General features: G+C 38.5%; 3 protein-coding genes, 1 long non-coding RNA gene and 1 other non-coding gene across 19 annotated transcripts in view; 3 read left to right on the plus strand and 2 right to left on the minus strand.

The window, feature by feature from the left end:
• Nucleotides 1-3505: 3505 nt before the first annotated feature.
• On the plus strand, nt 3506-10383 carry LOC113462850. Its single transcript, XR_003386080.2, has 2 exons — nt 3506-4487; nt 9549-10383. It is a non-coding gene; the product is annotated as an uncharacterized LOC113462850 (long non-coding RNA).
• Nucleotides 10384-12254: 1871 nt separating this feature from the next.
• LOC103709113 (probable NOT transcription complex subunit VIP2) lies at nt 12255-32488 on the minus strand. Of its 5 annotated transcripts, none has more exons than XR_005511159.1 (16): nt 32340-32488; nt 29999-30107; nt 27419-27524; nt 27160-27338; nt 26611-26977; nt 18728-18937; nt 18543-18644; nt 15875-15960; nt 15594-15776; nt 15043-15468; nt 14904-14956; nt 14785-14826; nt 14076-14220; nt 13902-13986; nt 13689-13774; nt 12255-12482 (listed from the first exon to the last, which is right to left on the minus strand). XR_005511159.1 is itself a non-coding variant. In XM_039124863.1 (15 exons), exons 2-14 carry the CDS (start codon nt 30014-30016, stop codon nt 13924-13926), a joined length of 1986 nt encoding a protein of 661 aa, XP_038980791.1. In that variant the 5' UTR covers nt 30017-30107; nt 32340-32488; the 3' UTR covers nt 13604-13774; nt 13902-13923. The 5 variants fall into 5 exon arrangements, 1 of the variants encoding a protein (XP_038980791.1); XR_005511156.1 differs by having other exon boundaries at nt 15043-15474; XR_005511158.1 differs by lacking the exon at nt 12255-12482 and adding an exon at nt 12862-13471 and having other exon boundaries at nt 15043-15474.
• LOC113462855 lies at nt 27419-27496 on the plus strand. The gene has a single exon (XR_003386087.1). It is a non-coding gene; the product is annotated as a small nucleolar RNA snoR35 (small nucleolar RNA).
• Nucleotides 32489-35400: 2912 nt separating the features above from the next.
• LOC120110291 (craniofacial development protein 1) lies at nt 35401-42060 on the plus strand. 4 transcript variants are annotated; one of them, XM_039124864.1, is made up of 7 exons: nt 35401-35742; nt 35859-35901; nt 36706-36856; nt 38720-38803; nt 39247-39371; nt 39473-39664; nt 41378-42060. In XM_039124864.1, exons 3-7 carry the CDS (start codon nt 36808-36810, stop codon nt 41750-41752), a joined length of 825 nt encoding a protein of 274 aa, XP_038980792.1. In that variant the 5' UTR covers nt 35401-35742; nt 35859-35901; nt 36706-36807; the 3' UTR covers nt 41753-42060. The 4 variants fall into 4 exon arrangements, with proteins under 4 accessions (XP_038980792.1, XP_038980793.1, XP_038980794.1 ...); XM_039124865.1 differs by having other exon boundaries at nt 36784-36856; XM_039124866.1 differs by lacking the exon at nt 38720-38803.
• A 5928-nt stretch (nt 42061-47988) lies between these two features.
• The window catches only part of LOC103717893 (protein MOR1-like), a 33656-nt gene continuing 10964 nt past the window's right edge, over nt 47989-70680 (minus strand). For 2 of the 8 annotated variants that reach the window (XM_039124868.1, XM_039124872.1), the window contains 43 exons: nt 69679-69815; nt 69466-69531; nt 69252-69369; nt 69119-69159; nt 68169-68240; nt 67954-68058; nt 67645-67750; nt 64524-64636; nt 64272-64359; nt 62615-62715; nt 62349-62456; nt 62127-62232; nt 61963-62042; nt 61578-61727; nt 61397-61472; nt 61162-61286; nt 60959-61069; nt 60727-60876; nt 60561-60635; nt 60382-60463; nt 60159-60280; nt 59982-60083; nt 59828-59902; nt 57577-57672; nt 57378-57479; nt 57169-57270; nt 56714-56896; nt 56523-56634; nt 56192-56268; nt 55886-55965; nt 54818-54883; nt 54591-54720; nt 50879-51001; nt 50728-50805; nt 50475-50633; nt 50218-50376; nt 50047-50144; nt 49765-49921; nt 49553-49669; nt 49285-49380; nt 49092-49163; nt 48729-49002; nt 47989-48585 (listed from right to left, as the gene is read on the minus strand). In XM_039124868.1, the coding sequence (XP_038980796.1) occupies nt 48329-48585; nt 48729-49002; nt 49092-49163; nt 49285-49380; nt 49553-49669; nt 49765-49921; nt 50047-50144; nt 50218-50376; nt 50475-50633; nt 50728-50805; nt 50879-51001; nt 54591-54720; nt 54818-54883; nt 55886-55965; nt 56192-56268; nt 56523-56634; nt 56714-56896; nt 57169-57270; nt 57378-57479; nt 57577-57672; nt 59828-59902; nt 59982-60083; nt 60159-60280; nt 60382-60463; nt 60561-60635; nt 60727-60876; nt 60959-61069; nt 61162-61286; nt 61397-61472; nt 61578-61727; nt 61963-62042; nt 62127-62232; nt 62349-62456; nt 62615-62715; nt 64272-64359; nt 64524-64636; nt 67645-67750; nt 67954-68058; nt 68169-68240; nt 69119-69159; nt 69252-69369; nt 69466-69531; nt 69679-69815 (4847 nt within the window). In that variant the 3' untranslated portion in view covers nt 47989-48328. The remainder of the gene's footprint in view (nt 48586-48728; nt 49003-49091; nt 49164-49284; nt 49381-49552; nt 49670-49764; nt 49922-50046; nt 50145-50217; nt 50377-50474; nt 50634-50727; nt 50806-50878; nt 51002-54590; nt 54721-54817; nt 54884-55885; nt 55966-56191; nt 56269-56522; nt 56635-56713; nt 56897-57168; nt 57271-57377; nt 57480-57576; nt 57673-59827; nt 59903-59981; nt 60084-60158; nt 60281-60381; nt 60464-60560; nt 60636-60726; nt 60877-60958; nt 61070-61161; nt 61287-61396; nt 61473-61577; nt 61728-61962; nt 62043-62126; nt 62233-62348; nt 62457-62614; nt 62716-64271; nt 64360-64523; nt 64637-67644; nt 67751-67953; nt 68059-68168; nt 68241-69118; nt 69160-69251; nt 69370-69465; nt 69532-69678; nt 69816-70680) is intronic. The other 6 variants (XM_039124874.1, XM_039124873.1, XM_039124871.1 and 3 more) reach the window with 6 other exon arrangements.

Here is a 70680-nt window from a genome sequence, read left to right on the forward strand (position 1 = left end):
TATGATGAAAAAATTCGTGGATCTAGAACACAAATACAAACCTCTATTCCTTCTTCTAGTAGTTCTCGTTCGTCATCTATTTTTTCATTCATTGCACAGAGCAGACACACACATGCTTCAAGTTTATCTTCATCTTCTTCATCTTTAAGTAGTGAACTAGAATTTTATTTACGAAATGATCTTCAGTCTGCATATGATGAAAATCAAATAGAGAATCTAGATGTATTATCTTGGTGGAAGAGTGTTAGAAATCAATATCCTGTTATGTCTGCAATTGCACGCGATATTTTAGCTGTGCCGATGTCCACGGTAGCATCGGAATCCGCTTTTAGTGCAGGTCGGCGTGTTCTTGACGAAAAGAGAAGTAGGATGACGGGCGAAACGGTGGAGATGCTTCTCTGCTTCAAAGATTGGTTGGATGCTGAGGCAAGACTTCAAGATAAAGGTGGACATAATACAACATCCTCTGATGATGATGATACAAACACTACTGAAGACTGAAGAGTGAATACTGATTCACTGAATCACTGATGATTAGTAAGATTTCTTAATTTTTTATAATTGTATATTTTTATTGTATTCTGGAGGTCAGACCAAGGTCCAAACCTCAGCCCTTTGACCCCTTTCTTATTGTATTCTGGAGGTCAGACCAAGGTCCAAACCTCCCTTCATGTACCATTTTGATTTAAATTAATAAACTGGTAGGGGTCTATGCCAAACTCCCCACCATTAAGGTGGCTTTATATTCATAAATCCTTAGTTTTCAATATTTATTAATTTATTAAAAAAATTTATGAAGCATTAATTTTTATCGGGCCGGGCCGGGCCCAGGCCCGGACCGTGCCAGGCCCGCGGGCCAGCCCGGCCCAGGCCCTGATGGGCCGTGCCGGGCTGGCCCGCGGGCCGTGCCGTGCTTAGCCCGCGGGCCTAGAGCGGGCCGTGCCTGGGTCGGCCCGCGGGCCAGTAACCTGTGACCCGGCACGGCCCCTTTAAATGGGACGTGCCAGGCACGGCCCGACACTGTAGCTATCGGGCCGTGCCAGGCACGGCCCTCTTCGTGCCGTGCCGTGGGCGGCCCGGCCCAGTGCCCAACTCTAGGTCGGAGACCAGCAACTTCTCTTTCCCTCTTCCATGTTTTCGAGACAAAATAGAGGAAGGGCTCCACGGCTCTCGGTCGCAGCCACCGCCGATCCTCGACTGGGGCTGCAGTCGGGCCGGAGCCCTTCCCTCTCTCCAGTGGGCTAGAGGGGAGGCTCTCGCCTCTTCCCTTCGGTGAAGAGAAAAAGGGAGACGGATGAAAAAAGAGGAAGAGGAAGAAGAAGAAGAGGAAAGAAGGGCTTATCGGAGTCTGACCCTAGGAATTTATGAGCGAACCGAGATAACTGACCCTGGTACAAGTCTTATTGATTTTAGATTACTGATATTATTTTAGATATGAAATTATATATTATGACTAATTGTGCATTTTCTTAAAAATTAGGATCAAGCATATAGCAAGTGCTTCATGATTTTGGCTAAATAACATCCTTCATGAATACTTATTTGTGTATATATGAATTATGATTTTGTAAAAATTGCATAAAAATAATATTGTGGCATGATTATGCATTTTAAAAGTTACGATGTCATTATTCATTTTTTTCAACATAATTACAAGGTATGGTTTATGAAAAGTATGAAATGATTTATGAACTCTCAGATTGCTATGTACGGCCCTCGCTAGCGGATATAATAGCTCGGCATACGGCCCTCGCCAGCGAGTATAATAGCTCGGCATATGGCCCCGCCAATGGGTAATAATAGTTGGCAAAGATTACAATCTTGTCACGGGTTATAGTGACCATAGTTGCACTACCATCTGAGAGCACGATTTTCAAAGCATAAAATAATGACAGTATTTTACATTGCATTTCTATCTTTACGAACTTGCAAGATTGAACATGCATTGCTTTATAACTTGTTTTAGGTATATTGTCTATGAAATGCATTACTTTGTTATACTGTTATTTTCTTTAAATAATGCATTAGCATGTGAAATATTATGCTTGATCTGGTAAAATAGTGCATGGTGACTTACTGAGCCGCATAGCTCATATGACTCTTTTTTTTTTCTTCAGATAAATAAGATTGCTAAGAGTAGGGAGCTTGAAGCTTTTAGGGTTTAGGCAATTGATTCTGGTTGTACAAATTTTTAGACCTATGTATCGTTGTCTTTTTGAAAAATATTCTATAATAAAATGTTACTTTGTTATGGATTGCTACTGTGACTTCGTATTGTTGTGGGCAATAACTTACAACAGCACGGCCGGATTTTGGGCGTGACAGAAATCATGTGCTTTAGGAGACTTTCAATGGGTTGTGGTACAATGCAAGGAAAGAGCCTTAGAGTTGGAATAGGAAATGAGGAGGATGAGGTCTCATCGTGCAATGAAAGGGTGTGGTGTACGGAAGGTTCGCGGATGTCCCAAAACGGGAAAGACCCTCTTTGAAGGGCATATCGGGGGCTTTGGAGTCCTCGATTCGACAAATATTCAATGAGAATGGTCAAGAAAAGGCAACATCACCAACTAAAATGGACGAAAGGGAAGCAGCTTCGTCGTCTCCTCGAACTTTTCCGGACCATAATGGCCAGGAATCATCAGTGGCTCAGCCGACTAGCTAGGTTCCACCATGCAAGCCAACTTGCTCCAGGTTTACTCTCTTGGAGATGGAAGAGCCAAGGGCAAGGGGGGAGACCTAGGCAGTAGTGAAAGAGGCCATTTCACCTTCTTTGGTTAAGGGAAGCCACCTTAACCACACCAACATCAACTGAGGGTACCAGTAGTACTGAAAGAGTTGCCATTTCACCACCTATTGTCCACACAATTGAGCCAGTAATCTTCTAACCACTAGAACGGATAATGCTCTACACTCACATTTACTGTTATCTTGGCAAGCTGCAATATTCCTTGGGGGTGGGACAAGGGGATCGAAGATGAGAACAGAAGCGGCTAAAGGGTTATTTGAGTCACCTTGGTGAAAACCAAGGATCCAATGTATAGCCACCAGCACTGTCCCCTAGTTTTGAGAATAGGATAGGCCAACATGGTGCTAATCAAAGTTTACCCAATCTAACCACTTCTATGTAAATGAAAGTTTTGTCTAGGAATTGCAAAGGAGCTATGAAATGCTCCTTTGTAAATTACGCAAAAAATATGCTGCGTCTATATAGTCCTGTTGTCTGTTGTTTGTTTTTTTTGCTTAGAATTGTCTGTTGTTTTTTGGAGACAAGATTTTCTGAAGGATCTTTAGCTAGAATATCTAGAATACTTAGCCCCTTATGGCAAGTCTATATGGTGCTGGCTGAAGGTTTGTCAGGAGGAATCATAATAGTATGGAGGAAGGATGTAAGGAATATTAGTTTTACTCGTTCCGATAAACATGACCTTCTTGGATTATGGGATAACATATGCCAATACTAATGGCCTATCATATAGGATTATTTGGTAGTTAGTAACCATAGTTATGTCAATAGGCTAGGGTTACCTTTACTACTTTTGGATGATTTTAACTACATTTTACACCTGGAAGATAAGAAAGGGGGAAGACAGTTTAGGGTAAGCCATAACATCTGTGAATTTAGAGCATTCCTACAATCTACCAGTTTGATTGATTTAGCGTTTCAAGGATCAACTTATACCTGGTGTAACAACCAAATGGAATTAGCTCGGTTGTGGGAGAGATTGGATCGGATCTTTCTCTTTCTATCTGACCACTGACTGGATCTCTTTCCAGAATCAAAGGTGCTCCACTTAGCCCGATATGCATCAGATCATTGTCTCATCCCGCTATCCATTCTAGACTACAAGCCATGGGCCCTAGCCATTTCATTTTGAGAAGTTCTACGTGTTGTGAAGCCACATATATACGAGGTGATTCATTAAGCATAGAAATGCAAAGGCAGCCACTCCTTAGGGATAAGGCTGTGGCTAATGCTCCGGAACACACAGACGGCACTCCGAAGAAGAAATTGAAGGCATATAGAGAATATATTTAGAAAGGGGGAACACTTATATGGAATGCTTCTACAGTTACAAGCAAAAGAGTTCCAACTAGGGGACCTAACACAACAGGATCATATGCAGCTGTATATTAGGAACACTCTGAGCCTATTATCAAAACTTGCAGTGCCAAAAGGCATTTCAGAGGCAGAAGTCATGCATGCTCTAGTGCAACGAAGGCAACACTAAAGGTGGCAACACCAATCCACCATTATAAGGCCGCGTCAGAATCTCGTTGCCATGCTTCAGGATCCATAGGGGCATCGGGAGGAAGGGGAGCAAGCCATTAGGGACATGTTGAATTGGCACACTTCCAGCAAAGGTGGCGACACCAACAACATGACCCCTGCTCATGGCCACCTCCTCTTACAACCCAAGTCACTATGCAACAAAATGATCAGCTCCTAGCAGCAGTAACGGAGGACGAAATTAAGCAAGCAATCAAAGGTATGCATCTAGACAAAACACCGGAACCAGATGGTGGTGCGGACACCAGTGCCAGGTCAGCCGGTCGCCACAGGATCCAGCCAGCTCAGCGGGTTCCAGCCGATTCAGCCAGCCTGATTTTATTTTAGATTGATTTATTTTATGTTGATTGGGTTTATTTGCATATTGTCATTTGGGTTTATTTGCATATTGTCATTTTAGGAGCTTTTTGGAATTATTTTATTTGTAGGGGTTATTTGTTATTTTGTGACCCTATATATATGGGTCTATCCTGATGTTTAGGGTTTAATGAATTAATGAATGAAAAATTGGTCTTCTTCTTCCTCCTCCTCTTTTCCTCTTTCCCTTCTTCTTCCCCTCTTCCTCTCCTCTTTCTCTCTATATTTCAATCCGTACTTCCGTCCTGCATCAGCTTTGGTATCAGAGCCTCGGCTTTGCCCCTGTTGCCAAAGCCCCGATCCAGTTTATTGGAGCAACAAAACATCTTGACCTGTCAGACTTCCTGCCATCCGATAAAGGGTTCCGATCCTTTCTTCTTTCGAAGCAGAACTCCCGCACCCTGCTTCCGTGTGTGCGAGTCCTCCCTCTCGAGTCTCACCAGAGGAGAAAGAAAAAAAAAAAAAGGAAATCCTTTCTTCCCTCTCTCGGTTCTCGCACAAGAAACAGGGGCAAACCCCTTCGCCAGGTCTACCCACCCGTCGTCACATCCGCGCCTACCGCCGCCACCAGTCCCCGCCACCGTCGGACGTCCTCGCCCTCGCCGCCGCCACCGCCCAGTGAGGGCCCGAGCCCGCCGTCGGAGGAGCCATATCCCCACGGAAACGTCGCTGCCCGGGTTCCCGTGCCTGTCGACACCACCAGTGGCTACTGTTTTCAGCCGCCCTTCATCTGCCGCCGCAACTCCTTCCCTGCAGTCGTTGCCGCGAAGTCCGGCCGCCGCCACAGGGCAAGTAAACCGCCCCTCAACTCAAGGCGGAACCCAAACCCAGTAGGGTTGAAAAAAAAAAAAAAAAGCATCGGGCGTGAAACGGGTTAGCGGAGCGAGTTGTGCCCGTTAACCCGAACACTACCGGATCTCTGTTATTAAAAAAAAAAAGAAAAAAAAAAGAAAAAGAAAAAAAAAAGAGAGAGCAAAAAAAAAAAAAAAACTATTCACCTTTCTTCCCCGAGAACTCCACCGCAGCGCCGCCTCCCCGCCGACGAACACCGCCGCCGAGCATCCCACCCGAGCTCCTCCGCCCGTGCCGCTCCGCCTTCGCCGCCTCCGCCCGTGCCGCCTCCTGCCGCCGCCGAGATCCGCCATCGCCTGAGCCCCATCTTCTCCCTCCCCACCGAGCCGCGCCGCCTTGCCGTCGCCGTCCCCGCCGCTCCCGCAACCGCTCGATTGCCACCACCGCTGCCTCCTTCCCCTCCTTGCTTCACCGCTGCCCCCTCTGATCGCACGCCGCAAAACCACCGCCTCCACCACCACTTCACCGCCTTCCCTCCCCCACTCACCCCACTCCCTCCCTCTTTTATTTCATCATGGGATGTTGAAACCCTCTTCACCACCACCTCAGGCTCATTTCGCCCCCCCCCCCTCCTCTTCCTTCACGAGCCGATTCCACGCACCCTACCACCCTCCTTCCTCATCGGGCCCAAACCACCCGCACACCCCTCTCAAAGCCCACCCTCACTCCGGCCCGCCCACCCTGCTTTCTCTGCTGCGGGCCCCTAACCCGCAGGCCTTTTGGGCCCAATTTCAACAGGCCCTTTCTTGCGCAAGCCCACCAACCAGAATTGATCAGGCCCATAAGTTGCAGAGATCAGACCCACCGAGTTGCTGTGCTCAGACCCGATTTGCGCTATTTGCATCTGATCGTCGCCCCAACCCAGGTCAGGTTTCTTCCTTACTGCAAATTTTATTTGTTTGTCTAAATTTAGAATTAATTAACTCTTATGTGCTCTATTGATATTGCTTCCTAAAATTCAACACATCCACTCCAAACAACCCCAAAACCCTAGTAGTGGCCTGTCTTTGTTATTAATTGTAGGGCTACCTAATCTTTGGAAGTTCTTTGAGGCTCTGTGCAATCCTGCAACACACTGAAAACTAGTACTATTTAACTGCAACTACTTATCTGAATTTGTTACATAATTCAAAGCCAATTTCAATTGCTTGAATTAGCTTCCGATTATATTGAGTATCTACTTTGCAATTTTGAATTCATTTCATGCATTAGGTCTACTTAGGAACATTTATAGTTGGTCGGATCATACATTTTGACATTCATTTTATGCATCTACGTAGTGGTCGTGACGCATCTCATCCTGAGTCCCAATTAGGCATGGATTCCAAAATCGAAGCCCTATTAAAAGCTATCCAAGACACTAATGCTCAAGTCCAAAACACTAATGCCCAAGTCCAAAAAACTAATGCTCAAGTCCAAAATACCAATGCCCAAGTCCAAGCAAACAACTTTGATAATAGGCATGTTCCAGGTCACCATTATGCCTACCCTCGCCCTAGAGGACCAGGTCCCTTTCCTAATATGAATAGAGGTTACCGACATAACGTAGAACCCAGAGCTCTTCGTGACCCTGATGAAGACGTAATGAGAGGCATTAGGGTGGAAGCCCCCACTTTTGACGGTCGTCTTGACCCGAAAGTCTTCTCCGATTGGTTACACGAAATGGACCACTTCTTTGAGTGGTACAATCTGTCTGAGAACAAAAAGTTCGATTCGCTAGAATGAAACTCCTTGGTCGAGCTAAGCTGTTTTGGCAAAACACTGAACAACTATTAGCTAGGAGACATCAACATGAAATAACTGATTGGGTAGAGATGAAAGAGAGACTTAAAGAAAAATACCTGCCCCTTAACTACCAAGACGATCTCCTAAACCGATGGAACACTAAGTCCACATTTGTAAGGCGCCCTGACACACGGAGCACTCCCACCGGCCTTAATTCCTTAGGGTCCAAACCTTCTATAGGGTCCACTACTCATAGGCCCCCTCCTATTGCCCATGTCACAGGCCGAGACACTAATGGCAAGGGAATGCTTGGTGAGCCTCCCAAACCACATTCCAAAATTCGGTGTTACAAATGCCAAGGTTTTGGTCACGTTACCTCCCAATGTGCGAACAAATTTTTCGTTATTGCTCAGCAAGAGCAGGGAGGTGACATAGATGACTTAGAGGAGCAAATCTATGAACCAAACCTCGATGACATTCAGGACATTGAGGAAGAGTGTGATGACAAACCTGAAACCCTAGGATGCACCCACACTCCACCTAGCTCGCTTGCACAGTCAGATAACGAGTCTGACCAGTCTACCATGAGTGTAGTTGGATATGCCCTCGCACAACCCATCGAAATTGATATTAGGATTTCTGAGCCTGCATATGCATTTACACAACACATTCATAAGTTGTATCAGGAAATCCATAAGGGCATTCATGCATGTACTGCTCAGTATAAGATGCAAGCTGATTTCCGTGCTAAAGAATTTCAAACTTGGGGTTACGTAATGATCCATCTTAAGGAATTGCAGTCTCTTAGTATTGGACCATTCAGGGTGTTGCACAAGGATGGCACTGACGCCTATGCCATTGACTTTCCATTTGATTTCGGTCATAGCCTTACTATTAATATTAAAGATTTGGTTGCAATCCCTGATGACTCTTTTGCTGCACACTCTCCTGCGCCTGATGTTTATCCTATTATTGATTCCATGCCATCTTCGTTTCCTTTTACCCCCCATCGAGCACAAAAAGAGTATATTGATTCTATTTTAGCCGAGCAAATAGTTTTTACCAGTGATGGAGGCATCCAACATTTCCTGGTTCGTTGGCGAGGACGACCAAGGTCCGGCTACACTTGGATCCAGCGCGAGGAGATACCGCCGATTGACCCGGACTTGTTGGAGTACTACCGGGGCTTTACCGAGCCGCTTTCGTCGAGGTCGACTTCTTTCCACCCGAGGAGAGTTGGTGCGGACACCAGTGCCAGGTCAGCCGGTCGCCACAGGATCCAGCCAGCTCAGCGGGTTCCAGCCGATTCAGCCAGCCTGATTTTATTTTAGATTGATTTATTTTATGTTGATTGGGTTTATTTGCATATTGTCATTTGGGTTTATTTGCATATTGTCATTTTAGGAGCTTTTTGGAATTATTTTATTTGTAGGGGTTATTTGTTATTTTGTGACCCTATATATATGGGTCCATCCTGATGTTTAGGGTTTAATGAATTAATGAATGAAAAATTGGTCTTCTTCTTCCTCCTCCTCTTTTCCTCTTTCCCTTCTTCTTCCCCTCTTCCTCTCCTCTTTCTCTCTGTATTTCAATCCGTACTTCCGTCCTGCATCAGATGGGCTTCTCTCTTTTTTTAAAAAAGAATTCTGGTATATAATTAAAGCTGATGTGGTGACTACAATAAAAAGCTTCTTTAGGTATACTTCTATGCCCCATTGCTGGAAAGATACTTGCATAACATTAACCCCTAGAGAAGAAAGTCCTACACAAGTACAAGACTGTAGACCTATTAGTCTATGTAATACTATTTATAAACTAGTGGCAAAAACTTTTGTGAAGAGGCTCAAACCAATCATGTCTAATATAATATCAAATACTCAAGGGGCCTTCGTCCGGGGCATAATATAACGAAAAATATTATGCTAGCCGAAGAGATCATGCATTAATGAAGGCACCAAGGTCCAAAAGCTTAATAGCAATAAAGGTAGACATGGAGCAGGCCTATGATAGGAGCGATTGGCAATCTATATTGAGGGTGTTAATGCATTTTGGTTTCCATGCTTGGTTTATTAGATGGGTTCAAGCATGCATCTTAAATCATAGATTTTCATCATTAGTTAATGGTATTTCCGCATCATAGTTTTTACCAACCAGAGATTTATGCCAAGGTTGTCCACTTTCCCCATACTTATTTATAATGTGCTCAGAAATCCTTTCATCAGATTAATGCAGTTAGCAACTGAAAACAAAGTATTGTGAGCATACAGACCATCGAGGAGAGACTAAATGTATCCCACATATTTTTTTTGCTGATGACTACTTGCAGGTGGCTAAAGCAATGAAGAGAGACTCTCTATGCATGAAACCGCTACTAGAGTTCTACTACACAGTATCTGATCAAGCTATTCAAAGATATATTGATGTAGAAACGGGCTTGCTATGCATCTTGAGCAACGCATATTTGTGGGGAGGGCAATCAATTACCCAACTGGTTAGCTGCTGAACCTATCGAAGGACCTATGCAAATCAAAAGGTGCATCATCCAAGGAAAGACAGTGCAAGCTGTACGAGCAGCGGCTGGATGCACGGAGGGAGATTGCTTTTTTTTTTTTTTTAATCAAGCCGATACTGGGCTGTTGTCGAGGCTCTCTCCAGATTGGGCTTCTCTTGGATCAATTTCTCATGGTATTGCGTCAAATAACAGTGAGTCACGTACTATTATTCTCTTGTCAGTCAACTTCTTGTGACATGGCCTAATAGATGGGCAAGCATTGCGTTATTTATGAAACACTCTGCAGCTAAGTCCAACCATCCTTCTATGATACTGAGATCTTCTGAACTAGATATGAGATCCTATGACGTCAAATGCCTCAGCCCAAGGCAGAGCACTCCCTCTCACAGTCTCACCTCATCTTCGCTGCTACTAAACAAAAGCATTATAGAGAAAGCAATTAAATAAGGGAGTAATGTGGCGATAGCATCGTTACCATCGGTACTTCCTTCTGAAGCATGGAGCACCTCAGCGGTCAAGATTCCTCCTCTTCTCTCTAGACTCTGCTCGTCTTTTGCACCCATGTGCACTTCATGTTCTCCCCACACGGCACGGAGTCACGGACACCTCCACTTTCTCTGCATTCTACAAGAGTCCCCAGCAAAAAAAAAAAACGCAAGATGCGATGTCCGGAAAGTAAGCGTTGCTAGCTTCCCAACTCCCACATTAAACATCGATCCCACGCCTCCACCCTTCTCCGAGTCTCTCACACACCCAAACATATTTTCCCTTTTCTTTCTCCACCCGCGCGACCGACCAACCTATTCCGCCACGAAGTCCAAGTTTGGCAACTCGTGGGAGAACAGGAGATGATGAGACTCTCACTAGAAAATGTAATGGAACCACACGGATCCCAAGTTGATGCAGGGGACTCCGATTGTCCCCTTGGCCGCTATATTCCAAAGCGAGCACTATTATCAACGTGGTGGCGGGCCTCAACCCTCAATGAAGCGGCTCGATCAGACCAAACTGGCTAGACCTGGCCAAAAAATTGAAGAAATTTTTTTTAAAACTGGCGGACGTCAATGCGAGTTTAACTCTCTTTTTTTTAATTTTTAGAAGAAGAAAAAATGACGGCGTAACTGTTGAAGGCACACGGCTTCTTGTACCTTGGAGGGATCCAAGGGCTCAGATGCCGAAGAATTTGGCTTTATTTACTCTTTTAGATTTTGTTAAACTCTAGGTTGGAGACTTGGACGGGAATCGCTTTGCACAAGAACCTTTAGATTTTTTCCTTTTTCCTTATACGAAGCCTTTAGTTCGAATAATTGGCCAAAATGGTATTCTGATAAACCTGATTTCGCAAAGCTAAAATACTTGCCGTGTCATAAGAACTTCATAATAACCTTTTCTGAAAAATAAACTCTCTGAGAACATATGTAACAGAAGACATACTATAGCATTGCTCAGAGTAATAGAATGTTTAAGTGTGGCAATTTTATCTTTGGTAATTGGTTTCTTAGGAATAAAAAAGGGGGGGAGTAAAAGGACTAAAATCGTCCATAAGAAGCCTCGATTTATCATCAAATATTAAGAAGCAAATTTGAGGTTGAGAAAAAGGAAAAGCGAAGCAAGGCGATTCGCTCAAGTCCTAACTGCCTCTTTCAGTCCTCAGTCTGTTATTATACCAAAGAGAAAATCCTCAATTTTTCTTTTGTTTTATTTGTTGGAACTTTTTAATCATTTCAGCTATACTTTCCCGGAACTAAGACTTTCTTGCAGCATAATGTCCTAGGTCCAGAATACGTGGGCAAATGGAGCATTTTGCTATCTTTTAAAATTTTCTAAGTTGATCGAGCACTATTTTTCTCACTCCATTGCGGACAAAAACTGCATTCCCTAGACAGGATTCTGTAAAACATAGTAATGAATAGCAACATTCAAATAAATATGGTCACCTATTTAGTATAAAACGAACAGCAGCTCCTTGAGCTCATGAATAAAAAGGGATTGGTATGGCGTTGACACGAAAAATCAATGAGCAAATATACCAGGTTTTTAGAGGTGCGCTCATCAACTATATATGAAACTGAGTTATACGTACTGGTAGCTCCGGTTCCAGGGCACATAACATTTAGAAAGGTAAAAGATTGGACAGAAGTGTGTTCTTCGTTGGGGGACCTAAGGGCGGGCATCCATCATTTGTCTTGTGTAAGGACCACGACGGCTGTTTACTAAAGAGTTTATCCAATAGGGCAACAGAGGGTGGTCTGACCCTGTCATAATTGGGGGCATTTCGCAGTAGCAATCAGATCGATAGGAAAAATCTGTTCCACAAGATCCAGTTTTTCGGAGCCCATCATTTGAACAGAAATTAGGTCCAAAATCTTAAGCTTTTTCTTCCATAACATGACTTGCCGCCGTCAATCTGCACTATTTCAGCATTTTAATAAATCAATACCCCCCTAAGCCACCAATTTTTTTTTTATAAGACTAGTCTAGCTAGTGATCTCCCTCTAACCTAATATTCAGATCAGCGGGTTAATAAAATGCTTTCTTATATTTTTATTTTAACGAAAAAAAAACTAGACAACACGGTATACATTCTCACTCGAACAGCTACGGCAAGAATATTGTTGAAACAGCATACAGCTACACAGCCATGAAATAAGATGATCACCGTTTACTTGTATAAACTGTAATTACCAGGCCAATCAACTGGTCGATTGGCTTCTCCTAAAAACACAAGTTTCTTCGGACTATGAAGCCCTGCAAAATGGAATTAGGTTAGCATGTGTACTATGGAAACCGTTCAAATATTCTTCTTTCACATTTGTAGCTTATGCAAGAATTCAACCATATCCAAGTTCCATTCTACAGCATTGAAATGCTTTCCTGTTTTTTGCATTTAATATGGAAACCAGCATTTATTATTGCCCGAAAAATAGAAAGGATAGCCATTTTAGAGAAGTGCCTCCGCAATATTTGTGAAAACATTGGCTTGGAATAAATGAAGAAATTACAACAATTTGGGAAATAGACAACAATGAACATGGACTGTGATGGCCAGATGTTTGCACAGGAGCTTCAGAAGCTGCTATGAATACCAATCAGCTAAGTTTCCATTAAAATGACTTGTGCCTAAGACTTTGAAAAGGGATGTTTGATATATTTTCCTTTTGGATGAAAAGGATGTTTAATATGTATGTAAATGTATATATGGGTGTGCATACATATGTGCATATAAGAGCAGCTATAATACTTGCAGGGTGTCAAGAAAGGACTTTACACCCACTGAAAAATTAGTGGTTAGAAATTTCAAAAATCTAAACCAACAGACTATCAAGAAGACTTGAAATAACAAATCATGGAGACTCCTATCCTCTGCATCAAGTCACGCCATATCACATCATTACAACTTACATTTGGGAGGACTTGATGCATAGGCAAAAAGGTTTCCAAAAAATATGATTATAGATGTTGCAGATCGCAGCTGACGCTTTAATTTTCATTATGAAACTTGGGTCATTAAATTTTCTAGTGGTGTAAAGTCGGCTTTACACCTGCAACTTCCTGATCATAATTTCAGTAAACATGTAAAAAAGGGCACTTGTAACTTTACGGAAGCAGAAATCAATAAGTTTCTCCGATCGGAGTTGTGTCGGAGAAACTTCGGTCTTTCCCTTTCACCATCCTCTCCGTCCAAACCAGAGTGGATCTGCGGTAAAGCGGAGCCTCCGGGGGTATGGCGGCTTGTGCTGTGCCGTCATTTACGAAATATCACCTCAAAAAAGGAAGGGGAAGGGGGGGGGGGGGGGGGGGGGGGGGGGGGGGTTTGGAGAAATCAAGATGGAGAAACCAATAAGTTAACATTTGACCCGAGCAAGAACTAAGCTTTGTGGAAAGAGAAAAAGATTCTCATTGAATAGATGCATTATTCTTGACAAGAAAAAGGTGAAAAAGAAAATACCAAACCTTTAATGAACAGGCACATCATCATTGAAGATGTAAGGCTTGCCATGCCAACTCCAGGAAAATCAGAAACTGGTGGTGTGAGGTATCTGTCAATTGCCCAGACAACATCAGCCAGCTCATAAGCATAATGAAATAATCCGCAAGAGTCAATAGGAAGAATAGAATGGATCAGGCTTATTTCTAGGTGAAATGACAAGGTACATAAATATTTACATTTTCCAAGCATTTACTAATGTTAAGCGTGACTTGGAGGAAGTGTTGGCTTCTCTATTGCCTCATATTGGAGAACAAAATTGTCCTGCAGTACAACAGCTGCTCACATTTAGCAACCATTCGATATGAAGCAGGTCAAAAGCTTTTGGAGGTGATGTGAAATAGTTTACAAACCTTATGGATTATCTTCCACATATTTGGATCAAAACAGAGGTAGGATCCCCTTTCATAAGTCTGAGTCTTGACAAGTGGCTCCACATGTGGAATTCTTGTGAGCCACAACCGGAGTTCTCTATGGTAAAACCATCCTCGAGAATATCTGAAAAGCATGTGAACCAGAAGCTGATCATTGGTGTGGATAAGGTGTTCTACATTGTCTCTTCCACAAAATGGCATCAATTAGATATCAAGCAATAACCAGTAAATGACTGCAAATTCATCTATTACAGACGGGGGCTTGGACATAAATGGAAGCAAAGATGTCCTTCATCAGTAAATGAATGATTCAAGATAGTGGAAGAAAAAGTTGCCATTTATTACCAAAATGATGAATATATGGTGATGGGCAAGGAGGGAGATGCAAGGGAGGAATTCATTTCAAAGGACTACCAAGCAACCTTCACAGGTCAAAAAACAATGCCTAGTTCCTCAAGTTTTTAACAAAACTGAAATTTCCAGATCACTTGTATACTTATTCCAATTTATGAGACAGTGTCAAATCAAACTCAAGCCTCCAATATTCTTGACTGAAAGAACATGAGGTACAATCTACTATACTACCAAATATAAAGAGCATAATAATACAATCTACTGTTAAATGCTCCTATCAATGCAAGTCATGCAAGTATACAAAGAGAGAAAGGGGGAGGTGGGAAGGGCATACAGTTCGTTGGCAGCATACAATTGAACTTCATCTTTCGGCATGCTGTAAAAATAGCAGAGTCAGACCCAAACAGTTGAGATCAGTGCTGAAATAAACTTAAAAAATAAAAAGAAAGACACCTGTAAAAGATGTAAAATAGTGTGTCTCTCTGAAACTTCGAAAAATGCCCTTGCTACATTCATAGTGGCAAAATTAGGATAAATAAACAACTGAACTAAGAATTTATAGCAAAAGACTCTTAGAAACTGACAAGCTCACCTGTAGTGGTGGTGGTTGTTTGGCATCATAGCAAGTAGGAATGCAATACTCAGGCTCTCCTTTGGCAGGTTCATCAGACCATGGGGAACCAAATGTCTTATGAAGATTATCTGATGAGTTCAAATTCAATCCTAATCTCCTCAGGTCAATCCCTAAGGCAAGGGATGTCAGATCTGGATCATTTGTCCTTATTACACTTAACAAACCCAGCAAGCCAAACCGATCAGGAGGAGGTTGTGTCCCCTGCATGGACTTCACACTCTGATCTCTATATAATTGAGAAACAGCAGACATTTGTTGCAAGTGAAATGGAGATTGATTCTGTGGTTGTTGATACTGCTGAATAAGCTGCTCATAAGTTCCTAAACTAGAAGCAGTATTGGGAGAATTCAGAGGTCTCAATCCAATGCTCGGAGGCCCAGTGTTCTGAACCTAAAAGTGAGGAAAGAGAGAAAATGAATTTTTATTTGATTTACTCAAAATGGAAAGTAATGCATTTGAAAGTTGGCTGCCATTTCTAGAGCAACTTTATGTCCAACGGGGTAATGTACCGGAGAGTGATAGGTTCCATGAGAGGATGGAAACAGATCAGAGCCATGCATATGTAGTAGATCTTGGTTATTTCCAGGTGCAAAGACTCCACCATTGTTGACTGAAGAAGCATTCTGCTGTTGTTGTTGTTGACGGTTAGGCGGGCAGGTCCCTCCTAAGTTAAAAGCAGGGGATCTTGCCATCTGTGTGAAAATGTACAAACTTAAATTTAAGACTAGACTTATACATGATACCAGGGTGTGAATCAAATAATGTCACTTTAAAGAAAGTTTGGACTCACAGGTAGGTGATGTGACTGGATCATGGACATGTTATCATGAACTTGTTCCTTCTGCTGCAAATCCATAGAAAAATCTGAGCTATTGCCTGCAAAAAAAAAATCAAGCACAAAATCAAGAAAGAGAAAATGAAAGTCAATATTTTTAAACTATGCACAAACGATCAAAAAAAAGGATTATTTTGATAGAGATTTATTGTGCATAACAATTGAATAAACAGAGGAATAAGAAGTACTTGAAAACTTATGGGATGTGCCAAAAGTATTATTCTGCATATACAAGTTGAAGTTGCTTATTGAAACCTTCATGCAAACAAGCTATGGTCAAATATTAAGTATGGTCGAGGCACAAACAACTAAAATACCAACCATAAATAAAACCTTGTGAATAGAAGCATGTTGTGTAACAAAGCAATTATAACATCAGGGACTTGTTTGGTTCGCAGAAAGAATTTCTCCTCACGGTTGTGTACCTGTTATGCCCTTAATAAAGAGAAAGACTTTTTCCATTCTATCTAAAAGCTTAATGGCACTTTTGAAAAAAAAGTTTACCCCAATTCCCACTGGCTGGGAATTAAATTTTCCCATGTCCCATATGGATTTTTCTTTTTCATGAAATATGAAAATTTTATTTCCATGAGAAAGCTACTTTTCCATCTCTCTTCTTTGAAAACTCCAACCAAACATGCAGAATTTCTCCATTTTTCCGTTGACCACATTTTTCCCCCTCCTCTTGCTGCAAACCAAACAAGTCCTAAGTGTTGGCAAGAACATAATCTAAAAAATATTGGTGAGAAAAAAGATGTTAAAGCAATAGTTGTCATATTTACACTACTATTACTGCAGGCACTTTGGGACTGTGTGCTGAAGAATCACACATTGATGCATAATAACCACCAACTCAATATACCTCATCAAGGAGCACGAATGTTTGGGCAGTATATTCTGGATAAGATATATGTGATGTGCCCAACCAGCACCACAAGACATTGCACACTGTATGCGAAAAACTAATGTCAAAATCAGTAAGGCCTGGTTTGGATGCTAGTTAGCGAAGGGTTAGACCAAATGGTAGTTATCCACTTAATCAACCAAACAAGTGCAAAAAATGGTGTGTTAACTTGGTCAACACCCCCAAAAGTGGCTTAATCGGGTACAAATAATTTCACAGGGGCAGGTGAAATAGATTTAATCACTGGAGCACTCTCTTCTCTCTCTTTGCTTTTTCACTATTTTCCACAATTTATCCCACTAACCCCCAAACTTCAAGCAGAGGGCGTAACCCATGATTATCTGCAAGGTAGGTCGTCTCGACACCAGGCCCCATACTAATGCCACCCTATTACTGGGTCGATATGCTTGGTACAGGCCAGTTCAGGGTACCGCGTACTGGTACCAAACAGTAGGGTTCTATACAATATGGCATACTTTGGTTATCTAACTAGGGGGTGGTTACTAATGGTTAAAGGTATCTAGCCCTTGGTTAGCTATTTGGGAACCAAACAGGGCTAAGGAAATTAACATCAACAAAGGGGCCCAAAGTCCAATTGTGATGCATCCTAGTTTTGGCCATTGGCAGAAATTTCCTTACGTAACAAACATAGCTCAGACACCAATGTGAATCCAACCAGAGCACCCATTCTTGTGATAACCACAACATAAACAAGTGATAAGAGACACTAAAATGAGGAAGATGATAAGCAAATATGAACCACCAAATTATAGACCAACATCTTTTTCTTTTGGCTCTAAATATAGGTAAAAATAGGAAGACTGATATGATTTATTTATGAGTTCGTTGTAAATAGTCTGCTAATGAAATATGTACCTCACAATGCAAGACCACTGAGTTCTATTGTAACATCATTAAGTAAACATGCTCAATTCTATATACCCATTAAACCAAGAGAAAGAAGGCATAGTTTATGACAAGAGATTTGATTAGATGATGTTAGCTTGTAGCATGCATGAAACCACAAGACTTCCAAGTATTGGAGGATCTTAATTGAGAAAATTAGGTACTTTAGAAATTACAAAGAACTCTAATTTTAGTACTAAATGACAACTTATCAATATCAGTAACATAAATACTATTGAATTAGATGTAACTCTGTGAATTAGGTAAAAGTGATATAAGTGGCATCAAAGCCACACCTTATTCTCAAGCAGCAACTCTTACTATGCTCTCGATCAGATATCATCATTTGGGAAAATAAATGAGCATGATATTAACCATTACATGGCATGTTTGTTACTCTATCAGTATGAATGAATATGACAGTGAATGAATAAGATAGCATATTATTTGGTAGATACAATGACACAAAAGAAAATTGATAAATTTTAAATATGACAACTACCTCCCAAGGTTTTTCCCCTGCTTAATGAGTACTAACAGATAGCTCAGAACATACACAATAAATTATGAGAATAATAGTTATCAGTACCACTACAGACACAAAGAAAAATAATATGTATATTTTCAGATAACTATGTTAGATAAGATGGTCAAGTAAACCGTCATCTACCAAATCAACCAAAATCCAGAAAATAAAAGATCATATCAATCATTAGCCATAATAAAATATCATATCAATCATTAGCCATGTAAGCATAACTTCGACAAACGGACTAAACAAAATGGTTAGTATAAGAAGGATTAAAGTAGCACCTTTATATCCAGGCAAAGCTGGAAAATCTTCATTTTGTATGCTAAATTCCTGGCTCTTTTGTACAATAGAGCCAACCCCAATCCCTTGCTTTCGCAGTGAACCTGCAAATTGGAGCATCCGACATTTCTTTGCACGAAAACACAAGTAAGAGATGAATAATTAGGTGACACAGCTCATTAGTTACCCAATTGCCCCTGAGGTCCTCCAGCAGAACTAGGACGACCCATGAAATGAGGAAAATCATTTATGTCGAAAGGAGCATTATCACTAGAGTTTACATCATGTAACATCCCCACAGAGCTTAATGAATGATTTCCTGTTTGGACTTGGCTCTGAGATAATGGTCCTCCAGATGTGGGATAAGAATTTCCAAGCATACCAATCATCTGTGGTGCTGCTAATTCAGATACATCTCAGTAGTTTGTAATAGACAAGTATTGCAAGTGCACTAATCGAACTCAGTAACCATCTTCAGAAATAACTTTTTAACCAACCTAATTATGCAACAAGTGACTGACACATAAATAAGAAGCCTGCTTTGTATATAACATACTAGGGGTTCAAAAGAAAAGGAGAAAACAGCATAAACCCAAGATGGCATCAACACAGAAAGATGTATGGTGCAGTATTATAACATCCTAGAGGCAAGTGCAACCAAACTTAACTTTCACTCACTCACGCACACACATGCAGATGCACGCATGTACATTATAGAGGTTCAAAACAAGAGGAGAAAACAGCATAAACCCAAGACGGCATCAGCATAAAAAGATGTATGGTACAGTATTTTATATATATATATATATAAACACATAAATGCATGCATGCAGGCATGCATACATACATAGATACATGCATGCGCACACATATATATTATCGAATTCCCAGTAGCTAACCACAAACACCTACAAATTATTGAAACGGGTCAATATTGCAGGGAAGAAATTCTTCAGCCTTATGTAAACTCATACTAGTGTGCATTAAGTGTTCAAGTTGTATTATTTCATAGTAAGAAGCAAAAACTATTATTTAGTAAGTTTGCAACTAATACAATATTTAGAGAAAATTGTATCTTAAAGCAATTCTATCTTGCATCAGGACCCCTTGGTGTTGGTAAACGGGTTCCAATAAAATAAATCATCTATTCCTCAACCAGTTGTGTTCAGGACTATCTGTCAACACTTGAAAGCTTAGCCTTGTCCAATTGTAATTAAATATTATTTATAATGTATTAACAGCAATGGGCTTCTTAATCAGTAGGAAATCATGTTTTATATTCATCTCTATGGGCATGTTTTAATTTTGCAAACACTATCAAATTCTAGATTCTTTTTTCAGATAATATTGGTTCAATATATCTTCCCTTTCCTTCTTTTATTTTGTTTACCAATCCATATGAAAAACATTTTAAATGTTAACACAGAAGAAAGATACCGTAGAAGATTTCCTTTAATTACGAATAGGAAGGAAAAATCAACATAAAGAGTAGGGAACAAAAAGAGAAATAGGGATGGAACGAAATAAGGAACTTTGTTGATAAAAGGATGGGAATAATTACAAAATCAAAAGCCAATAATTTGACCAACCAAAAGCAAAGAACCAGAACAATCCCAGACATGCTTTAAAAGATTTCTAGAGTTTAAAAGATTGATACATAATCATATATGATTTTTGTAGAAATCATAAACTGCAGGGCATAAAAAGAGGCAAGCACAACTAAAATAGCATTAATTACTTTCACGTGACAACTAAGAAGAAGTTCGAGACTTCAAAAAAGGGGATTTTGTCGATAAGATTATTGGATAATATACAAAAGCCACAAGTATAGGCTAACTCAATCCTTGGACTCAACCAAGCAAGAGGAATCACTCTAATTCATAATGAGTTTCAATAGCTATGTAACTTTAATTCAATATTGAGCTTCCTCTCTCATTCATGCAATGCTGTTATAGATCATCATAAAGAAAACAAGCACCACTGTACTAATTTTTTTCCTCAGGTAACTAGGAAAAGTTCAGAGATTCAACATCTCTAGCAGAGCTCCTTATCTTTTACTCAGATGCCTTATTCCTTGATGATATTGAAATACATGTTATCTTCAATATTCATCATAGTGAATCCCAAAAAATGAAGTGGAAAGTCATGATGAATGACCATTAACTGCCATAACAATCACATATATTAATTTGCACCCATCAAGCAAATCTTCATTTCCTGCACTGAGATGGATCCTATGCAGATTTTACTTTCAGATTTCCATTCAAATTAACCATTCAAAACAACATCTCTTCCACAATCTCCGTTGATTGGAATATGAAACCTGTGAAATGGTTTGAAGAAAGCACACCTTTCAAGTTAGACGAAAGGAATTAATGAAATCCTTTCAAACAGCAATTGGTTTTGTTGGCATTGAATTCATCTCGTCACAATTATTTCAAGTTTTCAACACATTTAAGATCACACCAAATGCAGCCATCCAACAGTACCATGCTTACCAACTAAATCTTTTCAAGGAGAGAATGATATAGGTAAATGTTGATCCATGAAAATCGATGTACATGATAGTTACATTAACATCATGGTCATAAACTGGCCAAATGCTTAGCACAAGCATGACCAGAGTTAAATCAATACACTAGACCAATTCAAAGCCAGAACATAATACACTAGACCAGAGTTGGATCTTGATTTGAAGTCTGCAGCTGGACGATGTTGAACCTTATAGGTCAAACTTTTACAAATAACAACATTATGATGCTTTATAATAGTGTCATAGAATGTCAAATAGGATATGACTATTTTCTTTCTTTGGATCTATGCAATCATGTAATTTTAAATATTGTCATTCTATTCTTTGCCAATTTATCATAGTAAGTTTTACTTTGGTAAGTTGCCCTGTTTATTTCAGTGATTTTTCCTTTTCAGATTCCATGTACAAATGCACTTGCAGATTTCACTTCTTATTACAAAAGCGAATTAATGTTGTTCAAGTGGTGGTTGGCTTCTTTGCCGGCCCATACTATGTTATTTTCTATAACTAGCACCAAGCATAATCTCGGTACCGGGTACCTTACAAGTATGTTACAGGTTTGGTATGGCATAGTCAGTATGGTACCGTACGCACCTCATACCGAGATAGCTCCTAAACTCTTTTTCTCACTTTTTATCATGGTACTACTTAAAACTAGATGATATGGGTTGGTATAAGTCGGTACGGTACAGCACACAATTCAACTCTATTCGAATCGATGCCGGTTCAAGACCTGTACCAACCCTAATGGTGTTTTTGTGTCAATTCTTACACACTAAATCGATGGTTCGAGGCTGTACAACGAACATTGACTAGCACTGCATGGATCCAAATATAGAGAAGGATTAACCAAAAAGACAACACTTGAAAAATTTTGAAAGAATATTTTTAATATTTGTCCTTGGGAAGTCCTCAAGCCATATTATTTTTCCTCATTTTGACCTGTCCTTTTTTTTTACCAACATTGTCTCTCTACCCCCATCATTAGTTTCCTTTTCCATTTTCTTGCATCAACATGCAGGAAAAATTTTGGGGATCCAAGAAACAAAACATAAGCTATAAGAATTGGTTTAGGTTTGTTTATGTAACAACCCAGGACCTCACCCAAAATAGCTAGCTGGAACGTATTATTTGGGTTCCTTGATCCTGTATAAGTATCCAAAATCTACCCAGCGAATAACCGATATGGGACTAAACACACGTCCGCACGGGTCCTCACAACTCCCCAGTTCAAGCCCTGACGTCCTCGTCAGGCTAAGGATTCCAATCTATTCAAATCTAATCACGAACACCACGATCGGCCCGTAGTCAGCCCCAATGGATTCGTGCTGCAGTGTTTCCTAGTCCACATAGGTTATGGGGCGGGTCTGCTCTGATACTATTTGTGACAACCCATAACCTCATCCAAAATGGCTAGCCGGAAGGTATTATTTGGGTTTTCATAATTCAATTTTGACATACTAAATCACTTGCGCCAATAAGAGAAACTTATGACTTTTCCCTTTCTAGTCATTAGGCACGTGCAATGCATGTCTTCAAGAAGAGAGAAGAGAGTCTACATGAATGGTCTAAAGCTAGAGGAAAGGATACTTCAAATCAAGCCGTACTCTGTATTCGATACATAACAGATTTTGATACTCATCGAAGACTTCTCAAATACACATCCGTTGCTTCCAATAGTTCAATTTTTTTTTCATCTCGGATAATTGGCAAATGCACTCGAGATACTTCCTTGATACCTCCAAATATGAGAGAAAGGGTGTTTGCTTTCTTTCCTAATGTTAAATTTTTAACAATGAACGACTAATTTTTATCGTCTATGACTTGAGCATTAAAATATGAAGTATGGATTGAGGTTTATGGATTGGATTGATGACTAAATGACGAGCTTGTGTAAGTTGATGCTACCATCTAAAGTTAGACTATGTTATTTCAATAACCCACTATGCTTTATGATTTCTTTTACATATATATATATATATATATATTTGTGTGTGTGTGTGTATATATAACGTATCCTACTTTTTCAAAGTTTGTCGTATCGGCATATTCAAAACAAGATGCATCCATATTCATGCTTCATAAATACAAAGTATGAAAGATACAAATTAAATATATTTTTGTTGTTAGCCCTAATCAAAAGAAAAATGATTCTTGAACCTCTTTCATACTTATGTCACATTGAGGTACTGCAGAAGAAAAAACTGCAAAACTCGATCCATTAATCGTAATCGATTAATTAACATTTTGGATAACCGTATTATGAAACACGGAAAAAAATCACTGGCTTATCAAATTATTTTTTTAATTTTTCAAATTAATTCATAAAGTGATTCTCAAATAATATGATTTGATTTGAAGATAAAAAATCATTCCATACTTATTAGCATCTCACTGGACCGGATTGTTTATTTGTACAATTTGATTCTAAAAAACATTTTCATGTTTATCAGTAGGGTTTAATTTAGAAATTTTTTTCCATAATAATTAGCATTTGACTAGGTGGGATATTTATTGGTAGATTTGAATTGGAAAAATCTTTCCACAATTATTAGCATCTAACTAGGCAAGACTATTATTAGGCAGGAGTTTTAGGTGGAAGAAACTGTTTTCCGAGAAAGAATTCAAGATAATGATTTCTTTTTTAAAAAAATCAGAATCAATTACTTAGATGGGATAATTTATGTATGAGGAATGCTAGAAAGCCAAGACTAGTTGCCTCGCCTTGTGATTTGAGGAGACCAGCTAGGTCTTGGTTAGGCTTGGTATTTCATAGAATTGCCTAAACTACCCTTGAGGGGCTATCCCTATCTCGACAACCATCATATTTTTTTTTCTTCAACCCCTTATTCCTCTTGGACCACTCCAAAGAGGCACCTCATCTCATGGCTCTAGGCTCGTTGTCAACCCTCGAGCATAAATGTATAGCATGTCTAGTATCGCTAAGATTCCACCAAGAACATCCCCAACCAACGAAACCAACATCATCACGCCAACGGATTGGAAGCAACCACCAGTGATATTCCAACTCTCTCTCCCTCTTCCCACAACCCCTCCCTCATCCATATTGAACAGCCTATCTAGAGCCACCCCACCTTATGAGACCAACATCATCACCATGCTTCCCCATCTCTCTCTCCCCCCACTCTCCAAACCATCCATACTCTTCCCACTCTTCTACCATGACTGCTCCCACTCTTCTCCAATCCATCGATCCTTTACTACCATTACCAATGATTCCTTATGCAGGAGAGCACATGGATATAATGTGATGCAATACCTTGCTGGAGTAGCTGGGTATGGCTATGTGTTTGATAGAAGGAAAATGAGTGAGTGTGGAATAAAAGAATGAAGAAATAAAATGGTCATAATGGAGATAGACATGGGCCTACCAAAGGGTAGTTTAGGAATTTTAAGAAAATATCAAAATTAACTGAGACAGCTAGCTTCCACCAATGATTGGGCGAGGTAGCTGGGCATAGGAAGCTAGGGCTTGGCTCCCTAGAATTCCTCCTTATGTATTCTAGAAAAGTGGGAGGGCATTTTTGGTATAAAAGTGAGACTAAATCTAGAGGGAAAATTCCATGGTTTCAAAATTGTCATTTTCTATGATAGTATAGATACCACATTAGAAAGTGACTATTGTTTGTTTACCATAATTTTAGTGTTGAAAGAAAGTCAAAGTTAACAATTAGTTCATTTTAAGTAAAAGAACACTAATCAACAGAAGGTATTCGAAAACAATAAATAAATTCAAAAAAAGTATAAAATGTAAAGAAAAAAACTTATTTTAGGGCATAATTTCCAATAAGAGCATTTTTTTATTTTAAATAGTAGTCTTTAAAGAACAAAACAATTGATTATTCACAAATTAACCAAAAGGAATCATAAACTGGAGAAGATAGCGAAAATGGTAAAAATGTAAAAAGCATCAAAAAAGCAAAAGAACTGAGAGGGTAAGATGACTTTACACATCAGGTTTTATTCTCACATAGCCCATTCTATCTTTGGTAAATATGAATAAAAAGGTCTTCAGTATGTACCAGGTGGTGTTGCCACATAAGGCCACCTAGGCACTTTAAGTGATATATGTCATTAAGTTATAACATTAGTACTTTTGATTGTCATAGACACAGCAGATATAGTCCTTTTGCTTTTCAAATAATACAGAGATAATTTATGTTCATTGTTTGCTTGCCTAATAGTTGTATTTTTTTAACTTCTAAACCAGTTTAGCAAAATGTTATATGTAGTTGCTGTATAGCATGATAATGACAGCATATAAAGTAATTATTATCAAAACTAAATAACCAACAGAGAACATGATGCAGGATTTTGAACTGTAACCACCTGCATGTTAAGGTAAAAGGTTCAAGCTGTCAAAAGGACAGTCTAGATGCTTTTGTGACCTCCTTAACGAGTTAAGATAAGAAAATTTGCAAGTGGATACCCCTTTGCTTATGGACTAAAATTATTTTTTCTTTTCTCCCACCTATAGCTATTTAGTTCGAGATGGATCTTAGTTCTTAGAAACCTTTCAAAGTTCAAAGACTGGGTGCACAGCATTCCTTGTTGGGTTTTTCCAATTATGGTTGAGTCGAAATAATTTATGGGGTTTACCAATTATAACTGAGTTGAAGCGGGACTAATTTAAGCAATTCAATTTAATTTAGCACTGCTTTAATTTAATTTAACTCTATCATTAGTAGTGGTTAATTTTGTGAGTTTTAAAGAAAACCAGATTCACAATTATATTTATAAGATCAGTATCTACGAGTCTTCTTTTTGGTAACAGCTAATGTCAAGTCTCAAAAAGGCAAGTACCAATCACATAGCAACCCTGATTGAATGTGAGAATTGATTATCCAAAGATAACTTTGATGCAAAGGATGACAGTAATCTTATTAAAGAAGAAAAGGCAGTCTGGGAGAGGCCAAGGAATTCATAATCCCTAATTCTAGTGATAACTAAACCTCCTTTTTATCAGAATATATTATCCCTTAAAATTGGGATAATCAGATCCATGATTCTCACCAGTTCCATGTAATTCGTTCTCTTTCTCCTTCATTGCCTCTCTCCCTTCGACTGGTGTGCGTAAGTTTATCCACCAGATGACCAACTCTTGCATCCACATAGGGCCAAGATCTATGGAGCCAATCTCCAACTAGTACACCCGGGTCGTAACACTATTAGATACACATTCTCCAAACAGTATCAACTTCAAGTCCAAGCCCAGATGAGAAGAGAGGAATGATTGTATGGCAAACAGCCAATCGTCAAAAAGATCAGTTTATCCATATTCAGTTTCAGATACTAATTGTAACTAAAGAATAAATATATATTAGGGTCAAAATTTGTAGTCAACTAATTAGGAAATCATCCACCAACACCATAGAGTAAATTTAATCTAGCTGAAGTTAATGTGCTACAAAATCTGTACATCAAGAAGACTAAAGATGAATTCAAAATCTCGTACAAACCTATGTTGACAGGTCAATATTTCAAAAATTAGCTCTAAGAAATATTATGGCAGTTACCTTGTTGAAGAATGCCACTCATCAACCTATTAGAACCTTGCACATTTAGACTTCCATTTCCCGTATTGGCAGTTAAATTCATACGTGATGCAAGACCAGGAACAGATAATCCTCCAGAGCTTATGCTTCTTCCAGTGTTGCTTCCACCAACAACATTGCCGACTGAGCCTGTGATTCGGGGACCTAAATTTCCCAAAATTGGAGAAACTCCAATCCCAGGAACAGAAGTACGGTTACCAGCACTAGCTGAGTTCGAGGAAATCCCAGGTACCGAACCACCAACTCCATTTGTGCTGTTACTAAAAGCAAGGTTCCCTACTACATTGATGCCCCCTCTACTGGTGACACCCGAATGTTCATGTGAAAGCTGCATGCATATAAGAAAATAAAAATTTGCAAAATGTAACACTGTGAAGGTAAACAACACATAGAAGAACAGAGATGTTTTAGGTCAGCGAGAGACATGAAAATAATGTTATTTGCCAATACTGAGCAATAGAATAGAAGTGATAAAATATGTACACATATAATATGCATGTGGCTAAAAACCTGAGACATGGCAAATGGAATATTATTTGACGCAAATCTCCCACTTGAAATGCTTCCCCCAGGTTGCTGAACAGCACTAGATGGTACACCACTCATTGCTGCATTCCGTGATGCAAGTGAGCTTGGCATGTTTGGAACATTGAAGCTACCGTGAATGTTGTGCAGTCCTTGCATACCACCTACAGATAAGTACTTTGTTAATTTCTAAAAGACTCACATGTATCTGTGAGAAAAAGAGAAATCAATATATTTTCCTCACCAGAGTGATGAAAACCAGGAACTGTTGCAGATTGAGCAGAAAAAGATGTTGCAAAAGGTCTGCCTATGGAGTCAGAGAGATTTGAAGCTGAACCACTCTGGCCTGACTGCAAATGTTCAATAAATAAATTAGCATATACAATGCATGCATACACTGGATTTTAAATAAGTAAAACAAGGCCCCTTTTCCAAATAACCAACATATGAAGAAAAATTTCAGATAGATAGCTGTAGTAAGAAAAATGATACAAACCAGATCTGGTAAGGTTTTAAAAAGTAGACTATTCAAAAACATAAAATAATATAAACATAGAAAAAAGCCTAATCCCATCAAAATGGGTCCAGTCATGTTAAACCTACTTGTCAAGGTTTCCTATCAAAGGCCAAGTTTGCCAAAGTAAAAAGTTCCTGCAGTTAATTTAACCAATTCCATCCACATCTTTATCCCTCCTAGTTAGCCCTTTATAAGTGCAGTAAGTTGTGCACAAGAACCATCACCAAAGCCATCTCAAACCTATGCTGGATATCTCCATACAATAGCAAACTGTGATCCCTCATCCTTGTCATCCTAAACTTTGTCTGATGTACTTGATTTTGACTCTAGCATACCACCACACTACACCCATGTGTTTACCACATACCCACCTCAATCATCTCATTCCACCATGCCCATGACCATAATACCTCTAGAAAATACTGGTCAAACAACACATCAAAGGTGCATCTTCACCCAAGTATAAGGTAATTGGAATCATTCAACTTGATCATAGAATAGATTTAAGCAGGTAAGAGCAAGGTAAGTTGAACCAGTCAGTTACCAACACTGTTCAGCCGGTCGAAACAGTTTATAAAAATTCAATTGGTTAGCCCTATTCGAAGCCTCTGTCCCTATTTGAAGCCCTCGGTCTCGTCGAGCCTGTTTGAAACCCTTGGTCGATGACGTACGATGACAATGATCCAGGTGAGTCTCTCTCTTCCTCTCACACCCTCTCTTTCTCCTCCTCTCTCCCAATCTCTTTCATCGGATTCGGAACTCTCAAAGTTCTCAAACTCAAAGCTCCCTGGAGGCCTCAGGCTCTTCCCCCCCCCCCCCCCTCTCTCTCTCTCTTCCTCCCTCTCCTTCTCCCTTTCCCTATATCGGTACGCTCTAACACGATATAATATGGACCTCATACCAGACTAGTCGACAACCGGTATAAGCTCCAATACTGGTCTGCAAACCTTGGGTAAGAGCAATTTGTTTGGAGGGTGCTTTTTTTAGTATTAACAACATTCTCAACTCCTCCCATTTTCAACTAAATTTGTGCTTATGATCCCACTTTTTCTAAAATTTGTTATCTATATCTATATCCAAAATGTTAGTTATGGTCCATCCTTCAAATCCAATTAACCAATACTTGGCAAGCACCAAGGAGGCTCATCTTGGATATAGACAATAATGCAAATTTAGCATGTAAATTAGTTGAGACTTGAAAGGCTCATATAGCAAAGACAACTCCTAGAAACTAACTTGTATCTCTTGCAAAAGTCCCTCCCCACTTTATGGCCTTCTTTTTACGTAAAAGAGTGGGAGATACCACTAGAAAAGAAAGTGGAACAAGAGCCCATCCAGACCCAAATTTCAACATAAAGCCCAATCCATGAACTTAAACATAATAGCCCATCTGGTCCCTAAATTCAAATTTTAAATGAAAATTCAGATAGACCTTAGTAGTTTGTCGCCCAAACTCCTAGCACTCCATAGGATTTGTCCCCCACTCCACAAAAACATCGTAACAAGTTTCTACCTCCCCGTCTCCATGTAGAAACACTGTAATGGAGTTTCCACCTTCCCATCTCTATTACTCCACCATCCCAACTCCACTCCCACTTCCTTGGGCTCCAAGTAGGTAGCCACATATCCACCTCCTCAGACATCACTCCGCTACCATACATAGTTAAGCTCCACTTCTTCAGCTTTCTCTCACCGCCTACCTCCCCGTCCACCACTTCAACTCCAAGACCAAGCTCCTGCATCGCCTTGTCAAGATATGCACCTCACTTTCATGCTTTCAATGTCGTTGACCACTCCACCTTTCCTTGGCCTTATCGACACAACCCTCATTTCTGGCATAGCGTGGCTCCACCACTGTCTAATGCTCCTCCTACATTACTCTCATGCATTTGAGCAAAAAAGAGCCCCCATCCCTTGTTCAAGGTAATATTTGGCAATAGACCTCTGAAAGAGCATTGTGTAGTGTTTGTGCTCCTCAAACAACAGGAACTACATGGGTAACATGAAGGGTTGGACCACTCTTACATTACGCACAAGTAACCAAATAGAAAACAACTAAACAAACTATTTTAATGTTTTTCATCAGGAAGAAAAATGCATGGTTCCTCATATAAGATCAAGCATAAACCAAAAAATTACAAATTCATAGATGATGGTGCATGCCCATTAGGTAAAGCAAGAAAATGACTAGAGAAAGATAATAAGAACTAATATTTGGGGGAAGATTCCTCCTTGCTTTTTCTATTTTAAGACAAATAAAGAACTGATAGCTTCAGATATTCATGAGGAATAAAGAGGAGAGAATACATTAAGCAACCCTGACATTGTGATGAATCCAAAATTTCACAAAAAACTCAATTTTAGATGCAGCATTTCCTTGTTCTAATGAGACTTTGCTTTTCTGCTGGCTCCTTATCTGAAAACATAGCATAGAAGAAGGAGTTAGACAGGGTCAAAAGCATGTCCACACACCAAAAGCAAAATAGGTTACATGGTGTCAATTATCTAATGAAAGAAGAGACAGTTATCTTTTCTGCAGTTGTAGTCATTTAAATTCTGTGACTTTACAAGCTATAGCCATAACCAAAATTGAACATCAAATTATCAATTATTTTTCAAGGTCATGTCTTACCTTCTTTTTTTTTCTTTCAACATTTCTGATTCTGATGAATAAATTATGTCTAATATGCTCACAAATACTACACATAATATGTCATGGACTATTTCCCAAACAAGCAGCACAGCAGAGACCACAGATAATTTTCTTTTCCGTTCAAAACAGAAGCTTTACTACCTAAAAGAAAAGGATTGCAAGGGACGTGGAGTAGAAGAAAACAAGAACATGAAGGGTAGCCTTCAGAATTCCACTGCCACAAAAAAGTAGCAAAATAGTGAAACAAAAAAGAAGCCAAGAGAACCAACAAAAGAAAAGTTCCAAGAGAAGGTGAACCAGTAACCAGTAACCAATAACCTCTGATGCGGATGAAACAGAAAAAGTAAAACATGTTATCCTGAATCCAAAGTCTGGCAATACACTAAACTCTAAAGGTTAGCAAAACCAGTGGTCCAAGAATAAGAACATTAAGCTCAGATTTACAGAAAAAGGAGGGGGGGGAGTTAAGTCCAGCAATACCAACATCTTCATGCCAAAAAGAAACCATGAAGATTAAGGTGCCATCGACAGCAGATCCTAGATGAGATATTTCTTTTTTACTACATAAATTATGACATAAGATAAGCCCATAATTATTGCCAGATAATGCGTTCAAGCAAGTGCCATCTGATAGTTATTGCGATATCAGATGACACCCAAAACACTTGCAGAAGTAGTTGGAAGAACCAGTTCCAAATAAACTATGCACGGTGTTGCAGAGAAAGTGGGGGTTACGCAGTATTAGTTTGTAAAAGGAAATGAAATCTAAATAGTTTGACAATTATTTCAATTTTGCAACCATCCATAAGAAACATCATCTGGTCCCAAAACACCAGCCAAGAGTGCATAATGGTTTGAGAGGCTCACAAAGACAATGCAGAAGTAGTTGGAAGAACCGGTTCCAAATAAACTATGCACGGTGTTGCAGAGAAAGTGGGGGTTACGCAGTATTAGTTTGGAAAAGGAAATGAAATCTAAATAGTTTGACAATTATTTCAATTTTGCAACCATCCATAAGAAACATCATCTGGTCCCAAAACACCAGCCAAGAGTGCATAATGGTTTGAGAGGCTCACGAAGACAATAAATAATACTACAGACACGATGTCAATAAGATTAGGAGCCTCAGTATAGAAACACTACTACATTATTTAACCCTTTAAAAAAAGAAAAAGAAAGAAAAGAAAAAAACCCAGCATGGCCTGTTTGAGCCACCTCTCCTTACCAAGGCCCCCCTCTTATCCTTTCATTAAATGATCCAACCATCACAATATAATCTCAATTATTAAATCATCTATTGGCGCAAACTCGAAGTTTCATCTCTCGGTGCCAACAGAACACCTTTCAACTCATGATCGTGCGTATAAGAATATTTTGCAGGAACATTTTTTTAGCGACTCATATAAAAGATTGACCTCCTGCATTTTCTTTTCAGACTAAACTTTATAATCAAACGGATCACAAAGAGACAACCTTCACAAGAACCAATATGTCACACAATCTACACGGCGCCATTGTTGGTCTAATAAATTAAAATCCAGAGACAAATATAGCAGTTTTCAAGATTTGAGGGCAGAGAAGTATCGATTCGATCGAGGGAGGAGACCAAAACTTGTCTGATCATCTTAAAGAAAAGTAATCTTGTAAATTTAGAAAGTTTAGTTTCTTTCACCGCGAATGCTTCGAAATCTTTGCATGGTGTCGGAATTTCGCACGCCATTTTTCTTGAAATCACCGGAAAGATTCATCCTATTTTTTTATAGAATCAAAAATGTCGTAGAGATATGAAGATGAATAGATTTAGACGAGAAGAACGGATTAAAAAAGAATTCAATGCCGTAAAAGCTAAACCGCAGGGCGACGTAGATCAAGAAAAGATATCAGAAAGAGCGATGGCGACGTAGATCAAGAAAAGATATCAGAAAAAGCGATGGCGACGTAGATCAAGAAAAAATATCAGAACGAGCGATGGAGTGAGGACGTGAGGGCGTGTACCTTCGAAGGCGACGAGAGAGATCGCGGTGGGCTTCGGAGGAAAGCTCGGTTGGGGAAGAGGCGGGACAGGAGATCAATCGTGAGGAAGAGAGGGGAGAGAAGGGTTCAGAGGGTTTGTGGTTGAAATTATATGGTTGAGGGTGATTGTGAGATTCAGAGCCAACCCGAGTGGGCCGAATCATAAATATCATAGGCCTGGATAGTTCCAGCCGGCCTACAAAAAAACTTTGTATTTTATCGAACTTAAATATAAATAAATTTCTTATAATGGACCAATGCAAATAATTAAGAATCTTTTTTGGCATTATAGTACTTTTTTTTTTTTTATAGAGAAGATGGGGGAGGTTAAGTATGATATTACCATACAATTTAATATAAATTCATACAGTTTACATATCCTTAAGGTGCCGCAAGCTAAAGAGAAAAACTTCCAACAAATATGCCCCTATTGATTCGCAGCATAACAATCGACCAAGTCTGCTGCACTGTTAGATTCTCTATAAATATGGTTGCTTCAGATTAATACAAAATTGGCTGAAAGCTTCAAAATATCACTGAGAAATAGATGAGAGCCACTTGTATAAGTTATATTTTAATTAATCATCCAACTAATTAGGATTTTCGAGTCACCCTTCACAAGAATGTGCATTGTCTAAAGATTTGTAACCATATACTTGAGGTCTTCTCCTACCATTAGGATGATAGTTTCGAATAAATGCATGTCATCTACCATCGCCAAGGAGTGATTAGGACTCCTTATGGCAAATCCTATTCCATTGCCAAGATTGATCATGCTGCCATCAAACTTGATATTGAGGAAGTGAGAGGATAGGGGCTCCCAAATTAATGAAATTGTATGGAAGATTATAAAGATTGTTGAAGTGAGGCCCTAGATTTCCTCAGCTATCAAGGATCTCTCTATGGTCTTAGTATGAATGAATGCTGGGGCTTGCTCAGTGGCTTCCAACAGGGTCAAGCGAGAGCTCTGCTATAAATTCTCGAATACATGGTCGTTTCTTGCCGGCCATATATGATAGGCAATATAAGAAGTCATAATCATATTATATCTCTTCCGTCTCTATTGAATCTTCTCTTTTAAATCAAGAAGGAAAGCATCAAGATAGAAGGAAGAGATAATGGATGCATTAGGGATAGGGGTGAACTTTCAAACTTGCATGACCCATGGCATTCAAAAAGGACATAACCGACAAATTCTTCAATCTTCCGGCAAGTGTTACAATGAGAAAAAATATAGAAGCCCCAAACGATACGGGATAATAAAGCAAGGTAGACGATTCTATGCTACTTTCCAAATGAATAGAACAATTATTGGATGTGCACCCACCTTCTAAATCCAAAACTGCATACCTAGGCATAGGATGCATACCATGCCAAAGCTCGTAAAGATCACTCATGCTTGCCTTTGGATATGAAAAAACACTTTAATCGATTTTATCTAGATTATCAAACACCAATAACACTAAGAATAAGATTTTGCCTGCCAAATCTTTTCCAAAAGCTTGGCCAATGAGAGCAGCATTCCCTCTCCTCTCCTCTACTACAAATAAATCATTCACTCTCTAATATGACCACATCATTGCAGGTGAAAAAGGCAAGATTGAGAAATAAAATATCTATAGGTCTCCAAGAAACCACAAAAAACTAAAAATAGAAAATAAAAAAAATTGTTAATTGGCAATGTTTGATATATTATAATATGTACATGAATTCTTGTTCAATTTAAGTACCATCAAGGATTTTATAATAACAAATAGGCAATTTATCCTTCATTCAAAGAAGGCCAACTAGTGGAGATAGTCATTTTCCACATCATTTTTCATGTTACCATAAACATATGTATAAATAAAAAAAATAAGAAGAGAATGAAGTCTACTGCCCTTTCTTTTTTTAACAAACTCTCTTTTTTTTTAATTGAAAGGCATATGCACATCACATGCCAAATATTGGTCTAAGGAGCAACTACAATATCAGTGTCTCAAAATCAACTACAAATATTGGATTTGGTAGTTGATTTTGAGACACTGATATTATGGCTTTTCTAAGGAAGCTAGTTAGGTGGAACCCCGAAAAGCAAGCTAATCTCGCAATGTGTAGCATGTATTAGTTGTGGTCCATTTGATCGAGTATGCTACTAATCGATCTCTATGTATCATTATTGTATGTGCTCTTGGAGGAGCGCGCATAAAGGAAGTTTGAGTTTGATGCAAATGGCTAAAATATCTTCCACTTCATATAATTATCAATCAAATAAAAAATTATTCTATGTATCAATGCTTATATCTTTTAGAGTCAGATGGGTACAGAAGCTACAACCAAATTAACGTGATATGACTGCTATTTTTCATGATATGATGCATGAGAAATTAGAGAATTATGTTGATGATATAGCAATTTTTTGGTTATTTGGTGAATCTATAAGGCATAAATGTAGATCCAATTAAAGCAAAAGTATTGCTCAGTATGCCAGAGCCAACCTCAACGAAAGAGTTGAAGTAACTATGAGTCACACTTAATAGAATTTAATTAATTTTTTTTTGTTGTTGTTAAGGTAGAGAATCGAACCAATTTTTTTTTTTCCATCAATTGAATTACTTTTTGCGGCCTAGAATTCTATTTTATCATCAATCCAATTACCGTCCATATTTTTCTTTTTCTTATCAATGGATAGATTTTTTTGCTTGTATGATTTGAATGTCTCATATTTTTCCGAAAAAAGATTCAACCAATAGAATTTGATATGCTATTGATGAGATTGATATTCAAATATTTCTTTGACATCAATTGATTTCAGGAGTTAGCATGGACTTTGGCAATGTAATAGTAGAGATATGTCTAAATTTCTGCATAACAAATTTCAATCGTATTCCACCCCTAACCACAATCCAATCCGACCCAATTCAAACCCGTTAAATAAATGGATACGGGTCCAGTCAAGTCGGGACCCATAACCCTGTAATAGTGGCAGTTCATGTTATATTATTAGAAAGTCAGGGCCAATGTCGGAATCGTGAACTATAAATTGTTCCCGATCTTGTTACTGAAGCTCCGTACCGCTTCTTTCTCCGCCTGTTCTTCTCTCGTCTCGTCGGGATCGTTCTCCTCTTCAAAGTTCCCATTGTTTTTTCGCTTCTATTTCCCCCAAATCTCTTGATTTCTTCTGCATTCGTCGTTCTAATCTCCTTGTTTCTGTTCTTTAATCATCTCTTTAGATTGGATTTTTGTTCTTTTAGGGTTTCATAGCCGCCTAATAACCTCACTTCGATTTGGGAGGTTTCCCGGGGCCCGAGCCCTAAACCGAGAACTTAGTCAGTAAAAAGAAGCCAGTTTTCGCCCTAGATTTTGTGGGTTTTGTGGAACAGTTTTTTGGGGAGCGGATAAAGGAGTAAGTGCTTGGTTTGATTTTTCTTTTTCTAAAGCTGTTTTTTGTGATGGATGGATTTTAATTTAACTTGAGGTTGCAAAAACTCTAAGGCTAACTGGTTTTGATTTTTGAGGCAGGAACGAGCGGATTGGGGCTGTTGATCTCTACGAGGCGTGGGAGGTATCTTTCGTTCAATCTGTTGATTTATTTTTGAATTTTGAGACCTGGGAAAGCCCCAATCATTACCGTAACCCTAACGCTAAGTTCAAATTGCATGATTTGATGGGTGTTAGTTGGTGCTCGTGGAGAAAGGGGGAAGCAGACTCTAGCTTTCCGTTCTTATTAAAGTACCTTTTTTTTTCGTACTTTTTCCACATTTTCTCGTTGTTCTGGTTTCTCGCAGATCTCTGTGATTACCTTGTTCTGGCTTGTGAAAGTGAGAATTTCGTCAGCATTTGTTTCTGTCAGTAGTATCTTTGGGGAGTTTCTGGGATACTATTGGTTGCTAAATATTTATGTTTATGTTTATTGGATTTATTTTGGGTTTTACCACGAATGAAATTCCCGAAATAGGAAAATTTATTATTTTCACGATGTCTGTTTACTCGAAGTTTTTATTGTTGATGTGGTTAACTTGGATTTTAGTGAGTGTTCCTTACAGAAACACAATCATCAGCTAAAATCTATTTTTATTTCTAATTTTTTATCCTGCACTTTTATGATAGTTTTGAAAATTGAGATTGTTTCCTTGACAGTGTAATATAGTTAAACCTTTTTTTTTCTCTTCTTATTTTAATGTTAGCTTTTCCATTGTCCCATGCTTGGATTTTTACAAGGTGTGCCTTTGAGAATTTATCAAGTAACTATAATACAACACCGCATCAAATTCTGTAATAAGATACATTTTCTATTTTCTTCTTTACCACTTGAGTTTATCTTTTGAAAAGTTTAGAATCCTTGCATAAGCTTGTTTTTGTTTCTCAGGTTTTTTCGTTGATAAGAGACTAAAGAATAGAGGGAATATTTGGCTCATCAATTTTTTGAACATCAATTGTTATATAGTTTGTGAACGTGACTTTGTCTCTGATGGCTGATCAACAAAACGGAAGCACAAAGCCATCACTCTTTGTGGCAGGTAAGTTTACAACCAATGTTGACAGCATAAGTTAGCGTCTGACATAATTGTCAAATAACTTAAGTGACATACCTAATTTTTCATCTAAGTACTCATTCATGTGGCATAGTACATAATTATTTGGTTTTTCTTGATCCTGCTTCATGTCTTAAAGTATATATTGGTGTGTGAATAATTTGAAAAACCTCCAAGGTATATTATAGTCCTTAAAAATCTACATTAATAAATAAGAAATACTAGGCATAATAACGTGAATCGTTGATCTCTTAGCTCAAGAAGTAGTGAAATTGTTCTCTTGGTCATCTATCTTAAAGTTCACTAGTTTAGCATTTAAATTTTCTTTTTAAATACAATATGCTTTTTCTTTGAATCCAATTTGACATGTATTGCTTCCTTTTTAAGATTGATTTGTCATCTATAGGAAAATACAAGAAAGCTCCATTTATATCTTTTCATATTTATGCAAATACGTACATATCTTTGTATGTGTATGCATGTTTGCTTTATTGCATGAGTGCTGGATATGGATGTACTATTGTGTCTAGAGCCTTTTAGTCTCATAGAATAACTTTTGGCCAACCAATACAATCGTACCCAAGTGTCATATCCGTGTCCTTGTCTTAGTGGCATGCATGGGTACTTGGAGACCATCCAAGGGGTCTGGGGAACATTAGAGTCAGTCCTAATAAATCATGCATCATCCACCATGATGTAATTTGTCTAATATAAAGGTAAACTTGAAGTGGTTACCCTGCATAAAGAGCAAGGAATTTAGGTGGTAGGGGTGTTTTTTCAGGCAGCGGGGGTTAGAGAGGGAAAGTGAGAGAGAAGCCACATGTTCAATTTGCTACTACAAGGGATGGGAGTCATCATGGAATTACCATTGCGCTATTTGGCAGTGAGATGAGCAAATGCAGAAATTCATTTTCATTTTGGCATGTCACAATCAAGGCAAGTAGCCACTAACTTGTTATCACTCAGATGGAGGAAATGTATGGTAGTGAGCTTGATGCATATAGGAGATAGGTTTTATCATGCTTTAGGAATAAGATATGATATGGGGAAAAGGCCAAAACAGATTAGAGATTTTGATTTATAAGTCTTGAAAAAATAAGTCATTGATGTAACATTATATGAAAGTAAATATGCATATGATGGCATTACTTGGCTCAAGTTAATCAAGGCTATGGTAAAGGTCCACCTGTGGATTGATATGCTGATTAACATTCACAATATGGCATAGTATATATCATGCTAGTGCCTTAAAGACGTGGCAGTGGCATGATATCAGCTATGCCAGTGCTTGGCCCATGATTGTGCCATGTGTGCTGAGTTTAGCATGACCAATACATGTAGTGTCAATGCTAGGCCAGCATGCCATCAACATGCAGCGTGCTGATTTGTTTACCCATTGTTGGGCCAATAAGTTTTGATTTATGAAGTGATCATGATTACCCCCAAAACTGAACCCATCTCTTCAATCATTATCACCACCACCATGCCCCACATTATTGTCATTACCACTGCTAGCATAATTAATGTCAAAAGTCAAAGCCATTTCCTTAGTTACCACCACTCATAGACTATAAAGTACAAAGAGACTTTCTACAGTCATCATGGTATCAACAACCAGCTGTTATTGTTACCTTTGTTGCCACATTGCTGTAACAATCTCCAGCTGCCACCAAAATCACTGACAATATAACAATCTCCAGCTGACAAATGTTGTACAAAATAGATGTTTTGGCATATATCTGCATGAAACTTCCAGTTTGAGCGGATGGTTGTTTTGTTTCATTTCAAACTAGGCACTGTAAACTTATATGATTTCAGCCATCTGACGCACACTATCTCATCCTGTAGGTAATGCCGATAAGAAAGATGGAATTTTGGATGTTCAAGTGACTAATCAGAATCCTAGTATGCAGGAACAACTTGAAGAAAATGGTAAATAACAATATGTTGATAGTTAATTAGTTTTCTTAGTTTAGATGTTTAGAGAACTTGATTTTGTTCAGCAATTCCGCTTGTGGATATTATTGCTGCATATTGTTGATCATTCTTTAATCAAGTTTCATGCACCTAATAATACTTTTATTTCCAGTATCGTCATGTGATTGACTGTTAACATCAAACTCATATTGCTTTGCTGTGTCTTGTGCCAATCTTAGAATTTCTCTCAATATTATCATTTGTCACTCACTTATTTTTGAAAGCAATGTTTAAAACTATTGATCTTTGAGCAGTATTCTTTGTCATAATTGTATATTTCTTTAATGAGCTTGTTTTCTTTGTTCACAGCTTTGGTATATGTGCTTTATGTGGTTCTATCTTTTCTACTTTGTATTCAATTCTAGCTAAAGGTGCGCATATGTTAATGGTTGTTTCAGAAAGGAAAACTCGGGTTGAGGAAGCTTGGAAGAAGATGAATAGTGGGCTTCCTGTTAAGGTGCCCAAATCTTTAATGAACAAGCCTAATTCAACAGGGACTACAAAGACAAGTAAAACAATTCCTGTAAGGATACTATATCTTCTTGATGAGAGTAGATGATATCATAATAACTTTTTGAGATTAGCTAAGAAGAGAAGTTCTTTCCTTTCATTATCATTGTGTAGGATTGGATGGTGGCTCTCGGCATTGCACCGAAGAAGGCATCAGCTAATCAGGACATTCATGGAAAGAGACCAACCAGCACACTAAATGGAACAAGCGAGGAAGCTAAGAGGCTTGCTGCAGCCGCTCTTTCGGCTGTCAGAGATGTTACATCTGCTGCTGCTGCTGCTGCTGCTGGAAGGGGAAAAGTTGAGGTATGTGCATATCTATGAGATGAATATAAATTTTAAGTTCATCTTGCCCTAGTCATTATCATTTTTTGATTTTCTTACATTTATTTTTAGTTAATTGAGGCCAAAAGGCTACTTATAAACCTTTTTGTGAATCTTCTTTCTCTTAGTAAGTATCTATATACAATAATTGTCGCTTTGGTAGGAAATATGATATCCTATTTGACATCCCTGTCATCCATCCTAGCAGAATTAGGTCAAAAACCTTGCTGTTAATTTACTTTGTAGTTGACTCCTCAGTCTTCAAGATTCCTTTATACCTCTTTGTCCCAGAAGTCTCACCATTAAAATATACGACGATAGTTTATTTTTTTCTTTTTTGGTATGTGAGGATACTATTATTATCTATAAAATAACAACAATCCATTTCTTAATTCCATACTCCGAAGCTTCTGAATGCCTCTTGTATGCCCATTCAATGGTTATGCAAATTGGATATCTACCTCCATCTCTGGTAGTATAACCATGAAAATGGATAGCATCGGGCCCACTAGTTCTAGTTTGAATTTTGCTGCTTTTGGTCTGGAATTGTTCTCCCATTTTATGAGAAGTGACATCTTTCTTTCACCTGTGCATGCTCCTTCCAAAATTATAGATATGTATGTTCCTCATCTTATGAACCTCATCGAACATGTCCAATATCGAGACTTAGTAGCCATCTCCTGAGAACTGTGACTTCTACCTTCTAAAAATTACCAAATAGTGTATTTTTCCATTCCATTCTTCTAGCCCCTAAAATTTCTGGTTTTATGATCAGTGCCCTCCGATTTTGGACATCTTGGCCAGGAGACGACGTTCTCCTGCGTTGCTTTTCTTTTGCTCTCTCTCTGGATTGAGCATGGTTCCCAAAAAACAGAAAAATTATAAACATGAATACATGCCTTGTTACTCAAAATGTGCTCATTGTTGGACTTCTATCTTGTCAAAACAGTTGGTTTCATCTAGGTGCTCTCAACATATTATTGTCTAGCTTCATCCGCTCATAATGCGTACCTGTATCCATGCTGCTAGTTCGATTAACTGCTGCTGCTTGCCTTACTGAATCATGATACACCAATGTTGAGATCCATCATGGACTGTTAATTGTTCTATTGGCGCTTCATTGAATTTTAAGTACACTTCTATCTAGGTTCTTGTGTTTATTATGTAAAAGTGTGTGCTTGCTGCTGTTCCAGTTGGCTACAGCTGTGTGTGATTAGTTGATTTCTTGTACTGCATGTCTAAGTTTATTTGTACAGCTGTGTCTATTTATGCTACTAAGCAAACTAACTTCTTGAGGAAGAGAGGTGTGTGTTGGGGGGGGTGGGGTGGGGTTGTGCTCCTCTTTTATCATAAAGAAAATTCCACCTTTGACAAGACAAGTTTGGACTCTCAAGTCTATTCATCAGATGAATTTCAAATGGTTATTCACATCATTGTTAATCAAAGATATCTGACATTTGTGTACTTACGCTCATATGGTGGGACTCGACATCTTCTGCCATAAATTCCTGCTTTGATAGTTAGCATAATTGTAATGAAGTCCCGCTGTATATCTGCTTCCATCAACCTTTAATGGTCTAGTGTATCTTTATAGATATCATGGCGCTTCTAGAAGCCGGTTTCAATTTAAAAGACTTTCATCTGTTCTAGCACCAGATTCATAGACTGACTTTTCTTTCTCATTTGATCATGCAGATAACTGAGGTCCGGGACTTTGCAGGCGAGGATGTTGAAGTGAAAAAGCTTGTCAATGCTGGCTCAAAGGAGGCAGCCGAAAAGGCAAAGGTTTCAGGTGCCCCACCATCTGCCCTTGACACCATTCTGGAACAGATAAAGAAAAAGCCAAAGCTTAGTGTTCTCGATAAGACCAAAAAGGACTGGGGTGAGTTCAAGGAAGAAAACAAGGGGTTGGAAGACGAGCTGGATGTTTACAAGAAGAGCTCAAACCAATATCTGGACAAAGTTTCCTTCTTGCAGAGAGCTGATATTAGAGAATTCGAGCGTGAGAGGGATGCTCGTCTAGCTTTGCAATCAAAGAGAAGAACAGATACGCGGGAAGATGACTTCTAGGCTTCAGCAACCGTTACTTTTTAACGGCTAGCATTCTTTGACGTGACCGACAGATCATTGTGGCGGCCCAATTCCCAGGCCTCCAGTTTCAAAAGCTTTCTTTTGGGGTTGGCCTTGGATGCAGAGAAGTCATCCAGAATGTCTGGACCTCTCTTTGGGTCAGTGGGACTTGCTATTTTTTTTTTATGAAGCAATTCTGAACATTGCTATCTTGCTTGTATATTTATTGACCTGTCATTGACCAAAAATTTGGATTTGCCTTAGTTGCTGATATAATGCCCAATTATTCTCCCTCACTTTTCTTAGAATTTTTTTTTTTTAATATTAGGTTAATTCTTTTCTTTATTTGAGTAACTAAAGACCTAGCTAGTATATGTCCTGCTGAACTCAAATGAATGTATGATTATTAACTAATGCCATTGTTTTCCTTCTCGTTTTATCTTAAGCGCATCTCGGGTATGCTGGTAGTCAGTAGATTTGAACTTTTAGAGGCTTTCTATTGTCGTCGTTGTTAATGATGCTGAACGCATACAGTCTTCAGGTTGCAATAGTTTCTACTGGGATAATCCGAAGATCCTCGTTGTTAGGAACTTAAACTAAACTGGAGAGGATTTCTGGTATTTTTGCAGCTGCTTGTGATGCTAAACGGTAAGTCGGTAATAGGCTTCAAATTGCCATGGTTTACAGTGGGAATAATCTGAAGATCCTCATTATTAAAAACAAGTATGCTGGTTTCATTCTGAGAAGGCTTAATTTAATGTTTCTTCTAGTGATTTTGCTTGTAATCTGGGGGAAGCGCCCAAAAGATAGTCGATTACAAATCGTTTAAATCCACTCAATGGTTATGTTGCTCACAATGGTTGAAGAACACGATTCCTGGTAATTGTCGATACGGTTGCCTAGCTGCATGGTTTCTGACCGATGCGAACAAATGCATCTAAGCAACTCCTTTAATCAATATTTATATTCATTTTTATCGATTGTTTTGACAATTACGGCTGAAGTTTCTGAACTAAATCCTAATTGGATCTGGCCCAAATTCTTGGATTGGGGCCAACAGCCCCCTTCCCTCAGAAACCCATATCCCAATTCCTGACATTGTCCAGAACGTCAACGATGAGAACCGTGTAGAGAGGGAAACAGTCACCCTAATAGATATCCAAATTGTGTACTTGTTAGAGGTCTGTCATGCTCAAGTCTAACTAGATACAGAACAGATAATCATGCTCCACAACGGTTTACTCTATGGCAGCTCTCACTCTGATTCAGCTATCCATTTCCATTTGACAACTTTCAGTCTTCACATCCAAAAAAGAAGACAACTTTCATGCACTTCTCGACTTTCCACATTGCCCGTCATTGCTATGCTTTTGACTATGAGATCAAGCAAGCTGCCATGCTCAGAACCGCAGCACAAGTGTAGCTTGCCTGCACTCATGAACGGGTGGAATGCATGTGCAACCGTATCCAAAGGGGAAATTAATCACCCACCCTCTTTTAGACCACGCTATAACAAAAAGTCCCCGTTGACCGGTCTTAAAATTTTTCGTCCATTATCTCTATTAAGTTTAATTCCCGGTCCTTCAGCCCCTTTTGTTTTTTCAAAAAATACCAAAAATGCCCCTACCCCTTTTGATCTTCCATTCCCAGAAGAAGAAGAAGAAACAGGGGCAGCCGCCACCGACCACGGCCCATCCCCGCCCGAGCTCCCTCCGTGGCTGCCACCGGCGCCGTCTCGCTTCCTACCGAGCCCCATCCCGCGGCTCCGCCACCTCCCGTGCCCCTTCCCCTCCTAATCTTTCGATCTCAGCAGAAAAAGAAGAAGAAGAAGGCCAGGCCGCCGCCGACCATGGCGCGCCTCCGCCCGAGCTCCCTCCTGCGGCCGCGGCCGGCCCCTGCTCGCCCCCTCCCTAGCCCCCTCCTGCGGCCTCGCCCCCTCCCACGGCCCCCGCCCGAGCTCCCTCCCGCGGCCGCCGTCGACGGCGGCCCCGCCCCCTCCAACGGCCGCCACGGCCCGGCCCCCTCCGGCGCCGCCGGCTCGCAGGAGGAGAAGAAAGAAGAAAGAAGAAGAAGGGAAGAAGAGAAGAAAAAGAAAAAAAAAAGAAAAGGAAAGAAAAAGAAAGAAAAAAAAGAAAAAAAATAAATAATTAAATAAATGCATAAATAAATAAATCAATAAATATAAATAAACAAATAAATAAAATAAATAAATAAATAATATATTCTAATAAAATAAAATAATTATAAATAAATAAATAAATAAAGAAAAAGGAAGAAAAGGAAAGAAAAAGAAAAAAGAAGAAAAGGAAAGGAAAAGAAAAAAGAAAAGAAGAAAAGAAAAGAAAAGAAAAGAAAAAAAAAAACAGAAGAAAAGGAAAGAAAAAGAAGAGAGGGAAAGAAAAAGAAAAAAAGGAAAGAAAAAGAAGAAAAGGAAAGAAGAAGAAAAAAAGAAAGAAAAAGAAGAAAAAGAAAGAAAAGAAAAAAAAGAAAAGAAAAAGGAAGAAAATGAAAGAAAAAGAAGAAAAAGGAAAGAAAGAAGAAAAAAAAAAGAAAAAGAAGAAAAGGATTATTTCTACAAAAAGCAGAAAACTCAGTTAAGTTCAGCATTCTGCTCTGTGCACACAATTTATTGTTTATTGCACACAGATATGTGTCATTTGCACACACTTATTGTTGTAAGCCTAGAGCATGGCACAAACTCAGTTAACCTGGAAACATACTTAATTAACGTTGGCACACACTAAATTTACCCCCGAACATACTTAATTAACGTTGGCACACACTAAATTTACCCCCGAACACAGTTTTGTGCTTTTTGCACACAGTTTTCTGCTTTTTGCACACAGTTAATCGACTACTGCACACAGATATGTGCCATGTGCACACAGTTAAGTTAAGCATTCTGCTCTGTGCACACAATTACCAGAACACAGTTTTATGCTTTTTGCATAGTTTTCTGCTTTTTGCACACAGTTTATCGATTACTGCACAGAGATATGTGCCATGTGCACACAGTTAAGTTAAGCATTCTGCTCTGTGCACACAATTTATTGTTTACTGCACACAGATATGTGTCATTTGCACATGCTTATTGTTGTAAGCCTAGAGCATGGCACAAACTCAATTAACCTAGAAACATACTTAATTAACGTTGGCACACACTAAATTTACCCCCGAACACAGTTTTGTGCTTTTTGCACACAGTTAATCGACTACTGCACACAGATATGTGCCATGTGCACACAGTTAAGTTAAGCATTCTGCTCTGTGTACACAATTACCCGAACACAGTTTTATGCTTTTTGCACAGTTTTCTGCTTTTTGCACACAGTTTATCGATTACTGCACACAGATATGTGCCATGTGCACACAGTTAAGTTCAGCATTCTGCTCTGTGCACACAATTTATTGTTTACTGCACACAGATATGTGTTATTTGCACACACTTATTGTTGTAAGCCTAGAGCATGGCACAAACTCAATTAACCTGGAAACATACTTAATTAACGTTGGCACACACTAAATTTACCCCCGAACACAGTTTTGTGCTTTTTGCACACAGTTTTCTGCTTTTTGCACACAGTTAATCGACTACTGCACACAGATATGTGCCATGTGCACACAGTTAAGTTAAGCATTCTGCTCCATGCACACAATTTCCCGAACACAGTTTTATGCTTTTTGCACACAGTTTTCTGCTTTTTGCACACAGTTTATCGATTACTGCACACAGATATGTGCCATGTGCACACAGTTAAGTTCAGCATTCTGCTCTGTGCACACAATTTATTGTTTACTGCACACAGATATGTGTCATTTGCACACACTTATTGTTGTAAGCCTAGAGCATGTAACCTGGAAACATACTTAATTAACGTTGGCACACACTAAATTTACCCCCGAACACAGTTTTGTGCTTTTTGCACACAGTTTTCTGCTTTTTGCACACAGTTAATCGACAATTTTTTTTCTTTTCTTTTCTTTTTTTCTTTTTTCCTTTTCTTCTTTTTCTTTTCTTTTTTTCTTTTTCTTTCCTTTTTCCTCTTTTTCTTTCCTTTTTCTTCTTTTTTTTCTTTTTCTTTCCTTCTTTTTTTTCTTTTATTTTTCTTTTTCTTTCCTTCTCTACACACAATAAGTCTTCTGTGCACACACTTAAATCTTCTCTCAATACAGTTAAGTATTCTATACATCACACAGTTAAGTTAAATATTCTCTATACACAATTAAGTCTTATATGCACACATTTAAATTTTCTCTGCACATAGTTAAGTGTTCTACGCATCACACAGTTAAGTGTGTGCAGAGAAGACTTAATTGTGTACAGAGAACACTTAACTGTGTGATGCACACAGTTAAATGTTCTCTGTACACAATTAAGTATTCTCTGCACATACATGAATCTTCTTTTTCTTTCCTTTTCTTCTATTTTTTTCTTTTCTTTTCTTTTCTTTTTTCTTTTTTTCTTTTTTCTTTTTCTTTTTCTTTCCTTCTCTTCTTTTTCTTTCCTTTTTCTTCTTTTTCTTTCCTTTTCTTCCTTTTTCTTTTCTTTTTTTCTTTTTTTCCTTTTCTTCTTTTTCTTTCCTTTTTTTCTTCTTCTTTCCTTTTCTTCTTTTTCTTTCCTTTTTTCTTTTTCTTTCCCTCTCTTCTTTCTCTTTCCTTTTTTTCCCTTCTTTTTCTTTTTTTTTCTCTTCTTCCTTTCTTCTTCTTTCTTCTCCTCCCGCAGGCCGGCGCCACCAGAGGCCGGGGAAGAGGGCCCGGCCATGGCGGCCGCAGAAGGGGGCCGCAGGAGAGGGCCCGGCCGTGGCGGCTTTATTTATTTATTTATAATTATTTTATTTTATTATAGAATATATTATTTATTTATTTATTTATTTATTTTATTTATTTTATTTGTTCATTTATATTTATTGATTTATTTATTTATGCATTTATTTAATTATTTATTTTTTTTCTTTTTTTTCCTTCTTTTTCTTTCCTTTTCCTTTTTTTCTTTTCTTTTTCTTCTCTTCTTCCCTTCTTCTTCTTTCTTCTTTCTTCTCCTCCTGCGAGCCGGCGGCGCCGGAGGGGGCCGGGCCGTGGCGGCCGTTGGAGGGGGCGGGGCCGCCGTCGACGGCGAGCCGGGGCCGACGGCGGCCGCGGGAGGGAGCTCGGGCGGGGGCCGTGGGAGGGAGCTCGGACGGGGGCGGGCCATGGGAGGGGGCTCGGGAGGGAAGAGGCCGCGAGAGGGGGCGAGCAGGGGCCGGCGACGGCCGCAGGAGGGAGCTCGGGCAGAGGCGAGCTGTGGTCGGCGGCGGCCGGGCCTTCTTCTTCTTCTTTTTCTTCTGAGAACGGGAGATTAGGAAGGGAAGGGGCACGGGAGGTGGCGGGGCCGCGGGATGGGGCTCGGTAGGGAGCGAGACGGCGCCGGTGGCGACCGCGGGAGGGAGCTCGGGCGGGGACGGGCCGTGGTCGGTGGCGGCTGCCCCTGTTTCTTCTTCTTCTTTTGGGAATGGGAGATCAAAAGGGGCAGGGGCATTTTAATATTCTTAGGGGGCGTTTTCGTCTCATAATAAAGTATTGAAATATGGCTGGACTGATCATTAAACAACCAGTCAACAGGGATTAAACGTTAAAGACCGGTCAATAAATGTACCGGTGATTAATTTCCCCAATAAAATAAGCATTCAATAAATTGAATTTCAAAAATTCCACATTAGCAGACCTGAAGGGGCAATTTTATCAATTTAACCACAAATATATCCCCTAAGACAATCTAAAAAGATTCCTGACTAGCATGGTAAATCTTATCAAGGCAAAGAGGAGGCAGTTGGCAGCTGGTTGAGATGTTCAGAAAATGCAGTCACGATCAGAGCACAAAGAGCCAAAAAAAAAGAAGAGGTGATTTGGCTGAGTAGACCTGATTGAGCAAAAGATAAATAATTACATAAGTTAAAACATGTTTGCACAGCTGATGATGGTATGATGGGCATCATACATGATATCTATTTTTTTATTATCAAAGGAAACTAGTAAGGTGTTTCAGATATATTACTAAGTGATGAAATGGGTCGGCCAAGGAGACCAGCATGTTACGCGGGGGCCCAGTGTGGGGCTGCTACGCGGGGGTGGGCCTGTCCCTTCCTCCCCTCTTTCCCTTTTTTTTCAGTAAAAATAAAAAAAAAAAAAAAAAAAAAAAAAAAAAAAAGGAGACCAGCATGTCTAAGGCCATTTAACAAAATCCATCAACACATTACACATGGCTAACACCCCCACCCAGTATATTTTGAAAAGCTCAAGCTGTGTGCGGATTTACATGGTTACAAGGTAGAAAAATATGAATAAGAATATGTCAAAGATTACTCTGTTACATTATACCAATAATGAAACATTACAAACAAGATTCTGGGGCCTGCTCACCGGATTGCCATTCACTTTACCTAGACCTCAACTATGGTCGGATCAGCATCAGATGCACTTGTCCTCCACCATGACATGCACCTGAACATCAACATATTCTCAGCATAACACCGCCTCACCCTGTTTTTTACTCTCTTCCATTTACAAGAATCTAAAGTGGAAACAAACTCTACTCATCTACTAGAGAGGTTCAAGGGATCCACTTTTTAGCCTCTCCATCCGGGCTTGAAGTCCAGATAATGCCTTCTCATCCATGGGAAGAACATTAGTCTGACCTGTGGTTTCTCCATCCAGGCGGTCTGTCCCATGAAGGACATTACCATTAGCATATGCCAATGGCCGGGCTCCACTATCCATATTGCCTGCGGCCGCAGCAGCTTGGATGCTTTTCATCCGCTCTCTGATGGCGTCTAAAGTCCCTGATGTAATTGTAGGAGCTGATTAATTTCAATCAGACATTATCATATTAGAATAATTGCACTGGCAAGAAAGAAATGCAATGATGCACAAAAGCACATCCATATGTGTGTGTGTGTGAGAGAGAGAGAGAGAGTGGGGAGGGATGAGAATGGAGAGAGACCTCCAGATGGAAATCTATCATTTCGATCATCCCCCAACTGTGACCTGATGTCTGACGAGTCACTTTGACCTCTCAAAGATGCTGTTGTACCAACAGCAACATCTTCACTATATGATACAGCCACAGAGTTTATGTTTTCAGTTTTTACATTGAGTGACTTTGTGCGTACGGGGGAAAGGGGTGCAAATTTTGGAGATGGAATAGTTGCTAAGGGAGGAGGGGTGGACATTGGAAGACTTGAGGGTGTCCTTCCAGCTGCTGCATTCTTTTCCATCTGCATCCATCAATAGCAGGACCCATTATAGCAAACACTAGTTTCATTTGGTAATCCTAAAACTAGCAACCAAAAAAAGCCCTGCTAACCTGGGCAAGCCCATCTCTGATATATGTTCTGAAGGCCTCACTTGCATTTTGGAGCTGAGCAAATATATCGACCTATAGATAGTTCAAAAGATGTTTGGCACAAAATACAATAACAATTCAGTTGCGCAACAAATTAAATAAGTCAATTCAAATAATAAAAAAACAAGCTACTCTGAAAGACAAGTTGCCATACCTTGGGATAAAGTTGTGTGATACGGTAGAGTTCATTTAGACCAATGGTGCAAGTTTGTTTGTCACCAATTTTCTTGAATACTGCAGCAAGCTCTTGCTATTTCATGTCAAGAAAGACAAACAATAAGTAGCACAAAGGGAGGCCAATAAGAGCAAGGAATCACATGTAGAGGAAAATAAAACAAAAATGATATAATTGGAATCAACTAATGTGATAATAATGAAACATTAAATGTTGAAAATTTGAAATTGTTAAAATGAATTGGCACCTTCAATTGAGCATCTACAGAGTGTGTTGGAGGATTTGGACTGTTTGAACCAGAATCGCCCCAGTGTGTTTGTCCCATGCGACCAGATGGAGTCAACATTCTAGCAGCTGCAAGAGTCTGAAGAAAATAAATAGTAATGATCACTTTAAAAGCAATATCACATGACTGCAGTACCAGTTCAAGCAAGCCTTTTTATTTCCAACAACTTATACCTGAAGGTTAAGATCAATGTATGCAAGAATGATAGGTTGAGGCTCCATATCTATAGGAACCAAGGAGAGATGACCCTTAATTGCCGTCCCACGAAGCTTGACAAGTTCATGCAGAACAGTTTTGACCATTCGCAGTGGTTTGTCATCAGCTCCAGCCCTATGCACAGTTGCATATTAAATTTAATGATGAAATTAAATTTGATGACCAAAAATTATAGCCAAAAGGCAAGCCATAACATGATGAGAAAATATTGCCTAATTTGCAAGCAAGTATATAGATACCTTCTTCGTATCTCTTCCATTCCTAGTTCTTGCAAATAAACATGAATGCTTTGAAGTATATGGTCAAGATCGACATCATATATCGTACTTTGTAGTACCTAGCAAAATACTGACAATGTTAGCACAAAATTGTAAAGAAATATTCAACAATTTGAAAGGACTACAAGTTACCTTTGTCAGCTTAATTAGACATTTAACAACTAGATCTGAAAACTTTTGATTCCTGCTAACAAAGGCCTCACTTGGTGCCGGGGAAGGCCACCTAGAGGGGTCCAAGGGTCTCAATAAATTGATTAGCACAACAAAAGATGATGTCCTCTCTGCATTGTCCTGCTCAAAAAGGATCCAAGTAAAGTGTCACAAGTAAACAAGATACAAACAAGTGAATGAACCAAGGAAAGAAAAATAAAACAAAAGAAAATACAAACCAGAATTTTAAGCATCAAAACATTAAGTGCTTTCAATAGTTGGCTGCCATCATCCATCAAAGGAACTCTTTCATCTAAAAGCCAAAGTAGTAGCTCAGTGATGAGGTTGTCCAGAGTACTCTCCTTCACAGCATGGGCAAGTTTTTTGATTTGGAAGGTCTGCAGCAACAACATTTATCATATAATTTTGCATAGATTTGCAAAAATAATATATAGATATTTTCAAAGAATGACTTAATAAAGAGATATGCACCTGCATAAGCGTGTTCAGAACATATTTGCAAGACCTTGAAGAAGCTCCAGAAAGGCTAAAATTGAAGGTCTTCGGAACCTGCAAAAAACTTGACATTATAGAAATGAACAGAAAGTCAAGCTATACCAGTGGGGAAACCAGAACCCATTACCATAGATGCTAGGCTTGAAACTAATCTATCTGCCTCCTTAACAAGATCTTCAATAAGATTGTTTTCAGGATCACTCGTGTGCTGTGTCAGCTCATGGCAGACAACTTTCATGCCCTCAACTGACTGCACCAAAGCAAAGCCTGTGTAAGCCAAAATATTGTAACACAACAGCTTTAGGCAACAACAGAATCAGAAGAAGAAATCGTTGTTCAGGTTTGAAATCAGGCGATTTGCATGTTATGTAATGTCAATGATGGAAAGCTGACTCAATTTATGCTCCATGAGTGACCATTTTAGTCAATTTTGCCTCATACCATCTAAGAAGATCACCAAAGAAATGAACCAATTAAATAATAAATAAAGCAAGAAAACAGCAGGACTCTAAAAGGACATGCAAGTCAATACATTTAAAAGCCCCTCCAAAATCGATAGAAATTGTCAAGTATGAGTAGTAATAATGACATGAAAAGAGGTCTTCTGAGTCCATTACTGGAGGTCCAAAGTGACATCTACAAGAGACCAATATGTACCTGGATGTCAGCACCTGTTTTAAAATGAAACTTGTTGTCATAATCGTTAGTCAAGAATTTTAACAGCATGACTTTATTTTTTTGGGTTCAGTGACTAAATTAAGAGCAGTAAGGAGCTGAAAAGGCATGTTTAGGCAAATTATGAAATAAAAAGCAAGAGAAGGAATGTAGTATATAATTCTGTACAAAGCAGGAATATTGTTACATGATTGTATCCAATTCAAAATATTCCCATGCTATCATATAGACCATATTGCTAGATAAGCATCAGATGTAATCATAAGATTCATAACTGGATTTTAGGATCCATATTTTGGATTTTAAGGTCAAATCTAACCATGGCTTTGATGCATGCAAGTCATAATTTCTACATGCCATGTGCAATGATTTGACCCTTTTGATGTCTAACCTTAATTATTTATCCATTAGAAGCCTCTACCATGTATGTCAGAGAGAGAAGAAGAGGGGGAGGGGGGGTGAGTCATAAATTCTACTATAGAGGGGACAGATAATTTAATTCACTCAAATTAAAAAAAAAAAAAACCCAACAACTCCTTACGGTTCTAGGATATCTGGCTAAACTATGATTTTAATGGACATCATATATTGTTATAACAAGTATCTAAGCATGCATTGCCACCTTTTGCCCTCACTAAGTCAAGGAATATAACAATGCAGAAATGGATCATTTGATGTCTAATGCATCTTTTCCCCTATTAAGTGATAATAATTATCACCAGAAGAACAGTTATCATGTTAAAGAACATGAAGTGTTCTTTTTTCTAGTATAACTGCAATATTCATCAAGGAGCCTTACGGTCGGAAGCAAAATATGGGTATCAAACATGAAGACCACATGACATCCATCAGAACTTGAATAAGCAACTATACATATAACTAATATGGCATATTCAGTCTCTCAACATCTCAAGAGAAAGCATTAAGCACTCCAACATTACAAAGTTTTCCTTGACATGTAACTTCCAAGACAGAAAAAAATTCTCCTTCAATTAGTCTCCACAGTACATCTCATACCGACATAGCAACATCTGGATAACGAGTCACCAATAGAGATATGTCATAAGACAATAAGTATTTTGTCCACATTGGAGCTTGGGCAGTATACTTCACTGATACCTCCTTTGCATCACCAATTGCCATAATGGGACCATGAAGTTATTAACTATCCCTCCTCACAACAATGAAGACATGATTGACAAGCCTGTGCAGCCAGAGTGGATTGGTTATGGATAACCATTTGATGTGAGTCAAGCATTGGCTGAGCCAAGTCAAGCTATTAGGAAGGTTGGACAAGTGAATTATGATAATAACCAGCCTTCTCATGAATCTATCCCTCAGTTAGGATTTAACGTGCAGAAAATCGACAATTTTGGAGTTTTCTGAGTCCAAGCATACATCTTTTACCTATTTCTGTAAGTACCACCAATCTAAAAGGCACTAGCCTAGGCTACCTCAGTTTACAACCCAAGGCCAATCTTAGAGCCCAATAAATTACCATAGCCCTCATATGCAGGCTACATGCCTATGGCGGGGCAAGTTTGGGTATTAGGCATGTTAGATGGTGGGATCATTACCGTCATTGTCTTACTTATTAGTGCCCATACACTTTGGTTACAGCTTAAATGATCGGATTTTTTTTTCTAACCAGCTATTCTAATGTATATATTAATTATTCATCATTGGTAGAGTTGCTCATTGCAATATACTTGAATAATAGAACAAATTGTTGAGTGATTAACCAATATTATATAGTTTGTAGGAACAGTTGTAATTTTCTGGGTAATATGTCTTGTTTTAAAATATACATCCCCAAATAAATGTAGTATTTTTCTGATTTAGCTTCCTTTTTTTAATTTAATGTAATCTATTTCTAATTGTTTTGTAATTTTTTATACTCATATATTTTGATTAAAATATTTTTTATTTTATCTAATCTTCATAATCACCTGGCTTTCATCTAATCACTAAAGATTCCTGTTATTGCCGTAACAACAATTGACTTTCAAAACATTAGTACCATTTTCATCATCCACAACAGGTTCAAATCTTACTCTATGGAAAAGCCTTCTTTATTTTAATCTATTTTCTCACTTTTTCCTGAACTTTTTTTTAAATAGTTACATAAAAATGTTCTTCAGTAGCTATTCAATTTGCAATACACAAGGTGACAATCTCTGCTTTTTTGTTTGAAGTAAAGCTACTTCAATATGTTTTCTGCATTCTATGCAGCAATGACTAAACTAAATCTCCCACACCCAAACTGTCCACAAAAAGAAAAAAAGCAACCATAAGCACACTACTAAATAATGTTTCAAATAACTTGCAATTCTCCAACCTGATACCCATCAGATGGCATAGAATTACAGCACCTTCTCAATCATCAATACCTAGAATGCATAAAAGTTAAAACACTATTGAAACACCTCAAACCTACATTTTAAGTATTACCGTATCAAGAAGCTGTGCCAACCAGGCACTGACACAATATGTTCCCTGCCACGCCATTCATGCCAATGCTTGGCAAACACTGGCAGGAAGCTGGTACAATACTATTATCACTTGCCAGTAAGTCACTACTGCAGTATGTATTGTGCTAAGCTCTTCGGCACTTAAATCCAAGCCTCAAATGCAACATTTGCACATATGCTCCATTAAATAGTTCTTAAGGACAAATGACTAGTAAGTGTTTCAATTCTCAAAGGCCGAAAGGAAGAGATGACTGGGAACCACGGAAGGAGATGTGATACCCTTGGTCTTTTCTTTCGTTTTTGGCTAAAAGGTACCCATCGAGATGGGAAACAACACATGGCATGATCTTTTTTGACACTCAAGTTTGACTTTATTAGTGAACTACACATATTCTATTCATGACAATTTTTTATCTATCATGTTTTGCTTTTCTCATGCAAGCATGCTGAGTTCTCAGGGATGTCTCTGAAAGGGGAAAAAATATCACTTCACTAGCTAATAAGGAATAGCGACCAAAAATAACAAGCAGATTCCCATGCATTCGATAATAGACAGGTACTCCTAGGAAGAAATCCAAAAAATACAAGAAGTGAAAAGACAATATTTTGCTTTACAAATAACATGATCAAAAATATTTATTCATAATTTCAGAAAGAAAGACCTTAACATGATATATCTAGGGAGTACTCAACCTGCTCAGGTGAACCCAATGCAATGATATCAAGAGCCTCGTGCCAGTCTGCCGGACCATTAGCAGTAGCCAGCTGTCTGGCTAACATGTGCCTCTCCACATTGGAAACAGCATAACCAATGTTTTCCCTGCTGATAAGGCAAAATATATGATAAAATGCGAGGAACACAAATACATCATGTTCAACACCAAAATTTCAGCTTATTATCTTTAAGCTATTCCAGGTACCTTGTCACCATTGGAACAGACATGGAACGTGGGAGAACTTCTCCACTTTGTTCTGCTATATCTGACCTGAAATCCAAAATAACATTCACAAACACATGAGACTCAAGAGTATTATATATCACAAATATAAGCTTTAAGACTGCAAGAGATCATATGACCACCCTATACATGAATCTGAACCAATATTTAAAAAAAAGAACCTAATATATCTGGAAGAATAGAATATGAAAGCTGTCACAACTAACAACCTCACCTAAAATGTATAGTCAGAAGGTCATTTTTTTTGGGTTCCTTAGTCCTATATAAGTACCCAAGATTTTCTCGACAAATAATTGATGTTGGACTAAACACACGATCTTATAGGTCCTCACATACTCCCCTCGTTCAAGTCCTGACGTCCTCGTCAAGCTAAGAGTTTAAATCGATTCAAATCTAATCACAAGCACCACGATCGGCCCATGGTCAACCTCTATGAATCCATGCTGCAGTGTCCCTTAGTCCACATAGGCTATGGGCCGAGTTCGCTCTGATACCATTTGTCACAACCCAGGACCTCACCCAAAATGGCTAGCTAGAAGTTTTTTTCTTTTTAGTTTCTTAATCTGTATAAGTACCCAAGATCTCTTTGGCGAATAACCGATTTGGGACTAAACGCACGACCACACGGGTCCTCACAAAAGCAGTAAAATCGACGATTATGCTAGAAACAAAGAGACATCAAAACAGTGTAATGTAGTTAATAAACCTTAAGACATATATTCGTTTACAAACATTCAAATTTTCGACATTTCTAAAATCTACATCACAGCAGCAGCATGTATGATGATTTCCCTCAAAAGATACTAGAATGAGGCTGTATCACTGTTTCCAGTGTGAAATTAAGAACAATTTCAAATATCTTAGTTCAAAAGAAATGTGTAATTCAATCAAGATCATAGTTTAACATGAAACGAGACGTGCATTTTGCAAGTTAAAAGTCAAAAAATTTGTGCATGCACAGACATACTCAGAGAAACAGATACATGACAGTAAGAAGGGAGAGAGAAAGAGAGAGAGAGAGAGAGAGACCCGTTTTCTCTAACTGATCGCCTTAAAGCTGCTCTAGCCTCACCCGGCTTTCCTTCCTTCCTCTTATCCATTTCTCGGGCCTGAATGAAGAAACAGCAAATGACATCAAGTGAAAGCAGGATTCATCCCAGACATGTGGAAGTGTCTCCTACTTCTGTTATGGCTCTGCCACCACCCAGTAACAGGCATTGAAGCCATTAATTTCTAACCTTCCTCTTTTCCCTCTCCACTCCTCTATGAAATGAAAACAACATTTTTCTGTGTGTGGTGACAATGTGGTCCACTTTAGGGTCTTGATATACTAACCTTCCACTTAAATCTATCATCTAGCATGCTTTTTTGAGCATCTGATAGCTTCCCAACATATCTCCAAACATCCTCCCCTGTTCAAGAAAGCAAGACATTAAAAACAAACATGTTAACCATAACTATTAAGAGTATGACCTCTAGTATTTTACCTTCAACTGCCTTTATGAACATAAACAAATGTGAATGAATTTAGATAAATTATCAGAAGGAATGATTAGAATAATAAGCATTATGATGATTAATTAGTTCACTAAATCAATGAACCATTATGCAATAATTCATTCAATCCTATCAAATGTTGTAGATGTACTGAATGTAATGCGCATACCTAAATTCTTATAAGCAGTAGCCATCGTATTTAGAGCAGCTTTCCTAATTTCACCATCTCGTTCTGATGTCAACCCAGCAACAAGTTGCAAAGACTTCAACTGTCCACTTATCTGCAGAAAAGAAACAAATAAACAAGATTTATGGAAAAGCATTAAGACTACAATTACATCAGAAAAATCATCAATGCACCTCAGCTCCATAGTGGTCAATTAAATATCCAACAAGATCAACACATTCTATCCGAGTACGGTTATTTTTTGAACGCAAGCCCTCCAAAATGTATGGAAGAAGCTTTGATGCAGAATAGATAGCGACAATCTGCTTCATCAGTTCACGCATTTTCTCCCTCACTTTTTCAATGTTATGACCACACTGCATTGGCAACAACAAAAACCATTACTATTGTGCAATATTTAAGGCCTCTGGGTGCACGGTAAACAATTCAAAAATATGACAATAGGAGTTGCAGAAAAAAAATCAAAAATAGCAATTATGAAAATGTACAAATATTATTTTATAGATACTGGAAAGGATATGGCAAATTGAGAGAATAAAATCATCATCTAATTGCATTGCAACACAATAAGCAACAGTTGGATCTATTAAACATATATTGAATACCAAATATCTACATGTAAACCTACCTTCTCTACAAGGCATGGAAGAAATATTGCAGCCTCTGCCTCAGTTAGAGTATAGCCCTCATCCTTCAGAGCAACAAAAAGTTCAGGAAGAAACTCCAGCACCTGCTCAACATGTCCAGTAATATACAGATGCTTCAGCAACCAGTATAACAAATGATAGAGATCACTTGTAAGACCATGAATCAATTAACAGATGGGAAAATATTTACCTTCAACAAGCATGTTGTGTTAGACTCACAAAACCGCAAAACAAACCACCTCAAAAGTATGTCAAGAAGTTCAATCATTTCTTTCACACTTGTCGGCAATGCCTACGCAATAAAAAGGAATTGAACTAAGTTACTAAGATATATAATGCATGCATATGTGCATACAGATCTAAGTAAAATGAGTGTATAGTGAAGCCACCTTTTGTAACATCTCAAGCCCATCAACTTGCTTCTTAAAATCCATGCTCAAGAGTCTCCTATGCAGGTCTTCTCTAAAATGCTTCATAAAATCACACTGCCGTAGATGGTGTTTGACATTAAAAAAAAAGGCAAATGCTTGACTTTTCAATAGTAGATGGCAATATATATCATCAAAGCAGAATTATTACTAATACTAAATATTATCCATTTTCATTCAACATACATGTGAAAAGGAGATAAGTACATAATACACCAATCAAATTTCATTGTCATGTTCAAGCTTTTTTTTACTCCATAAACAGCTATCATTTCCATCAAGCCATCCACAAATATTTTTTTTTAACACTCTAAGATATCTTCTCGAGCATATGGAAGCTGGCTAAGAAAGCCAAAAAGTATAACTAGGATGCCAAATTCAATGTTGTCTCCATTAATTTGGGTCATTCAACGTGAGGTTATTTGGCAAGAAGCTGTACGGTGTAAGTTGAAGTTCATACACTCTCTGCTCTTTATATATTTGGCTAGGCAAGTTGCAGTTGGCAGTCATTATGTACTTAGTCTGTCAATTTGAACATCCCTAGATGATGCAACCACAATGGTGGTGCACAGTGTTTAGGAGGGGAAAAGGGAATTACTAAATGCCATTGTAAAGCCAGAGGATTCAATAATGAACTACTGGATGAAGAATGTAGGTAACATTGACGATATCCCTACTACGAATGAACTCATCTGAGAATGATTAAGTTAAACAAAGATGGAACTGGGGAAAGAGAACCCTTTTAAGGTCTTGGAGAGGAATCTGCTTGAAGTTTGAGAGTCTCAAGAAAAAATTTCATTCATTTTCGGATTGACATTGGTAATAATGCAGGACTGGTTAATCTGTGGCTTCTTAGCAACTTATGTCAAAAAGCATGAGATTTGTAAGTTACCAATAGGAAAATTTATCTAGAGTTCCTTCTTTTTATGCACATATTAGGGTAAGAGAATATTAACTGAATATTAACTCAACTAAAGTTCGGAACTGGATTCTACTTATGGATTTTGTGTGATGATCTTCAGTATTCATAATAGGTTTTACATGAAAGTGTCATCATTCTGGTTTGGTATTACTCTGAGATCATTTTTTTCATTAAAAATATCTCTCTTGCATAGAGGTGAACTTTATAAAGAAAAAATCAAATGTTTGGCAATGCAAATACCCAAAAGTGGTTATTGAGAAAAGCTAGAAAACCAAGCTTCTGGATTATTAAGCACCTTTTTGTCTGTTCAAGACAAATTCACTGAAGGCCTCCTATAGTTCAAGCATTCAAAGATGCAGCTTGTTGTAGACTGATGTGTCCTCTGTCAAAGTTCACACAACATATTTTTGTGACAAAGGTAACTTTCCTGAAGAGTAATTTGAGTGGGCAGACACTCCCTACAGCACTTTCCCGAGACACCCTTCCTTGAGGCAACATGAGAAGAAGCATTTGGTCCCCTAAGTTAACTAATGCCTGAGATAAAGTGGCGATTAATGGCTACAGAGGATGCTATGCTCTAAAGGAAATTTCCCTTTGTAGCACTAATCTTCTGCTTAGAGTGGCAAACCTGCTTCAGAATATCTAGAAACTCATCTGCACACCTGCTTCCTAAGCATTTTCTTATTAATATTTTTTTATAAAAGACCTGTTTCCCTGTGACTGCATCAAAATCCACTCCTGCACCCACACAACCTTCTAGTAGCCAAGGAATTTCCATGCCAAGTGGCATTTGCTGATGCTCAATGAATTACACACACATGCTCATCATTTCTGGTTTCTCATAATGCCTCAAGCTGGGGCATTTTGGAAAAAATTTTCCCCTTAATTCAAGTCAGAGCTACTACATTGGTGGAGCTTGTAGCGGCCTATGTACCTGTAATTAGTAAGGCATAATTTTGATGGTTATTTAAAAAGAGTATATATAGTTGATAGACATGGAAAAGGCCTTTATACAGGAAACCTAAATAGTCGGATTCCTGAAGAACAGCTCGTATGAACTGATGGCATGCTGGTTATGCATTGATCCCAAGGACACTGGTAGGATTTAGAGGTGCCAGACAGAAAAGGAGGCAAGAGAAAACAGGTGGGCCCAGGAAATAGAAGTGAGGTACCCAAGAATTAACGACACCTATGACGTCCAAAGATCTCTCTCTCTATTCAAAAGGGAAAAAAATGATAACCATGTTCCGAAAGCTTAAATCAGATAACTTTGGAGTTAGAAATACAAACCTCTAAATCTTGAATCTGCTCAGGACGTGGCTCCTCAAACTTTAATCGGCGTACAACATATCTCTCTCTATCTTCCTGTATAGCTAACCATGCAGATATCAGACATCTAAAATCTTTGTATTGATGCATATTGTGTTCCTTCATAAAAACAGACCTTATTTGAGTCCTTGATGTTAAACATAGCTTGTGACTGGACTGCAAGATCTTGAACGGATACAAAAGTGTCATGCTTTGAAGACCTTGTAGGAACACCTCTCTGTCCATATATAAAGAAAATAAGCATACAAACTTTTGTAGAAAAAAGTTTGAAAGTTGAGCCAACAGAACAGACCGAAGATATGGTCTTGTTTCCATGTTTAGACCCACGATCACTGAAACTATTTGAACCTGGTTTTGCATTTCTTGTGCTGGATTTTAGACCAGTAGAAATCACTTTGGTGGAATCTGAAGCTTCTGGAAGGGGAAACAATCATGGGTATTACAGGGAAAAAATAATGACAGCAACTAAGATAAAAGCATGTCAAAACAAAATGGTCTAAGATGCAAAAGAACACCTTCGGGTAGACCAGAAAGTTTTAACCGCTCAAGAATAAGACCTAAAGCTGGTCCCTTCAAATCCTTCAGATTTTTGGCCACCTAAGCAACCACAAGATAGGTATTAGGAGTATGTGACTGACCAGAGCAATAAACAATGAGGGAAGTTCAAAAGAGATTTAAAAATTTAACCACATACTGCTTCTTGTCCACAAATATTCAAAATTTCACCTAGACAAGATTCAGCAGCTTTTCGAACTTCTGCTGACTTATCCTGGAGAAGCCAGACAAATGAATGAATTTATATATCATACATAAATTTTTCTAGAACAGTGACACTGATGAATGATCCATGTAAGCAATACCGAGAGAGCAGAGACAGCTGTCTTTAGTAGGTGCAAAGCATCAGATGACTCGTTAATTTTTGCAAGATGCCTAGACAACCAATCAAAAAGATCTTTTCGCCCCTCTGTACCAAGCTTTGGTTCAGCCAATGCCACTGTAATGTACGGAACCTGGAAAACCGAAAAATCTTTGGATCACTATATGCCAAAAGCAGAAAACAATTGTCTGAAATCTCCTTGGATCAGCAAATACCATTTTATCAAGTTGAACAGCTCCAATCCATGAATCTAAAGTATTCAAAGTGCATTCTCTCATGTGCTTTTTGTTGTCACCAAGACATTTTAGTACATCTGCCAGAATTCCCTTTATAAATACAGTGTCAGTAATCATGTCATCAAGACTTCAAAATAATTTAGGAAAATAAGAATCAGTAGAAACTTTTGCTTAAGTGAAACCTTGCTCGACTTCTCCACAGGAGGACCCATGGCAGATGCAAGACCACCAATAGTTGACAAGGTTGCCATCACTAAATTTTTATTGCTATCACATAGACGACCTCTTAATGCTGCGAATAACTCCCCTAATAGTCAAAAATAGGAAAAGAATCAGGAACAAAGTCAAAATGAGTCAAATTTTTCTGAACCTTACAACCATACGAAATTACGAATAGTACATTATGTGACAGCATACCAGTGCCAGCAGATTGTATGCGTTTATGAGCTTCTTCCAGAATTTTATTGACTAAGTCAATAGACTCCAAACGAACCTGAAGTTTACATATCTATCTCAGCCATACATAGTACTGAAAAGTGAAACCTGCGGATGATGGCAACAGTTTTCAAGCTCAAGAACATAGTTATTAACATCATACCTTCCAATCAGGACAGCCAAGATTTTTCAGGAGAATAGGTGTTATCTTTGCACTAATATCTTCCCGTGGTAGTCCATCAAAACCAGCAGCAGATGTAGATGATGTGGAATCTAAGGTTTTCACCATTTTCTTTGGAGCTGCAGCAGCACCCTGTCAATTAACATGATAATTTTTACTAATATTGTGGGTGTCAACTAGTGCAGCTGGTAAAGTCGTTGGGTTGTGGTACCCAACGACCTGGGTTTGAATCCCACCTACGCCCAGGTGCTGGGTTGGGGCAAGACCCTCCTTTCTCTCAAAAGGTAAAAAATAAAAGGGAAATAAATGTACCACAAATGTTGAACTAAAGGATCTAAACTTCCTAGACCAGCACTAAATATTATACCTCAAATGGATTTTTTTCATACTCCGCATCCAGAGCGCTAAGAAGTGCAGGCTTGACATCAGCCAGGAAACCTTTAATATCTGCAGAGAACAAAAATTTAGAAACTCTACAAAAATCAGGAGCAGCCATCATTCTGAGCTAAATTAAGGAATAAGGATCATCACCTGGACCAACAAACTTATGTAACATTCCAATCAGTTTGATAGTCGAGTTTCTTGTTGCAGCAGCACTAGATTGCAACCCAATATCCTTGCAAAAATCAATCAAATCCTACAATAAAACAAAGCAGCACTCTGTCAGTTAAAGAAGAAGAAATGAAACATAGCTGTAAAAGCCTATAATGTAGAAATAGCACATAGCAAAATAAGCAAAGAACATATGAACACCTTCAATTTTAAATGGGAAACCCCAAAATCTTCAACAGCAGACACCATCCATAGTATACCCTCACTAAGAACCTTGGGATTTTTGTGTCCTTTCATGATTTTGTAGAGCTACAATGTAATAATCAAAAGTTGTCAATCCTGTTACCTAATAAATTGAAAACAAGTATACAAATGCATATTCTATCCCAACGCTCCAGATATGTAAAACAGCATATTTAATATAAAAGCACATAAGGAAACTAAACCATAATCCCATCTCTGCTTACTCTATCAAATATAAATCCAGGACCAACTGCCTCAGAGAAAGTAGTGAGGCACTTCATTGCATGGGCACGTGTTTTGATATCAGCAACCCTTTCACTTATGCCTGTCAAAATGAAGTATGACTCAGAAAAATTCTGTAAGAGTTGGTTTTCATAAATACAAACTCACTGAAAGCAAAAGACAAAACAAACAGAAGGCAAACTACAATAATAAGCCACAAAAAAAGGAAGGCAAGAACAAGTTGTAAAAAGTTGGTATAATATGTTAAGTGAGAATTCTATTCAGAATTTTAACAATGTTCTATCTAACAACAATAGGGAAACTTAGAATGATATTGTTAAGGTAACCATGCTGTATTAAGTTAAGTTAAAGCCACCAAAGTATCTCGTCAAGTATATAGGGTAGGCAATTTTGACAAGAACCCAGTAAACCTGACCTGACAGTACCGAAAATGTCCGTTCCAAGGGTTGGGTTTGGGTCCAAAAAAGGTTGACCAGTTGGCACATCAAGTTCAGGTTGCGACGATCCAACCCATTTATTCATAATGCATAAATTTAGTAAAATACTCATATATGTAAAATCTGTGTTATAAAACAAAAACCCTGAACCCTCTTCCCATCTCTCCACTGCCCTGACTCCCCTCCCTCTCTTCCTCCCCCTTCTCCCTTGGCCATGTCCTCCTGATCTTCCTTCTCCTCTTCTTCCTCCACTCTATCCTCCTCTACTTTGACAACACATCTTTGCCAACTGACCAAATCCTGCCAGACTGGCAACACGCAGCAGTCCACTCTCCGCCACCCAACTACAGACTGCCTCCCTGCAGCAGTCTATCACCTGTCTCCTTATTGAACATCACCACCATTCATTAGCATTCTTCTTTTCTTAGTTTGCTGCCCACATTTCTCATCCTCGCTTCCACTTATCTTCTTCCACTGTCCTAAACTCCTCCTTCCAAGAGTCAGGTCCAGATCAGTCTCACTGACCTGCCGACAGGTTAGAGTGGCAGTGATCTGTTAGCATGTTGGACAGGTTCATGTCAGACAGGCTGGGCCTTGAGAGTAGACGTTGATTTGACCCATTACCTCCCAAGGGTATTACATAAACGTATTTACATAACCATATCCCAACTACTCAAGCTGGCTCCATGGATCCTTATTCACCAAATATTCCTATTAGGGCCACCTCTAATGTGATTTCAAGCTTTTGCAAATATTTTCTTACAATTGTCATCCATGTAGCCTTCGGTCTTCCCCTCCTCCTACATCCTCCAACAGAAATGAATGTATCTCCTTTTACTAGAGCCCGCTTATATCTTCATTGCGCATGCACAAACCATCTCAACCAATTCTCCGTCACTTTATCCTTAATTTGTGCAACTCCAACAACTCCTCTAATATACTCATTTCTTAATCTATCCTTTCTAGTTTCACCACACATAATCATATTCACATATGTACAATATTATACTCACATATACAAATATTGTTGAGTTTTGTTATACATTGTTGACCCCTTCCCTTACAGTTTAAACTTTTGGAGTATAGTGGTTAGTTAACAATTACATGCATGTATTTGTGTACATATGGGAACATAATTATATTTATACATTATGTACATTTATGAAGGATAACTATGAAAATTTTACTACTAAGTACATACCTTGAAGACAGAGTACGGCACATCGTTTTGGAAAGCGTTTCACAGCTGAAGCTATGTACGTAATAACCTCAATGACTTGTTGTTGAACCTGTTTCATCAAATAAAAATTGAAATGGAAACTGGCTCACTTGGTAAAGTCTCTTGCATGGAGACAAGAGACCTCAGCTCAATCCCACCCTCACCCTACTCTTTAAGCAGGCTTCCAACAGTCCCAGCTCTATAAAAAAACAAAAAGTAAAAAAAGTGAAATACCTGTACATTCTTCTCTCCCCATCCAGGAACAGCACACAATAAACGAATCAAAATTTCAGCAGACCGATCAAGATCTCCAAGATTTTCAACTTCCTGCTTTAGCAAGCCAGTAGCTGTCATAAAAAAAAGTAGCTTTTTCAGTGCTCAACTATATTGTGAGCTAACAAGGTTAAAAAGAAACAAAAACATTGTATATTTAATGTATTTAAATTAATTAGGATGTATTATACTATTAGAAAAGTCAAAATAGAAAATTAAACAGGGAATGCTAGACCTTCCATATAAAATAAGTTTCTCCATACCCTGCAATTACGCATTAATAGTTTAAATCCAAAACACATACAATGTGCATGTGCGTGCACGCGCGCGCAAACAAAGAAAGAGAGAGAGTACCGGACCGAAAAATTAATCAGTTCATAGCAATTTCCTGACATCTTTCTTGAAAGTAAGCCTCATTCTAGAAAATAAGTGCCCAAAGAAAAGCAATGCAGGGCATCACAGCATTGCGCTAGCACCTATTAAATCACATAGTAAGCTCATCTGAATGGCAAAGGAAGACAGGAGGATTCAATCCAACTATATAATATCAACTACTTTATCTTCATGTCTATGCAATTTGTTCCCAAAAATGGAGGATCCATTAGAACTCCTCTTATGCCAAAAGCAAAAACTTTATTAACCTAATATAACATTAGTGAAATATGCAACATGTGTTAGTAAATCTTAACCGAAGTTCTACCACAACCATAATAATCAGACATACACATAAAGACAAGCATAAATACATGCACATAATCAACAATGACCAATATCATATCATGGAAGTAAAAATGAGATTGTTGGAAAATCGGGTCAGGAACCCTTGATTGCAACACCTAAATGGACTGACTTACGCCTACCATATTTCTTCCACTAGTGCTTACACCAAATTCACATATGAAACTTGTACCACCACTTCTGCTCCATGCCAGAGCTGAGTAGGGGCAAGGAATTCTACCTGGTCACGGTTCCACTTTATAACATACATTCATTCGAGTTGTATACTCCTTGTCTTCCATCAAAACTTTTTAACCTGTCAGTAGTTCACTGTATTTATGTTTTCTTTCCGGATCAGTTTGCTAGAATTATTATGTCTTGTTTAAAAATTTTATCTGTATACTTTTGTAATGGGCTGAGGTTTGATATTCAAAGCATAAAATTTCAATAATGATGTCAAACTTCATAAATTGGAACAAAAGTTTTGAGACATAGGAAAAGCCCTTGAGTGCCACCATGTCACCCCTTTAACCAATAATATTATTAAAAACTAAGCACCCAATTGTGCTCCCGACAATCAAAGATCTTAGGAGCGGCAAACTAGGGACAGACCTAACCTTAAACATTTTTTTTTCCATAGAGTGGCAGCCCTAGGAGTCGAACCCATGCCATTGCACTTCTCAACCCAAGCCTCTGCCACTCCACCAAGCAAAGGCCACATTTAATAACTTAAATACTGACGACGTTCAATATTTCATCTCTACACCCTCTTAAATTTGGTGACCTGTACCATTCACACTTACAAGGGCAATAAGCAAATCAAGCATTCTAACTAAACCATGAGGAAAGAAAAAGGATACTCAGCAACAGTCTACCATCCCTTGTAAATTTGTACAGTGCTTCAGATAAGAAAGTTCACAACATTCAACCACATTATCACATCTATAACGAGAAAATCAAATATTGTTCTGAAGTATTTTCCAAATAGCTTAATTATGAACTCCATTGGAACAAATCATTACTTCTTCATGTCCCGTGCAGATCTTAATCATTTAAAATTTTCCAAGAAAAGCCTTCAACAAAGAAGGCTGCCCTAAAGAGTTTGCATACAACTCAAAGTCCTAATATATATCCACCCTTATAGGCAAAGATCAGACATTTAAAGGCTATGCTATGTGCTAAGTTTTACGAGTCAGGCATAGCAAGAAAACTGGGATTCGCCAATTGACAAAATGAACTGCAACCTAAATTGAATGAAAGTCTAAGAGGAAGGTGCAATGTAATGATTCACTAACAAATTTCAAATCACAGCCTAATTAGCATTAAAAAGTATCACCCTCAGCTGGCAGAACAATTCTACTCCCTTATTTTCTCAATGTAAGATGGAGTTCTTCCTAGAATCTATTATATATTCCCAGAATCTCCTTTCAAAAGACATGTCTAGCAGCTGTAGGAATTCTAGCAAAATCAGACACCACCTTGATTTGAAGCAATGCATCATACAAAGATAGTAAAGTAGATGCCCTTTGCCAACTCCAGGGATAGTTTACTTGGGTTCTACAATGATGTGTCTAGCCTAGAAACCAAAAAAAGCCTGTTTCAAGCAAATGTCCCTGCCTCATTTTATGTCTTAAATCCCACACAATCAGAGAATAAGAAGCTTCACTGTGCTAAAGTTTCTAAACAAATCGTGATTGCGGAATTACCGGCCATACCATGGAACAATGACCAAGGCCTAGAACTGCACCAATGATTCATCGACCACTTTCTATAAGTCACACCTATTTCTGCTAGCCTAGCTGAAAATGACCATTAGAAGATTGCAAGATCCAAGAGATGGCATTGTTCTGTAGTCTGTATCTTCTCCACGGGTCTCAGCACATCAAAAACGTGTGTACGAAGTACCTACAAAAATTCCAACTGCATTGCTTTCTGGATAAGCTTTTAAAGTTCTAATAAACAATGCCACCCACTATAGTGTCAAATAAAAAAGAAAGCAAGGAAGAGCCACCTAATACTCATCTCTACAGAAGATATTTTGTTCTTGTTCCACATCAAAACAAAAGATGATAGCCAACTCCTTGTGCACACAATAAATGACGCATATGAAGGATAATAAGCACAAGCTTGAGAGACATTGACTGAAATTTTTTTAGCGAAAAAAGGCATATCGAAAGATGTTGACATCTAAAACTAACTTCACCATCATTCCAGTAATTCTACAAAAAAATCTGATTAAAAGAAACAATAAACCTGATGACAAAAACAAAAACTAAAGAGTTAATTCCTCATCCAATCAAAGACATTATAATTAAAGACAGCAACAAGAAGTAAAAGAGATGGCTTGTGGAGCATAACACCAAACCTTCAAGGCGTTCTTTCCAAACACCACTCTTTAATTGAGATATTGTCTCAGCCTTTATAAGAGAACTCAATTTTCCTTCAATCTCTTCCAGACTCATATCACCTGGCTGCAAACAAGATTTTGACACATCACAAGGTGCCACTCAAAGAACCATCTACAGAGAATAGCAGCCCACAGAAAAATAAGAAAGTATTTTGCTTTTTTATCAAATTATTTGCTTTCATTAGCATTGCACGTCGATATTCTACCATGTACAGATCTTTCATTAAGTTAACAAGTCAAAGATTCAGTTCCTAATAACAAAAATACCTCAACATCTTCAGTCTCGACTGATCCTAAAGCCTTTGACTTTCCAGGCCCATCAGCCTTTTTCACAGCGCCTGGTTTGACTGAGCCACTTTTCTTAGTAGTCAACTGAATAAGAATTTATACCATACCATTAAAAATCAATCAGATAAAAGTTAAGACTAAGCAGCTGTGACATTCTCCACATATAAATTTGATTAGTAAAAATTGCAACTCACTGCTGCTTGGGCATGCTTTTTCCCTGTAAGCATGCTCGCTGCCGATCTTCTCACAAATGAGCTGTCAGCAGGCTTCAAATAATTGAGGAAAAAAAGTTGATTTTAGTTCCCATAGGCGTAAATATAAAATAAATAATTCAAGAAAACAGCTTTCTCCAGTACCCATGGTAATAATGATCATTTACAGTAACTAACTGGATTGAAAAAACTAATGAGCACCTATACAACAGAAAACCTAGAAAAGGATAAGGAGTTGCTAACAAATTGGTTCAACAAGTCAATATAACATATTAATTATCTAAAAGAAACAGATCTTCCATATAAATTATACAATGACAACTTGGAACACAAAAGCAAGAACGCCATACAATTTCCCATACATATCAGTGCAACACAAACATGAATCGCTGTAGTATCTTTATCGAATCTAGCACAAATCTCCATAAAAGTACAAAAAGAATAGCAAAAAGAAAAGTGATTACTTAAAGTAAACGAGCAGGCATGCAGTGAACAAGCCCAGCAAGACGGGATGTATCTTTCCAGTGGAGTAAAAGCTGACAAAATTTTAAAGCAGTTTTAAATGTTCAGCCGACAAGAATGTGTTTCAGGTATAATATAATCATTCTCCAAATGCAATAGTTTTCCTATTGTTGCATTTTACTGTTTTTCCTTTGAGAATATTTCATCATTAAAATCAAGCTATTTTCAGTTTCAGAGCATTTCCAACAGAACCAATGTGCTTTTCTGTTGACCCAAATGTCACGGTTTTCTGCTAATCTAACCAATTTTCACAACGAAAGTTTTCAACCTAATAGACAAGCTTTTTCAATAGAATCTTGTAGAGTGGAATGGATAAGAAAACTTTCTTTTATAATAGACAGAAACAAATACAGTTACCAATATGAGCATAGGGTGTTTTTATCAATGAACAAAACCAAGAATAAACTCACCCCATGACCAGAAATACTTCCACTTGAAGTTGAGACCAGAGCTGGCATCAGACAAACCAACATCAGGACAAAGGATATCTTCTGAAGTTTTATAAAGATAAAAATACAAAAATATGCCACTGAAGTTTCAGACCTGATCCTGAACTAGTAACCATACCACCACTGGTAGTCCCAATCATTTCTGATAGCTTCTTTTTCCTCACATCATCAAGCTTTTCTAATGATTTTTCCAAAGGTTTCATACCAACTATCTACAAAAGCAAGAGATAAAACAACAATGAGTATTCATGCTTGTTGTAGAAAGTAGCAATCTTCTTGATGCATACGAAATGAAAGGCACTTCTTACCTTAGTTATAGCTGCCAAAGCAGCAAAAGAGGCATCTCTCACTTCTGGAGTACCATCATTCAAGCACTATAAATATCCAATAGACGCATCAAAAATATTCGAATATATATACACATACATACATATATATATATACCCAACAGATCATACTACATATCTTCAATAAAACTATAACAAATTAAGCACAGAGTATAGGTGTTGATATTTGCTCACCTCCATGCAGATAGGTACAAAATCTTTCTGCATCTTAAGTACAACAGCTTTATTACTTGTCTCAATACAAAATGTGACCCAGCTTAGTGTTAATGAGCGCACAAGCGGAACTTTATTTTTCACAGCCACTCTAACATCTGCAACAATGAGTAATCAACTAAAACTTAAACAACTGCTAAACTATGTGCAAAAGATTGGTCCAATTTAAAATTCAGAGTGCCATATGAATCCACAAAATATACTAAAGAAGTGTAAGATTAAAGAGCAAAAACTTGATACAAATGTCCTAAGATATTTTCTGATGCAGGCCGGAAAAAAGCCATGCCCAAAAAAAGCAATAATGCCCAAAACTCTACTGACACTGAACTATGCACAATCAGAATCCAACCAATGGTAAATAGTCACTATCAAAAGGCATCCAACCTCTTACAGTCCAAAGGCTCCAACCCTTGTTCCAAGACAGACTTTGAGTCCAGGGCAACCAATGGTGAATCTAGTCACCATTGGTTGATCTAACAATGCCCTAACAGGCATTGGACGGTAGATAAGTCACCATCAAAAAAGAAAGACCAAGAGCGGCGAGATTACTTAGTTTAGGTTTCTTAGGAGTTGTTTATCTTGTTCTTTTTGGACTCTGAGGGTACCCAAACATTCATAGATTTGTAAGGGAACCTCGAGCCGACGAATACCCCAACTTATACTCATTTTTATCATTGAAAAATTAATAAAGCTTCTCTTTTATTGGGTGAACGTTGGTGTTCTCTTTCTGCGTCGTGGATTTTACATAACCCTGGTGGATTCTAGCAATTGGCAAAGCGGTTAGTTGGTGGAGTCCTTAGTCATGGAGCATCGTGAAGGCGTCATTAGTCCTTAGCGACAACAAGGCCTTATTTTAGTTTTTCCTCAGCATCTAGATCCATATCTTTTAGTTTGCAACTTGATTATTGTTTTCAAAATTCTAGGTTTAGATTTACTTCTATTGCGTAGCTTGCTCTAGTCTTC

This window comes from Phoenix dactylifera, chromosome 3, assembly GCF_009389715.1.
Source record: "Phoenix dactylifera cultivar Barhee BC4 chromosome 3, palm_55x_up_171113_PBpolish2nd_filt_p, whole genome shotgun sequence".
NCBI lineage: Eukaryota > Viridiplantae > Streptophyta > Magnoliopsida > Arecales > Arecaceae > Phoenix > Phoenix dactylifera.

Coding starts and splice junctions, on each gene's coding strand:
- LOC103709113 (XM_039124863.1), bottom strand. Junction 18,938..26,610: donor GAGTGGCATTCTTCAACAAG/GTAACTGCCATA, acceptor CTGAATTAGCAG/CACCACAGATGATTGGTATG. Junction 14,957..15,042: donor AACAACCACCACCACTACAG/GTGAGCTTGTCA, acceptor CTATGAATGTAG/CAAGGGCATTTTTCGAAGTT.
- LOC120110291 (XM_039124864.1), top strand. CDS start 36,808: ATGGCTGATCAACAAAACGGAAGCACAAAGCCATCACTCTTTGTGGCA. Junction 39,372..39,472: donor AGACAAGTAAAACAATTCCT/GTAAGGATACTA, acceptor ATCATTGTGTAG/GATTGGATGGTGGCTCTCGG. Junction 39,665..41,377: donor CTGGAAGGGGAAAAGTTGAG/GTATGTGCATAT, acceptor TTGATCATGCAG/ATAACTGAGGTCCGGGACTT.